This window comes from Peromyscus leucopus, unplaced genomic scaffold (assembly GCF_004664715.2).
Source record: "Peromyscus leucopus breed LL Stock unplaced genomic scaffold, UCI_PerLeu_2.1 scaffold_724, whole genome shotgun sequence".
NCBI classification, from domain to species: Eukaryota; Metazoa; Chordata; class Mammalia; order Rodentia; family Cricetidae; genus Peromyscus; species Peromyscus leucopus.
The window spans coordinates 1-72,089 of record NW_023505645.1 but is presented as its reverse complement, the minus strand read 5'-3'; the positions used below and the strand labels follow the sequence as shown (position 1 = coordinate 72,089).

General features: G+C 37.4%; 1 protein-coding gene across 1 annotated transcript; it reads right to left on the bottom strand.

Moving 5' to 3' along the window:
• Positions 1-40,803: 40,803 nt before the first annotated feature.
• Positions 40,804-71,241, bottom strand: LOC114706883 (cytochrome P450 2C25). The gene is made up of 8 exons (XM_028889410.2): positions 71,050-71,241; positions 70,726-70,875; positions 64,494-64,654; positions 62,186-62,362; positions 55,845-55,986; positions 50,135-50,322; positions 43,734-43,875; positions 40,804-41,290 (listed from the first exon to the last, which is right to left on the bottom strand). Exons 1-8 carry the CDS (start codon positions 71,168-71,170, stop codon positions 41,109-41,111), a joined length of 1,263 nt encoding a protein of 420 aa, XP_028745243.1. The 5' UTR covers positions 71,171-71,241; the 3' UTR covers positions 40,804-41,108.
• Positions 71,242-72,089: the final 848 nt, after the last annotated feature.

Here is a 72,089-nt window from a genome sequence, read left to right as displayed (position 1 = left end):
CAAGCATAAATGAAAAAAGACACATTAATTTGAAAGAGAGCAAAGGGATCTAAATAGCAGAGTTTGAATGGTGTAAAGGAGTTAATAATATAAATCTATGTAGGAGGAATCTTAATGAGTCTTATTAATAAAATCAAACCTGAGGCCAGTTATTGGAGTGAATACTGGAAGATCAAAGAGACATAACAGGCCACAGCTAACCTCACTTGGCCAACTTCTCAACTGATCTTGTTTCCTCAGACTAGAAGCCTCTCAGCTGAACTATGTCTCAAAAGCCTAAAACTTCAAGGTTTCAGCTTGAAGTTCTGCAAAATGTTGGTCAGAAAGAGAAACAACTCCATGTGGACCAGGCTCTCTCCTACACACATCCGTTTTCCTGGGGGGGGGAAGAGACAAATAAGATAACTGTGTCTTGTACATAAGTGAGTGTAAGGTGCACTGTTTTGTAACTAATACAAGAGAGTAAGATAACTGTTGAGTTATTGGATGGATGTGTGGTTAGATGAATGAATGGGTGAGATAACTAGTAAAGCAAATAGAAAAAGTTTGGAAACACTAAACTAACACAATGGGAGGTGGGCTGGGGGGAAGGGGAGGGGGGCAGGAAGGGAGAGAACAAGGGAATCTGTGGCTATTATGTAGAACTGAATAGTATTGTAAAATAAAAAAATAAAATATAAAAAAAATCATAGAAAAAATTCTTACAAGGGTTGGTTACACACACCTGTCATCAGAACACCTGTGAGGCTGAACAATGAGGATTATGTTTGTTACCAAAATACTTAATCCCTAAAGAAGAATCCATGTCAACAGCCTCAGCATACACACTACAGGTGTGAAGTTGCAATATTTGTGATAGGTATCCTGATTGGTGGAGAAACAGGGAACCCTGTGATCAACTCATTGTTTCTTGCCACAACTACAAGGATTCTATGATCTCATGGTGATCTGGAAGTTTCTTACATTCTGAGCTGAAAGAAAATGTCCTGCTTCAATACTTTGTTCCCTTTTAAAAATAATTATGTGTAGTGTTTATAGGTGTGGAAAAATGAGCATGTCAAAGAGTTGTCCAGGAAGATTATAAGATTACACTAGATCCCCTGGAGCTGGAGATACAGGTGGTTGCAAGCTGCATAAAGTTGGGTACTGGGCATTAAATTCAAGTCCCTTGCAAGAGCAGCAAGTTACCTTGAATGCTGAACCCTCTCTCCAGTCGCTCCTTACCAATATAAAACTGAGCTGTCCCAGCAAAATTTCCACAAAAGACTGGGAATGTACTTGCATGGTCTCACCCTCTATCTGAGGATCTATTGGCCATTGATAGCTGCTAAGAGTCAAAGAGCCAGTTTTCATCATGGACATGGCCTAGGGAATTACCCAAGTTTACAAGGATATGGTTAATTCCATGGACTTATATGCATCATGCAGTGCACTTAATGGGTTAAAAATAAAGTATACGAAATTGGGAGAGAGAATGAAGATGGGAATAGGAGAGAAATAGTGAGGTGGTTTTGATCACAAATATTTTACACATGATCGAAACTCAATAAAACCATATCTTAAAGTAACATGCAATTTTTCTGTTCTCTGTTACTCATGTTTTTTGAGGAAGGGACAGAGTTATTAATTAGAATCTTGATTCATTTTTTGTTTAATATATTAAGTTTTAGAATACAAAAATGAGTGAACTCACCCCAACAGCCCTCTTGCCCGGTGATATGATATTGTCTCTAAACACAAGTCCAACTGTATCATCATGTTCACTCATCTGTTTCCCTGAGTGGGCTTGAGTCCCATTGGGGTTTTTCTGTATTTTTGGAAATGTGTTTCAATATAACTGAGATTGGATACAAGCTTCACAGCAAAAGAATAAAGTCAAATAATGATAGACTCTTTATTTTTTTATTTTTTTGGTTTTTCGAGACTGGGTTTCTCTGTGTTGTTTTGGTGCCTGTTCTGGATCTTGCTCTGTAGACCTGGCTGACCTGGAACTCACAGAGATCTGCCTGGCTCTGCCTCCCCAGTGCTGGGATTAAAGGCATGAGCCATCACTGCTTGGCTACAGTCTTCATATTAATAGTGAAAGATCAAAGGTTAAGTGATCCTTATAGGTTGATGTCTTTGGTCTTTGTGTTGTATGTAAAGGAAGAATGCAAATGGTCTGTAGGCTAGCTTTCTTTACCTGAAGGAAAATTGTAAACAAACAAAAACCTAAATATTTTATTTTTACAGGAAAGAAGTCTCATCATCAAGGACAATTCACTGGAACTGGGAGACATGCATGTTTACCAGTCTCTTGGGAGACAGTGTATAAATTCCCATATATCCTAATGTCACAGGATGGAAATGAATTTCTACTACCTATTGAGAAGGGTATGAAGTAGTCACTTTTCTTAAAGTTTCCATTCCTGTCAAGAAAGTGGCCAGGGTCAAACATTTCTGGGTTGGGGAATTCCTTGTTGTCATGCAGCACTGATGACAGTGATATTAAAATGTTTGTTCCCTGCAAAAAAACATACACAGAGACACTAAGTTACAAAGAAATATGGAGCTAAACATATAGGGGTAATAATACAATTCAACTTCTGCTCCATAAAAGGGGTTAAGTGCAAAGAACATCAGGGACATTTCAACCCATGTAGCAGGTAAGGAGCAGGGATGAGTCTGAGAGTAGTCACAGTGATGTTGCTAAGGTGCCTCCAGGGACGTTTGAAGTCAGCACTTGAGCATTGAGTGCTAAGTCTTCTAAGTCTGTTTTTTTCTTCATGTTTGGATATGTGTGTCTCACTACCTGCTGCTCCAGTTGATTTATGTAGTTTTCATAAATCTCATGGATTATGGTTCCAAATGGAGAGCTGAGTTGTATGCAAATGAAACAGGAATTCACTCATGAAGCAATGTGTATAAAGAAAAGTATCATTATTTTTTGTTATGGATATAATCCAGACATAGATGTAGGTGTCATATATCTTGGAAGGAAGAGTCTACTCTCATATATAGAATTTATGTATAAACACACACACACACAAGGCAAAATGGGGACATTTTTGGCGGGAAGGGGGACTAAGGAAATGGAGTAGTAAGAGGGAGATGTTAAATTAAATATATCATGATGATCATGTTCTATGTATAATGCTAAATAAAAATGATTCTGGAGAAGTGTGTAAATGGCCAAGGATGTTACTTCTAGCTTTCTTCCAATGATACAAAAACCTATCCCATATCATTTCAAAATTTCTGGAAGAACAACATGTGCTCTACAAAGCTTTCACAAGACTATATCCTGTATTAGTTTATCAACTGAAGTAAATAATCTGAAAATTAAAAAAAAAACTAAAATGATTATTTTTGCAATGTGGAAAGTACTTGAAAATTAAATGCTAATCTCAATAATTTTTGAAAACACCCATTCTCATTTGTAGACACACTGTCTATGACTGCTTCTTGCTACAATGGCCAAGTTCATAGTACTGACACAATCCTCATTGATTAAAAATTCTGAAGCATTGTCTACCAATCCAATTATAGGCGAGGATTATTAAATGTTGCCTTTGCCTATATCTGTACTAATACCAGTGTCCCATCTGATAAACAAGTTACTTACCTGATTTTTAAGTGTGTAGAGTCAGCCATAGACTCATGATTATTTCTGTGTCAGACAGTTCCAGGAAGGGAAAGAATACTATTTCATAAGACCCAAAGAAGAGTCATGTCATGAGCTACCAGCAGAGGGAGGCAGACTTAAAAAGGCAGCACTTGACCCAAAGCAAGACTCATCCTTATGAAGGAATCTGGAACATAGGTTATTCCTGTCTCTTTCTTCAGTCTATTTACCATTTTGTTATGTATAAGGATATATATTAAGTGTTGTTATACTATACATGACCTCAATAATAAGAACCACAAATCATATCTGTAGAGAGACTTTTAGCCACATATTAATCTAATAAAAAACACTTTTCAAATCTTCTAAAAGCGTCGGACATGACAAGGAAATGTTGAAATTACACTGTTAAGAAATAAAATGAGTACGCACACTAGGGTAATTGGACTCATTTATTCAGTCATCTTTCCCACAATATTTGTGTCAATTTCATGTTGGGAGGGTTTCATACATCCATAGCCTAATTCACTAATTCCCATTTCTGTGTTCCTTTTTATTCTCTAATTGGACCCAAATTTGTAATGGTCTGATTCTCTTTTACAAATATTTGATGTTGGAGAACATAGAAATTAAAAAAAACAATAGTGCTATCTGAAATTCATCAGTCAATTCAATAATAACATGAACTGAAATAAAGGACAAGAATATATAAAATATACTTAAAAATACTAACCAGAAAAATACCTCAAAATTCCACATACACTTACAGATAAACCATTAGTTGTATGTAGTAGAATACCTAAGGTTTGGTAAACTAAGTTCAACATCATAATTGAATCAATTGTTTTATAAATGAAATCAAAGGAATTAGGGAAATTCTAGAAAAAGATAATCAGAGAATATTCATTATTCAGTAAAATTCTAAGAAAATATTTACAATATACATCATTGAAAGAAATGCTTATGAAAGAAATAAACAAAGCATAAATTAAAAATAGATATAATCTTTTAATGAGTTGAAGGATTCAGGATATAAACTCCTTCCAATTGTTTTGAGAATTTTTTTCTCTATGGTAAAAATCCCAAGAGTTTTTGGAGAAATTTCACACAAAATTGGAGAATACACATGGAATTATAAAACCCTAAGCCTTGTCAAAGAAAACTTTGAAAGGCTGAGCAAACATAGAAGCATCATGATCATGTCCCTGCCTGCTGTAGCACTACCCTCCTGATCAGGAAGCATCATAAGCCACCTGCAGCACAATGTAACTCAGCAGACTGAAACCACACCGTGATCTGGGAGATCAAGAGCTCAGAGGTGCAGCAGAGAAGAGACAAGCTTACCTTGGGGATGAAGTAGTTCCTGAACTTAGTGTCACAGGTCACTGCATGGGGCATATTGCTGGGGACAAGGTTAATGCATCTCTGGACCTCATGAATCATGGCATCTGTGTAGGGCATCTGGCTCCTGTCCTTCAAGCAGGGGCTGAGGTGTCGACCAACCACACGATCAATCTCTTCCTCGACCTTTTCTAATTGCAACCAAGAAATGATGGAATAGCAGGAAAAGTAGCATGTTTGTAGCAATAAGTCAAGGTCACATAATGCAAGACCAAGATGCCCCAGCATTATAAGTATAAATTTTGTAAAAATTCTTGGGGAATACATTTGGATATATATGATGTTAAGATATGGATTCACATCACTCTCATACTACATGTCATCTATTTTTTATGTATAAGTATGCACTTGCGTGTGTTCATGTGTGTGTACATTTATTCAGGTCAGATGTTATTCTTCAGGACTCATTTCCTTTGTTTCCACATAAGGTCTCAGGGTCTGCAGCTTTAGGGTAGACACCCTGCCAGCATGGCCCTCAGTTTTTGCTGTCTCCATCTCTCCAGTGCTGACATTGCCAGTTCTGCCACAACATCAGGCAATTTTACAGGTGTTCAGGTGAAATTGAGAAGTGTGTCGCACTAATGAAGTACTACACAGGACAAGAAAAACATGCCTCATCCTTACAAACATGCATTCCTTGCTCAGGAGGAAACATATATGTATATATGTGTGTGTATACATATATATATGTATATATAATTTTCTGACATAAATATATAACACTATTATATAGAATAGAAATTATGATTCATTATAATATACTAATTACTTAGTGCCATAATAGAAAATAATATGTGAAGTAACTCAGTATTTCAAACAATGAAACATAGTAAAATTAACCAGATACTATAGTCATTAGTGAAAGACAACAGAAATCAGTTATTAAATGTGTGTGTGTGTGTGTGTGTGTATGTGTGTATTTGTGCAATTTTAAATGATACTCCAGCTATGTTCCACTTATCCAAAAGTGGTCAGTTTCAATGAGTACTTGTGAAATATATTCATATTTTAAATGGCAACTGCTTCTTATATACTCAAGAATACACAATATTTTTTGAGTTATTGATATGAGAAGTGAAAATATAAATAAATACTACATGTAAATGAATAACTACAAATAGATAATGAATGAATGTATATATGCATAAGCACGTGCACACACACACACAAAATATATACACTATAAACATGCATCCTGTCACTTCCTTAACAAGAGATATTGGGTTATAATACTTAGTTAAACTAATATTCATTGTAGGGAAAATTGTCCTTACATTAATATTATTCTCTATTACAAAAGTTACAGTAAATTTCATTAATTATACATTTTGTGACTGATGAATGCCTTTAGTTAATGTTTTCCACTTTGTGAGTTAACATTATTATAAGTATTTAATGTTGTGAGATATTCAATCTCACTGTGACCCCCCCAAGTTTGTGTTTATGGTAATTAAATAAAATCAACCTTTGGTCATGAGGCCAAGTTAGCAACTGGTAGATAGAAAGAAAGTCTAATTAGTGAGAAAGAAGAGGGTTTATATGAGCGAGAATTGTTGAAGCCAAGGTTGGATAAAGCACAGGGACAAATAACCAAATGAATGGAAGCACAGGATCTATGAACCAAAGGCTGAGGGGCCCCCAACTGGATCAGGCCCCCTGAATGGGTGAGACAGTCATTTGGCTTGATCTGTTTGAGAGGCAGCTGTGCGTTGGTGCCGGGTCCTGGGCTCGTTGCATGAGTTGGCTGTTTGAATCCTGGGACTTATGCAGGGACGCTTGGCTCGGTCTGGGAGGGGGGGACTGGACCTGCCTGGACTGAGTCTACCAGGTCGACCCCGGTCCTCGGGGGAGACCTTGATCTGGAGGAGGTGGGAATGGGGGTGGGCTGGGGGGAGGGGGAGGAGGGCGAGAGGGGGAGAACAGGGGAATCTGTGGCTATTATGTTGAACTGAATGGTGTTGTAAAATAAATTAAAAAAAATCACAGAGAGTCATAGGGTGTCTGTAAGATGATAAAGAGATGCACAGGAAGTAGTAGGGAGGGACTTAGTGGATTGTGGGTTCTTTTGTTTGGCAGAGCCTAAGGAGGCTATCTTTCAGAGATGCTGTCAAAGAGAAAAGATCAGCCGGTTGCTACTCAACCTCTGAGCTAGCAGAGTTTCACCCCAGCTTTTGACTCCTGGGTCTTATTGATAGAAAGATAGAGATTTAATTAATTAAAAGCTATATTTGGTGCCTCCGGGAACAGAATTCCAGCCAGACTGAGGCCTGAGCAGCCAGGCTGCTGCCAGGGAAGCAAGCCAGTAATTGCAGAGCTGCATTTGCTCACAAAAATAGCAGTAGATAAAAGCACAGCCTTTGTGCCAATGGAAAAACAATAATTCTAGCTTCAGCTCCTGGCATAAAAGCTCAGTTGATGGGACCATCACACTACACATTACTTCTCTTCATCCCTCATTCTCTGTTCGTAGCAGGGTAAATACAGAACCAGAAGCTTTCTAAGTCTGGTTTCCAAATACCATTCTGAAACCATCACCTTCTCTTCCAGGTTGTGCAGATTTCTGCAGTCCTTGACTTCCTGGGATGTTGCTTTACACAACAGGATATAAAAGATCTTTCAGAATTTCATAAAGAAAGCAAAAATAGGGTATAGAATTTCAGGTATGTGTGGGAGTCTATTTCTGCAATTTTTAAAATCAACAATTAAGACATCACAATGTGAAACGTATATATGTGAATCAGGGATTTCCCTAGAGGAAATATTAGTTATGGGATGTTAGTTTAAAACACATTACATTTGTTTGTGCTGTGGAATATTTGTTTAATGATGCAAAGATGTGTTGCATTCTTTTATGTTGCATTTGTGTAACTCTATAAAGCCGTGTTACTTTGTCTGTCTAAAACACCCGATTGGTCTAATAAACAGATAAAAGGCCAATAGCCAGGAAGGAAAGAGAAAGAATAGGGCTGGCATGCAGAGAGAATAAATGGTAGGAGAAATCTAAGGAAAAAGAAAGTGAAGGGAGAGGAATGAGAAAAGCAGAGAGAGAGAGAGAGAGAGAGAGAGAGAGAGAGAGAGAGAGAGAGAGAGAGAGAGAGAGAGAGAGAGAGATGCCAGGGGCCAGGCACTCAGCCACACAACCAGCCACAGAGTAAGAAGGAAAGAAAAGTACATAGAATAGAGAAAGGTAAAATCCCAGAGGCAAAAGGTAGATGGGATAATTTAAGAAAAGCTGGCTAGAAATAAGCCAAGCTAAGGCTGGACATTCATAATTAAGAATAAGTTTCTGTGTATTTATTTGGGAGCTGCATGGTGGGCCCCCCAAAGAGTAAACAAACAAACAAACAAAATAATACAACTACAGTTTAGTGCTTTTATTTGGCGCTGGTGTTTTGATATCTTAAATCAACCCATTTCTATTAATCTATAAGTTGCCCCGTGGTTCGTGGCTTACCAGTATCTTAACATCTTCTCATGGCGGCGACTGGCAGTGTCTCTCTGACTCAGCCTTCCACTTCCCAGAATTCTCCTCTTTCCTTGTCCCACATATACTTCCTGCCTGGCAGGAACAATCAGTGTTTTATTTATTAACCAATCAGAGCAACACATTTAACATACAAAACATCCCACAGCACTTCCCCTTTTCTTTTTTTCAAAAAGGAAGGTTTAAACTTTTACATAGTAAAATTACAGATAACAAAACAATTATCAAGCAAGAATTATAGTTATAATATCTAGTCTATTTCCAATAACTTGTCTATTTGTATTTGGCAAAATTAAAGAAGATATCCTATCTATCATATTTGTGAGTCTAAGGTTTTATATCTAACTTATCTTTTATCATAACTAAGGAAAATTATCATTCTAGTCTTCAACTACATCAAAGACCCCAGAAGGATATACTATTACCTGAGAAATGGAAAAAGGGTGCAAGCAACTTTTGGGAGTCTTGCAAGAGTAGACAGAGACAGCTGGCAGCTTGGACAGTCAACTAATGTTCCTTTGTAAAGTTGGGGCATCTGTCTTCAGCCCACAGGCCTAGAGTCTTTCAGTCACAGGAGTCATTGGAACCATGCTGTGCTAAGCCAGAGTCACCCTCCAGTGGACATGGCACAGCTGGTCCTGTCCCTTGCTGGATATTGCATCAGGTGATCTGGCTCTACCCCTCAGAGGAGAGCTAGCTCCTACACTCAGGAAAGCTAGCCCTACCCCTCACCATAGGCATGCAACTCTTCTGAGAAACATATGTGTGCTGACCCTGTGGTCAGATCTGCATGTAAGTTGAATCTGAGGACATGAGAGTAGGAGAGCTGACTCCACACCCCCTTGTCTGCAATGTGGTGGTATGTGTGTGGAAAAGATACCCTCACTCATTGCCACCTGTAGATGAAAGAGCTGGCCCTGGAGTCACAAGAATGGGAGAGCTATACCTGATTCTCACTAGCTGCAGTACATGAGAAAGCTTCTATTCTAAGCAGTACAGCAAGTGCAAACTTTATTGTCAGGGAGGCAATGAGCCAACCCTGAAGACTTGAAAGCAATGGAGCTGACCTTGCACCCCCTTCATCGGCCATGTGGTGGCCAATGAGGAAAAGATGTCCTCCCCCATCCACCCCTTGCTACATGTGCTGTTGCCTACACTGGTTGAGCTAGCTGAGACAGCGCTGGAGAACTCATCTAGGTAGTGGTGATGAGCAGAAACTGATGATCTGACCAACCCAGCTACCACACAGGCCCAGAACCAGGGCTGAGTTATCCCACCCCAACATCCATTGAACCTATGAACATGAAAAGGGGAGGGATGAAACTACAGATTCAAAACAGCAGGATCTCCATGACACAGGACAACAGGATATCCAAGAGGAGTCCCAGTGAGAGTCCATTTTCAGTGGCTTAGCAGAAACCAGAGACCTTGAACCAGAACAATTATTCCTGACAATGAACACTTGCAAGTAAAGATGAACAGATTAAATGGTAAACTGTGTATCTGTCTCAAAAGGCCAAACTACAGTTTCCATGACAATCTCCTCCTCCTCCTTCTTTCATTAATTTTTATTTTATTGAAGATGGAATTTTTCTCACATAATATATTCAAATAATATTTTCACTTCCCTCTACTCCTCCCAGACCCTGCTACCTTGTTGACCACAGGGTTTCTTGCTATGCTTCAGTAACATGAGTTTTTTTTGTTTTATCTTCACCTCAGAATTATATTTATCAGAAAGAAGAGAGCCAACTGCAAGAATGTGACTGCTTTAAAAGTTTGATGTTGGGGAATATATATTATTATATATTATACATGCATTATATAACACATATTTTACACACACAACAGGCTAAAGTATGCCAGTGGAGCTTGCCACAGATGACATTCACAGAAACAAATAAAAAGGACCAATTTTGATCACTTTTCCTATAACCATGGTCTTTTTATTTCTCAGTCATCTTTTATAATGAGAGCCTCTATGATCTATCTATATCAATTTATTAAGGGGTTCTATGGGGGAAAACAGACTCAACGATACAGGATAAGGTAAATCCAGTTGCAGAGTACTTCCTTGGAAAGGTGGGGACTGATCACACACTGCTTCACATCACCTGATCTGGTCTTCAACACCCAAGAGAGTGAGACCCCCTTTCTCTTTCCTTTTAAGTTGCCGCATAGGCAGATAAGACACCAGATAGCCCAAGGTCACGGGCAGATTGAATCCCCACTACACTTCCCCTTTTGTCTAAATAAGAAGGTTCTAAACCTAGAACAAAACTGAACAATTATCAAGTATTGCCCAGGAGAAAGGGTCATTCAGTCGCTTTCCTCTGTGTCCTGCAGAATGTCTGGCAATTTCTTCTGTGAAACAGGAACCTGAAGGACCATCTTGCATTGTTTTGGCAAAGTTCAGTGGTCACTTTCCTATGGGTCCTGCTTGTCCAGTTTATACAACATATTGTCAAACATTCCAGGTAAGAGCAGTTTCTTGCCCAAATGGTTAGCCTTTTCCACATTGTAAGCAAACTCTATAACAAGTTTCTGTAATGCTCATCATCTTCTCTGAAATAAATTGTTGCTTCCAGGAGCAGGCATGTCTCATTGTCATAAAAAGAACCATTATAATTATAAGTTTTCCTTATTTATAATAAAAAGTAAATTAGATATAAAACTTTAGACTCACAAAAATAGGATAGAAGATAGAGTATTTTCTTTAATTTTGCCAACTACAAATAGACTAGGTATTATAACTGTAAATCTTGATAGATAACTGTTTCATTATATGTAATTTTACTATGTTAAAATGAAAACCTACCTCTTTGATTAGACAGAAAAGGCAAGTGCTGTGGGATGGTCTTTCTTTATGTGTTGCTACCATTGTTTAATAAAGTAGCTGTTCTGACCTATGGCATGACAAGTTATAGCCAGGTAGGAAATCCAAGGAAGGATAAGATGTCAGAGCTAGCTAGCAATAAGCCTGAGCTATAGACCAAAAAGTTTGTAATTAATATTAAGCCTCTGAGTGATTATTTTAAAAGTGGCTGCAGGACTGGAGATCCAGGACAGGACAGAAAAAGTGTCTGGCTACAATCTTTCTCATGGCAAATAGCAGAACAGAAAATTAAGTACTGAGATTTTGTTTTGCTTTTTGTTTTTCTGCAGCAGGGTGTGGTGGTTTAAATGAAAATGACACCCATAGGCTCATATATTTGAGTGATTGATTACCAGGGAATAGAACTGATTGGAAGCATTAGGATTGAGATATATGGCCTTGTTGCAGGAAGTGTGTCTCTGAAGATTGGCTCTGAGGGTGGGCTTTGAGGTTTAAAAGTGAATACCAAGCCTGGAGACTCTCTCTAAGTCTGCAGGCCAGGAAATAGCTCTCAGTTACTGTTTTAGCAACATGTGTGCCACCATGCCTCCAGCCATGATGCTAATAGACAGTCTCTAAAACTGTAGGTAAGACCCAAGTTAAATGCTTTCTTTCGTAAGTGTTGTGTTTGTCATGGTGTCTCTTCATAGAAGTAGAACAGTGACTAAGACACATGGTTTCTCTGTGTAGTCTCAGCTGTCCTGAAATTAGTTTTATAAACCAGAGTGGCCTTGAAATCAGAGATCTGCCTGACTTGGCCTCCCAAGTGCTAAGATTAAAGGCATGGTCAACCATTTCCACTTGCAAAACTGAGATTTTGAATAACAACATACAAGACACTAGCCAAGTTTTTCCAGAATCATACAGGAACACTGCTTCACGAACACTGTCCTTATCTGTGACATGTGGGTGCTTCAGTAGGAGCAGAAGAGCACATCTCAGTGTTGTGCTTGTTGTTTCTGTCCCAGCAGCAAACAGATTGATCACAGTTACCAGATTTTCAAGTGTATAGTTCAACTGGTGATTGCAGTTTTCCTAAGAATAGTGTTACAAAATTATTTGATAATTTGTTACTGGCACATCCAATTACAATGAATTTATAATATAGCATAATTTTATATTGTTGAAAATGCAAAATTCGGAACTAATACTAGTAGTGGAAACCAATATGGCATTTCAGAGATTATGCTGTAGATAGCAAACATGATTTCTACATTTACATTTCTTAAAATTCTAAGATTATCTTCTCATATGTGTGTGTTTTTACAATGCTTGGATTTAAGGCCTTAGAAGATATAAAGAGACTTGTATTTCTTTCATTATCTACTCTACTATCAAAACATTTGTAGGGAAGGATGTGTGTTACATTTATCTGGGGGATAAGTAGACTCATTTATAAGAAGAAAACATAAGTGCTAAAAAAAGTGAGATTTGTCAGGCACTTGACTTTGGCCCATCATGTCTACTCTTCAATGTAAACATTGGTTTGTAATGAACTCTTTTTGTCTAAATTAAACATATCTATGATATTTATTATGACATTCATAACTAAATTTCCTCTTATTTGTTGGGAAGTATAATTTAAATTTATAGCAAGAAGCAAATAGAGGACATAATGGTAGTCATTGCAAGCCTTTATGAAGAATTTGATAAAGATTTTTGAAAAGGTTTTCATGGATTCAATATTGCTGCAGACTCACCATAAAAGTTCAAACTGTGTAAAGGAGATAAGGATTCATAGCTATCAAGAATAGGTTCACAGATTCAAGGTGACATGGCTCCATTTCACATAGGAGTCATCTAGAAATAAGGTTATTGTTATGGGGAAGAGAACATGTACTATATGAATCCAACAGACATTAAGTCATGAACACAGAGTGTGACATACTAATGTCCCTCTTGGGGATTAAGGAGAGTGTAAGAGTATCTAAGTTACCAAATCAGATATTTGATGTGCAATAGGTTTCTCGGCAAGGTTTACAGCTTGAAATCTTCAGTCAGGAAATCATAGATAAAATATCATTTTCTAACTATTAATAATGACTTGTAATTGCTTGTGACTTTCAGTGTATCCAATTTTGTAAAATCAATACTATTAAGATGACTAGCCTTCTCTGTATTAATGCTTGCCAGACAAAGACACTTAGCTACTTTGTAATGCAGATTCATCTCATTTTCTGACTGTAAATGTTACATTGGATATGTCTTAAATTATTCACAAGCAATGTATTCAAAAATATGAGGCATTTGAATAGATCGTGGTGCAGTTGTGGCAGTTGTATCTTGACAGTAACCAACAACTGTTGGCTCAGATTCAAGGTACCCACAGCAACAGGGAAATTCTGCCTTACTATAATTCTTGTCAGATACTCCTGTGAGATAACAGTTCTAAGAAGATAACCTAATATTTCCAATTTTCTAAACTAGTAAAATTCTAAGTGCATTATAAATATTTATCATAATACACATAGAGTAGTATTGCTCTCAACTCATCAATGATACTTCTTATTGGAGCAGATGGAGATCAATATTGAAAGCATCCACTAGTCAAATTGCAGAGAATTGAACTGTGGAATGTCCATCTCTAATTTATATCATCTTCAATACCACTCTTACAATTAAAGCTTAAGGCATATCTTGGAAGAGGAAGAAATATTATAAGAGCCAGAAGACCAGGGTTTGCAGCAAGAATGTGCCTGCTAGATATGACATGGTAGCTACACTCATGAAATTTAAAACATGGCTATGAATCCATACCTGAAAATTGAAAACATTAATTGAAATGACAACTGTGATTAGCAGAATTGCATGAGAGTTCAACACTAATAAAGAGACACTGGCAATGAAAAATTACCAAGAGAGTCAGATTTAGCTTTTATCAGAATTGAGTGCCCTAAATGGTTTTCCAGTCCAAACTTACACCCCTTAACATACAAGGAAGACTAAATGGACATATCAGAATGCATTTAATTCATGTACTTATCCAAAAACTTTTATATATTCAATAATTATGAAAGAATAAAAGGCCATAAATTTCTAAGGAAGCACTGAGCATGAAAGATGTTGGTAGAAGAAGGTAGAAGGAAGTGACATAATAATACATTAATTGAATAAAATATTTAAAAGTAATATTGATATTCCTTAGATCAATTGACCAAGAAAACCAACATCATAAAGAGGTCAGGGGTTTATCACTCTTTAATGGCTAATAATACATTAAAAAAGAAATTTGAACAATTTAGAAGGGCACTTAGAAAACATAAAAAGACCCAGCCTACACAATATGGGCTTAGAAAAAGAAAGGAACACCAGAGCAAGGGCATGAAAATTATTCTCAAAAATACCTTGGAAGAACATTTCCCAAAACTATAAAAGGAGATGGCTACCAGGTATAAGAGGTCTACAGAACTCAAAATACATGGGACCAGAAAACAAACCTCCCATGACATATGATAGTTATGGTATTAAAAACAGAGAGTAGTGAGATATGGGTATGCCTTGCTAGTCAGAAGAACAGAGAAGAGGCCCACCTGCCCTTGGATATAGACCCTGAAGACCAACTCCACTGTCACCCATTCCTTTCCCACCCTCCCCATGATGCCATGCTGATGCCCCCACCTTGGGCAGATAATCACTGCTCAGGTGCAGGCCATGGTACTCAAAAGAAAATCTGCAGAACATGCCAGTCAGAACAGATGCAAAACATGCTAATCTGCAGAACAGGTGCAGGTCACACTAGCCAGAAAAAAAAAATAATGAAACTTGTTGCTGGACCAGAGACCACACCTGTTGCCAGAACCGAAGATAGGTGGCCCACCGGAGGTCATCCTCCACCTTTCTAGTGTCCCCACAAAAACTGAAGGAATTCTGGAAATGAAAAATCTAGGTAATTGAAAAGAAACTAAAGATGAAAGCATCACCAAAAAAATACATGAGATAGAAGAGAGAATTTCAAGCACTGAAGATACGATAGAAGAAATAGATGCATTGGTCAAAGATAATTTGAAATTTAAAAATTCCTGGCACAAAATATCCAGGAAATGTGGGATACTATGAAGAGACCAAACCTAAGAATTAAAGGAATAAAAGAAGGAAAAGAATACACACTCAAAGGCCCCTAAAATATTTTTTACGAAATCATAGGAGAAAATTTACCTAACACGAAGAAGGACATGCCTATAAAAGTACAAAAAGTCTACAGAACCAAATAGATTGGATGAGAAAAGGAAGTCACCTCATCACATAATAATCAAAACACTAAACATATAGAAGAAAGAAAGAATATAAAAATCTGCAAGGTAAAAAGGCCAGGTAGCATATAAAATCAGACCTACTATAATTACAATTGACTTCTCAAAGGAGACTCTGAAAGCTACAAGACCCTGGATGGAAGTTTTGTAAACTTTAAAAGACCACAGATACCAGCCCAGACTACGAGATCCAGAAAAACTTACAATCACTATAGACGAAGAACACAAGATATTCCATGACAAAGTCAAATTTATATTTTTGGTTGTGAGCCTAGCCTTTAACAGCTGAGCCATCTCTCCAGCCCACAAAGTCAAATTTAAACAATATCTATCCACAAATTCAGCCCTACAGTACATAGTAGAAGGAAAACACAAACCCAAAGAGGTTCAGCACACCCATGGAAACAGAAGAAATAAGTAATTTCACACCAGCAAAAACAAAAGAAGGGAAGCAAACACATCCTACCACTACCACCAATGACAACCAAATAATAAGAATTATCAATCATTGGTCATTGAGATATCTCAATATCAATGAACTCAATTCCCCAATAAAAAGACACAGGACCAATGAGAGCTGGCAGATTCTGTGTCTCAGGGAGCCACTGACTTCATAAAGGGATGGGTATTGGGGTAGAGTGGGGGTCTTGTAGATTGCAAGGTCCAATGATGGGTTTGGTGGGGGAGCTTGCCCACAGGAGTCTTCTCTGCTGGCTGGCACCTGGGGCAGTGATGGGTGGCTGATCCCAGGGACTGTTTGTGTCCCAGGTGCTGGATGTCAACAAGTAATGGCATGAAAACAGGTTTATACTATCACCCTGAACAATATGCAAGGTCAAGTTCATCAAAGAAGTCAACATTAAATCAGATATACTGAATCTATAGAAGAGAAAATGGGGAATATAGACTTGTTTATATTGAAATAGGATGCAACTTACTGAATTCATTGGCACAGGAAACAACTTCCTGAATAGAACACTAGTAGCACAGACACTGAGATCAACAATTAATAAGTGGAACCTCATGAAACTGAAAAGCTTCTGCAAAGGACACTGTCAATAAGACAAAAGAGCAGCCTGTATACCTAAAAAAGATCTTTACCAATGTCACATCTGACAGAGGACTGATCTCCAAAATATATAAAGAACTCAAGAAACTAGACATAAAAAATAATCCAATTAAAAAATAAGGTACAGATCTAAATAAAAAATTCTCAACAGAAAACTCTCAAATAGTTGAGAGACACTTAAAGAATTGTTCAACATCCTTGGCCATCAGGGAAATGTAAATCAAAATGACTACGAGATTCCATCTTACACCAGTCAGAATGGCTAAGATCAAAAACACTTATGACAGCCTATGCTGGAGAGGATGTGGAACACAGTGAATATTCTTCCAGTGCTGGTGAGAGTGCATACTTGCAAAGCCACTTTGGAAATCAATATGGAGGTTTATCAGAAAATTGGGAATCAATCTACCTCAAGATCCAGCTATACTACTCCTGGGCATATACCCAAAGGACACTCAATCATTGCACAAGGACACTTGCTCAACTAGGTTCATAGCAGCATTATTTATAAAAGTATAACATAGAAACAACCTAGATACCCCCAAATCTAAGAGTAAATAAACAAAATGTCATATTTTTACACAATGGAGTATAAAAAGCTATTACACTAATGACATTAGGAAGTTTGAAGTCAATGGATGGAAGAAGAAAAATTATCCTGAGTGGTGTAACCCAGATCGAGAAAGACAAACCTGGGTTGTGCTCACTTATAAGTAGATATTGACTGGAAAGTAAAGAATAATCATGCTACAATCCATAGCACCAGAAAGTCTAGGTAATAAGGAGGGTCCAAAGCAGGGGGGAATGCATGAATTTCCCTAGGAAGAGAAAATAGAAGAGGTCTCCTGGGTAGACTGGGAGGCAGTGGGAATGAGAACATAAGGGATTTGGTTGAAGGGTGGATGGAAGGGGAGAGTATGGAAAGAGACATCTAGGGGTCCATTTGTAGAAACCTGGTACAAGGGAAACTCCCACTAATCTACAGGGATGACCCCAGCTAAGACTCCTAGCAATAGTGGATAGGTAGCCTGAACTGCCCATCTCCTGTAATCAGGCTTGATCTACTTTTGTTACTCCTAGTGGTAGAAGCAAGGGCTGTCTCTAACACTTTGGCTGGCTTCCAGAAACCTATTCCTCATACTGCGTTGCCTTGACCAGGCTTAATACATGAGGAAGAGCTTAGTCTTGCTCAACTTCATACGCCATGCTTTGCTGACACCCGTGGTAGCAGTGCCTCCTTCTGAAAGGAAACAGAGGAGGAGGAGTGAATTGGGAAGGGGGGAGTAGGGGGAAGGAAAGCAGGGAGAAGAGGGAAGGAAAGCTGTAATCAGGATATAAAATAAATGAATAAATTTAATTAATAAAGAATTCCAATATAGATGAAAGGAAAAAACAACTAATAAATTATTTCAGCACAATTTTTATCTAAAAATTAAACTTAATCATGATTCTCTACAACAGAAATTACTGACCTGAGATGAAATCAAAGAAATAATCATATTTATAATAGTGTCAACAGGGTAAGATTTAGATTACATAATTAAAGATGTGGAATTAAAACAATTTTGGGTTCTGAGAAACAAATATCAACAAATGAGAAATCACCTCATGTACAAACACTGGAAGATGCAATAGTAGTATGTATGGTATTGGTAATACTACACAAAGTAATCTAATAAATCTCTTCCATTGGTACTAAGTTCAAATGAGAAAGAAAATCTCCAGACTCAAATGGAACTGTGGGACAAGATCTGAATCCCACACTTGAAAACCTAATGCAGACTAGAACAATGCAAGCAACATGGTGTTGACACAGAGATCAAGTCCCAGCAGTGCAGAGGTGATGTACGCATTTAATCCCAGCACTTGGGAGGCAGAGCCAGGAGGATCTCTGTGAGTTTGAGGCCAGCCTGGTCTACAGAGCAAGATCCAGGACAGGCACCAAAACTACACAGATAAACCCTGTCTCGAAAAACCAAAAGAAAAATGGAAAAAAAAAAGATTAAGTTCCAGATGTGCATAGACTCATATGCAAGCAAATTTCTCCCATACAAAACATTAAAATTTAAACATGGTCATGGTCTTGTAGCTATGAAGTTGTATAATGTCTATAGAAAAATTATAGTTATATTTTATAGAGGTAAATGTGAAATTACCATTTGAATCAGTAACTATAGTACTGGGACTATGCACATAGAAAATGGAAACGACGCAAAGAAACATGCGCCCAGATGTTCATGGATAAATAGCTCAGAACAGTCAGAGGTATAAATAACACAGATACATGGATGATGTATAAAAACACTGTGGATTTCAAACTTGTACAAAGTTTTGTTTGCTATAACAGGAGACTGAACAGAAAGAAGCTGAACTTAGAGGAACATCAAAGATTTTATGCAAGTGGAAGAAGACAGAAAGTAAAGTCACACATAGTATGAGCTGGTTTAGATGTTAGTACACTCTGTCAGAGAGACATGGGAAAATTTATAGAGACAGAAATCACACTAACAGTTACAAATAAGACCATGGACTAAGGGGAATGATGGTTTAGTGACTAGTTTGTTTTTTGTAAGAGTGATGGAATATTTTTAAACTGTTGAGCTGGTAGTTGCAGTATTTGTGGATACACTCAGTACCACCACAGTATACATAAAGTATGGTTACTGATATCACATGTGAAATTTTCCTCTGTTTTAGCAATTGGCATGTCTCCCGATAATGATTGATGGATTAAGTACAATCTTTGTATGAATTAAGCATATCCTAAAATTCATATAGGAATTTAAAGAATCTAGAATGGTCCAGCATCCTGGCAAAACAAAACTGCAGTGTAGAGAGACTCACAATCTCTTCTCAAAAAATATTACTAAAATGTTTTATTAATGAATAACTTGGGACACTAGACCACTAACTGCTGTGGATATTGCTCTATATAAATAAAGCACTGATTGGCCAGTGACCAGGCAGGAAGTATTGGCGGGACAAGGAGAGAGGAGAATTGAGGAAGGCGGAAGGAAAGTAGAGACTGCCTGGAGCCACTGCCAGGACAAGGAAGATGTAAAGTACTGGTAAGCCAAGAGCCACGTGGCAAAGTACAGATTAATAGAAATGGGCTAAATATAAGAGTAAGAGCTAGACAATGATAGGCCTGAGCTAATGGCCAAGCAATTTAAATAATGTAAACATCTGTGTGTTTATTTTATAAGTGGGCTCTGGGACTGGCGGGACTTGGTGGCGGGAGCTGGAGAGAAATTCTCCAGCAACAAATGGCGCCCAACGGCTCGAGTTTCCACTTTAAACCTGAGAATATTTAATAACTAATTCTCTTTTTTTTTAAGATTTATTTACTTATTATGTATACAGTGTTCTATTTGCATGTATCCCTGCAGGCCAGAAGACGGAGCCAGATCTCATTATAGATGGTTGTGAGCCACCATGTGGGTGCTGGGAATTGAACTCAGGACCTCTGGAAGAACAGCCAGTGTTCTTAACCTCTGAGCCATCTCTTCAGGCCCAACAAATTCTAAACATAGCTAAGACCAGGTTCCTGCTTCATGTCTAATACGGGCAGCTAGACACCACAAAACTTGGGTGTGAACTACTGGCGGGTTCCTGTCGTGTGGGTTTGACAGACAGTATGGTGGGAATTAAGCATCTGCCAGCGTCACATTATGCTGTGTGGTAGATTTAGTCTTTACTAGTATATTAAAAAAAAGAGGTTTCTGGGCTGCACACTACTTTGATAAAAGCGTAGACCCACTATTTCTGAGACTTTACAGCTCACAGAGGTAGAGGAAAGCATACCACTGCCATGTTGGGAAGCTGAAGTAGGCAGAGCCAGCAGCCACAGCACTGTTTCAGTATTAGAATGCTGCAGCTTAAAGCAATAGATTCACAATAAGACTGATTCAGATGAAATAGTTTACAATGTATGTAAAATGTACTTGAAAGAGACAAAAAAAAGGTAAATTAATATAAAAAAAAAAAAACCACATAAAGATGAATATTACACAGAGAATCCGGATTGTGTTGTCTTTGGGATTTTTAACTGCAAAAAAAAACATTTGATCAAAAAAGATGTTAAATTAAACCAATATGTATATTTTAAAGGTAACTTGACTTCAAAATTTGGATATAAGGATATGTTGCTTTGGAAAAGAGTCTCTGCTTTTGTTTCCACAGAAAGCCAGAGGCTATGGATTTGTTCCAGATTAAGATACATCAGGTTTGACCAGCCAAGAACCCCTGAAAGGTCTCCAATGACACCATGGCTCAGATGATTCAACATCCAAAATGGTTTCAGGCAACTGGCTCAGATGATACACCCTCATGAATTACTCCATAATCCTAACATTTTCTTTGTGTCCCCATAAGATACAGGGCCCCCCTCCAGCAGGAAGTAGTAAGAGAAGCTACGCCCAAATTCCCAAATATACCAAGCTGGCTTTGGAAATGGAATGGGCTCACTTCCTCTCTAATCCCAGACATATTCCTAAAATAAAAAGGTTAAGAGATTCTTGTGTCCCAAATCAGAAGAGCCCTCTGGCATGGGACAGAAAAAAACCAATATTTTTATTTAAAACAGGTTAATTATAAATGCAATCTCTTTCTAAAGAAAAAAAGGGGATAGTTTAGATATGATAAGATGAAAAGGTACACTAATGAACCTACTTTTAAAGAGTAACAACTTGTTTAAAATGTTTTACATTGCTATAGATTTTAGTTTATTGATACAAATTTAAACTTAATTTTGTTATACTATATATATATACATCTACATATATATATTTGTATTCTTGTTTGAGGTATTATGTTTATGTAACACATTTAAAATTGTATTGGATAATTAAAAATAGGTTAATAATTAGTCATCTATGATAATCATATTTGTAGCTATGTTAGTTAAGTCTTCTAGGTATACATAGATATATTTCAGATAGTTAGGTAGTTTTCAAACACTTCAAAGACCTACAAAATATGGCATTTAAAATGTTTTAAAAATTTAGACTTTCTGGACAGTGAGACATGTCTGCTCCTGACAAAACCGATTTACTTCAGTGAAGAAGAGTATGGGCATGGAGTTTATATTCACCTTGACAAAAATAGCCATTTGGACAAGAAACTGTTCTTGCCTGGATTGCTTGATCAATTGGACACACAGGACCCATAGAAAGGTAATCACTGAACTTTGCTTGACAAAATGGTCCTTCAGGTTCCTGATTTGCAGAGGAAACTGCCAGACATTCTACAGGACACAGAGAAAAGTGAATGAGAGACTCTAGGCCTATGGGCTGAAGACAGATGCCCCAACTTTAGAAGAGAACTTTGAATGACTGTCCAGGCTGTCAGCTGTCTCTGTCTACCCTGCAAGACTCCCGAAAGTTGCTTGCATCTTTCTCCCATTTCTCAGGTAGTATTATATCCTTCTGAGGTCTTTGATGTGGTTAAAGACTAGATACTTAAAATTTTTCTTAGTTATGATAAAAGATAAGTTAGCTATAAAACTTTAAACTCACAAATATAAGATAGATAAGATATCTTCTTTAATATTGTAACTATAATTCTTATATTATATGATAATTGTTTTGTTATATATAATTTTACTATGTTGAAGTTAAAACCTTCCTTTTTGAAAAAGAAAAAAGGGGAAGTGCTGTGGATATTGCTCTATATAAATAAAGCACTGATTGGCCAGTGACCAGGCAGGAAGTATTGGCGGGACAAGGAGAGAGGAGAATTGAGAAAGGAGGAAGGAAAGTAGAGACTGCCTGGAGCCACTGCCAGGACAAGGAAGATGTAAAGTACTGGTAAGCCAAGAGCCATGTGGCAAAGTACATATTAATAGAAATGGGCTTAATATAAGAGTAAGAGCTAGACAATGATAGGCCTGAGCTAATGGCCAAGCAATTTAAATAATATAAGCGTCTGTGTGTTTATTTTATAAGTGGGCTCTGGGACTGGCGGGACTTGGCGGCGGGAGCTGGAGAGAAATTCTCCAGCAGCAATTAGCAAAAGACCAAAAAAAAAAAAAGATACGAGAAATGGAACAAAACTGATGTCCATCATCAAATCTGCATGTTTATCAATTTTTTAATGTACAATGTAAGTTGCATAGCAAAATATCTTTTTTTTTTTTTTGTAAATTACACAGTCAAAACAGTTAAACCTCACAGCATACCTAATGAATACCAATGACCAACCACACTGGGGCAAATTTATCTAAAATTATACTCTATGGAAATTTATTCTCCTATCTGCCATACTCTTTCCAATTGTACTTCCATTCCAACTTACTTTCCCACTCAAATAATATCTGTCAATTCAAATATTTTCAGATCAATTGTAATCTATAGGACATGCAAGTGATCCGCACACTGAACGAGGATGCCAATTTTCATGTTAAGACAGAACAGTTTTGATTTATGACTCAATTGGAAGTAGTTTTATGTTATCTGCCTTTTCTGTTGTCTTTCTCCTCTGTTAGATTATCTTTTCTTTTTTGTTTTTAATTTAATGAACATGGGCAATGTGCTCTAATTGACAAATTCACAATATTGCTTCCAGGCAACTAGCATAAATAATAAATATTAAATAATTTTTCACATGATGCTGGTAAATAATGAAGTATTCAATGAACTATAAAATACTTTTCCAACCCAGTAAGTATATACATATATATAAACATGTAAATGTTATACATGTACATACATGCATATACAAGTGTATACATATATATACATGTAAGTGAGTAAATATATATTAACACTTTACCAGCCTTCTTTTAATTAGGTAATAATCAATGAAGTCCTGAGGATTTGTAACATCCAGTGATTCTTCATGTTCTTTTATTTTTTCCACAAGGTAACTTTTAATACATATATAATTTCTAAAAATTGTTCTATGACTTCCTGGACAATAATCAAGCAGAGCAGGGAATGCATTGCAAACCTAAAAGGAAATGAAACTAATTTACTAAATGAGAAAATAAATATACAGTAATGAGGAAAATAATAAATATTTATAACATATAGTGAGTCTGATTTTCATTTATAGCTTGGCATATAAATGTTGTCCATCCAGAGGAGGTGGTTGATTTTACATATATAGAAATTTTATGCTAATAGGGAGATTTGAAGGAGAAATTTCTGCCTAAATAATCAAAGATCATAGAAAAATTTCCAAATTTATGAATCTTTTAGCATAAATAACGTTCATCTTAGTTCATTGATGTCTCAAACACTGTTCTACAAGTTTAAAAAAAAATGTGATGCAAATTACTCACACTCACATTTTCAAAGTGACAGTTGAAGTTAAAATGGTTGTTTGACCTGATTTACAAAAGAGATCTAGTACCTGAAGTTTTTTTTTCCCATAAAGCAGTTTTTTACACAGAAACAGCATGTAGAAATGGGTGGAGCTAAAAAAATGCCTTGAAATTTATAGCACAGCCCTTAAGAATCCTCTATGATCACACAATAATTCTTCCTGCAGCATGAAGGAGATGCCACTTCATCACTGGGAAACTTTGTGAGTGTCTTTAAGGTCCAAGCACCATTAAACCATTCATCTTGTCATTTCTTCATGCCACACTGTTAACCAAGATCCCAGCAAATGCATCAAACCACTAACTACTCAGTGTTTCCTGGTAGCTTTCATTCCCCAAAATATTCGTTGTCATTTTAGAGAATATTCTTTCTTAACTAAAAAATTCCTGCCCAATAATATGATGAGGGTCAGTGGAATTGCTGAAAAGAGTCCAATAAAACTGCATAGTAGAAGAATGTTTTATAAGTGACTGGCCACCCTTGTAGAAGTGAATACAGTACTTTATAAAAAGAGCTCTGTGGAAGTCAATAGTGAAATCACTGAATAGGGAAGTATCAAGCTTGTGCCTTCATGACATTGTCCCTTCTGTCTTGCTCTTTATACAGCAAAGGGGATAGATGTTCTGTTCTCCATAGTACATTAGTCATAACTGTGGTATTGGTCACCTCACTACTTGATCCACATTGAATTTGACCTGTGAGAAAGAATATCATACTTGTGTTTTCTGGAGGAAAGGCTCTTGGCTTCATCTGTATCCAGGGGGAGCTCAAAATCTTGTTCTCTTGTAATTTTTCCATCAAGTTAAGAAAATCCTGGTCTTTATAATCAAAACGAAAATAATTGAGTTGATCACATTTCAGGGAGCACAGGCCAAGATGAAGGTGGAATCACAGGGTGAGCCTGGAGAGTTGGAAACAATTGTAAAATGCCATTGAGACATACCAAGAAGACACTTTGTTTCATTAATAGACAAATTACTTTATATTTAGTTTTGAGAATTTATTAGGCATGAACATTCTTAACAGGCAATATTCACCTGGTGAAGGATCAGCAATCACCTTGACCTTAATTCCGACTTGGCCTTCATTCTCACTGGTTAAGTAATGGTACATCAAATCTATTTTATTGAATTGTATGCATTAACATCAGTTGCATGTTATTTTCATGGAAAGACTTGTATATACCTAACATTCTAGTTGTCAGCGCTGAATCACTTTTGTCTGCAAGTCTATAGACCATATTGAACTGAAAAGAAAATAGAAGAGTTGCAACTTGGAATTTGGGTCAGGTATGAATGTTGTAAGCATTATGTATTATACCAGTAAAGTGTAAATAAAGGGCAATATTTTTATTAGGTTCAATAATTATAATGAACAAATTTTAATCACAGGATAAATCAGTCTTATATGGGAAGAAAAACTATATCAACAACTGTAACTGTGACAAGATCTGCAGACATAACTAAATAATATGAGAGCCTTTATTTATTTTTTTATTGTCAATCCAAGGTGAGGCAAATAGCATGAGGAAACAAATGGAGACTTTTTCCCATGTGCATATTTAAAACAATGGATTTTGCTCCTTAAGAAATAAATTTTTCCTGCTGATCATAGTGCTGCACAACTTTAACCCCAGGACTCCAGAGACAGTTGCTGAGTCTGATGTCAAGTTGGTCTACAGAGTGAGCTCCAGAAAAGACAGAGCTACGTAATAGAGAGACCCTGCATCAAAACCAAACTTTTTTGAAAATTAAAAAATATATTTCCTGTGAAAGTATAATAAAGGCATTTATGGTTAGTAATTTTGGAACACTGGGTGGTAATGGGCAAGAAAGAACATGATGGTGAGCACTACAAAAAACATAACAAACTGTTACCAAATTGCCTTTATGAACTCATGGAAGAATCCAATGACTATATAACAATGACATTTACTTTAAAATAAATTAATATTCATTGTGGCTAATTTTACATTAAATATATTTGAATAAAATTGAAATTTGTGGATATTTTAATATAGACATTTTTAAGACATTTTATTTTTTTATAATTTAATTTAATTTTACATATCAGCCACGGATTCCCCTGTCCTCCCTCCTCCCGCCTCCCCTCCCCTAGCCTGCCCTTATTCCCATCTCCTCCATGGAAAGGACTCCCTGGGGATTCAGCTCAGCCTGGTAAATTCAGTAGAGGCAGGTCCAGTCCCCTCCTCCCAGGCTGAGCAATGTGTCCCTGCATAGGCCCTAGGCTCCAAACAGCCAGCTCATGCACTAAGGACAGGTCCCAGTCCCACTGCCTGGGTGCCTCCCAAACAGTTCAAGCTAATGAACTGTCTCATTTATCCAGAGAGCCTGATCCAGTTGGGGGCTCCTCAGCTATTGGTTCATATTTCATGTGTTTCATATTGAAAACTCTTTAAATATTTTGTAAAATGTTGATCATATGATTGATTTCACAAGTAAGGAAAATGATTAATCAGCTTCTGTGCTGGTATTTGTGGTCAAGTTGATATAACCTAGAGTTTGTTCAAGAGAGAGACACACAGGAGAGTAATTTCTTACTTCAAAATAATCTCTGGCACATCTCTGTCTCTACATGCTTTCTTCATTATCTATCATGTGTGAGAGCTAAGCCCACTGTGAGCAATGACGCCTCTGGCCTATTGGTCCTGCACTTTAGAGGTGTGCTAAAGAAGCAAAGAAAAGCAGGTGGAGCAGTCACTGAGCAGCAATCCTTCATGGTTTCTGCTTCATTTCCTGCCTTCAAGTTCCTGCCTTGAGTTGCTGCCCTGGCTTTTCTCAGTGATGAGGTGAACCCGTGTGTCAGGTGAACCCTGCCCCTGCTCCATGATGCACGCTTGTGGACATGCACACATGAGCATGCACACACACACATATACACATACACACACACACACACACACACACACACACAATCTAGGATAAAATACTTCTTTCTTTCTTTTCATTCCTGTAGTAAAATTGCTGTGATGAGGAAATCAATAATCTTTATGCACAAGGTGATACCAGATTTATGACTTTAGATTAAAATAAATGCCCCATTAATTAACAATGTTGGGCATGTGAACAAAACATAATTTAGTAAAACATATGAATCAAAACACTAAGTGATGTGTAAAAGGAAATAATGATAAAATTGTGAAATCTTATTATATACAGAGATTCAATAATTGATGAAAATTTTATTATACTCAGGTAAAAAATGAAATCCATACCTCAAATCACTGTTATGAAGGAATTTGAACATGATCCTTGAAGGCCCCTTGGACACATGAGTGAAGCAATGGAGAGCAATGACATTGAATAAAATGATCATCAATATTATATAATTTAGGCTCTTTAGGTATACACGATGACATTGCCAACATTAACAGTGACAATTATTGTAGGATTAGATGAGATGCAATAGAGAAACTATACTTGTGCTGAGGGAAATGCATGATACTATAATGCAATGTAAAGTTAACGTGAGACATATGTTCCTGACTTCTGTTGCAAATAAAGCCTTGAATCTAATAGGAACCATGTGACTTACTCAGTCATACTCTACCAAGATATAAAAGCCAGATTATAAACCTGCACTTACCATTGGTTTTCCTAAGTTCTCCAAAAGGTACTGTGCTTCCTTTTGAACAGGGCCCTCCATGCTCCTTTTTCCCATGCCCAAAATTCTGCAGGGTCATGAGGGAAAAACGTCTTATGTCTTTCCATGTATTCCCATTGCTAAAAGTGATTCCTGAACAAATGGGAAAAGAAACTAGAGATTAGATCCCAGAGACCGAAGAGGAAGCTGAATGGTGGCATGTAGTTGAAGTTTTTCTGTGTCTACCTGGCTCCTGTGTCCTTACATTTCTGCAGCCACTCAGACCCAAATAAACACACACAGACTAATATTATTTAAAACTGCTTGGCCATTAGCTCTGGCCTACCACTAACTAGCTCTTATGCTTAAACTCAGCCCATTTCTGTTAATCTAAATGTTGCCACGCATTCTGTGGCTTTACCTGTGTGCCTGTATCATGCTGCTCCCTGGATGGCAGGTTGATGTCTCCTGACTCAGCTTTCCTCTTCCCACAATTCTCTTCTCTGTTTGTCCTGCCTATACTTCCTGCCTGACTACTGGCCAATCAGCATTTTATTTATACAGAGCGATATCCACAGCAGTGGCAGCCATAGTCCCACCCTGTGCCTGAGGAACAAGCTTGTCCTTTGCTTTCCATTCTCTGGCTCACCATGGATACTGCCCAGAATGCACATAAGCATATGCACACTTACCTAGGCCATTAACAATTTTATCCACAGCTGGGAGCCTTTCTCTTCTAGAAAACTCCTCCCCATGATCAATTAGTGCTTCTTTCACTGTCTCATAGCCATGCAACATCACAGTGGGCTGTGTGCCAAAATACAGAGTAAAGAAAGGGCCGTAGGCTTTTGAGAACTGGAAACAGGAAAAAAATGTAAATGCTAATAAAAAATGTTGCCTCATTCTCCATATAATCAATCTTATTGAGGCTGATTTATTACTGTATTTTAACATTTTTATTCAGGCAAACTCAGGTTCAAATGGTTCTAATATATAACATGGTGGTGATTATCACTTATGAATGTTCAACAATGTCCCAGGCAAATACCCAGACAGTTGACCCATAGATGACAACGAATCATCATATCAAGATATTTGCCAGGTCTCTTGTCCTTATTTCATAAAGAAACTAAAATTAAAGAATTCCACATTCTTTTTCTGGACCCTATTGTATTGTGGCTGTAGACCAGCCTTCAGCCACTCGGGAATTGAGGGGGATCCATGGAGTTTGAACTAAATGCTCAACTGACTTATTTATCTGAAGGAGTAAAACTTAATTCTATGGGGTCAATGAGGAGGGCAAAACTTAATTCTATGGGGCAGGTGAAAAGGGGAAAATATGCACATGCTCTTACACACACACACACACACACACACACACATACACACACACATTTCCAACATGTCAGGATATCATCTAGGGTACTGAAGAATGCCCAGCCTTCAGCAGGTTAGAGAAACTGAAAAGGAGATGCAGAGTAGGCAAACTACTGGACAGACAAATGACACACAAGGACTTTTATGAAGGCCAAAGCTTAGTTCTTCATTTTATTATTCTTTCTATTGAGTGTTCTATTCTATTCTTTTCCTGTTCTGTTCTTCTACCCTGTTGTTTCCTTTCTGCATCTCTTTATTTTTTTCCCCTACAGCTTACATCTCAACAACTAAATCTTTCCACGAGTATAAAACTTACAATGTGGTTACATTCCATTTTTAGATGAATAATTACAATGAATACAGATGGAAAATGGCATGTTTTCCATATCCCTTACATGATTAAACATTTTATGTATTACAGGTATTCAAGTTGTTCCATAAACCCACATAAATTCATACCCGAGCAACTTGTTATATATAAACACAGTGTAAGCAGCCAAGGTATTTTTCTCAGCCAGTTCTTTTGCTGGCAGACTGCATTTTGCCATCACAAAGAAAGGATCAATCACTTTATTCTTTATCTCAAAAGGTAATCTAATAAGAAATCTTAAAGAATCACAAGTCTAAATTTTATATATGGAAAACAGTTAGCTGTACTTTAAATCTTCAGGGTGCATATGCACTCATTAAGTTTTTTATAATGCAAAGCTGAGGACAGAAATGGGTACAAGAAATTAATTATCACCCTTGATCACCAACTTATCCTATCAAGAAATGTATCTCAGCCAGCAATAGCCATTTTCCCTGTTCCCTGACCTCAACAAATCCCTTGTTCAACTATTAAAAATGTATCTTTATGAACTTTAAATTGTCCCCCCAATTTTTCTAACTCAAAGCCATTGATAAAAACATTTTAACCTAACCTTAAGTCATTATTTAAACTTTGTTTTAGTTGTGATGCACACTAAAACCCATAAAATATCTCCCAACATCAACATTAAAAGAACTTGAGCCAGATTAGCTTCTTGGATTCAATTGTTTTTCTTAATCATTAATCCAAACCACAATCTATACAGCTCCTCAAGAGAAAAACATTAAATCCTAGTTGTGTGACACTCCCTTGGTCCTATTTCCTATCCTCTGAAGCCCCTATTTAATTAGGAATGGTGGCAAAACCATATCTAGCCTTTATCTATACTAATTTTTCCACTAAAGTAACCTCTATCATAATTCCTTATTATATTTGTAAAAACCCTTAATTATAAAAATTCTATTTAAACGAATACTACTATTGTATAAAATCATTGCTTCGATTAAACAGTATAGCATAAGAGGAAATCATCTTCATAATAATCCACAGGTAAAAATATCCAGTAAAATGGGATTTTTCCATGATATAATTTTACTACATTAAAGGCAGTGGGGATTGACCATACACACCCATTAACACCATGCCAGATACCAGGAAAAATGACAGCATCAAATATATAAAGATACAGGAGCAGCAAGAAACATTCTGGAGCCTAAGCCCATTTTTCTGGGATTAAAGGCGTGAGTCACCATGCTTGGCTGTATCCTTGAACAGATGTGTTTCTGCCTCTGGAATGCTAGGATTAAAGGTGTGTGCTACCACTGCCTATCCTAAGTATCTAGTGGCTTTTCTGTTCTCTGACCCCAGATAAGTTTATTAGGGTGCACAACATTTTGGGGAACACAATATCACCACAACTCAACATCAGCAGTCTGCGTATTCGTCGTTGGATTCTTGAGCAGTTTACCACCATTCTCACACTCCCTCCACTAAAAAAGAGACATCCATAGTCAGAGGACTGCGACAGGAGGCCTGGTTCCACCCCCCCACCCCCATAAAGCTCTGATACTGGGTTTTGTCGTGGTTCATGTCTCATGACCTTTCCGAATGGTAACCAGTGCCACTTACCATTTTTAAAACAACATTGGTGCTCTGACGAGACAGGCTCTCCCAGGGCTCTGCATCCAGGGCTCTGCATCTGGGACCCTGTTACTGAGGTTTATTGGACCTGCAACTGCCACTCTACTTTTCTTGTTTGCCCTGCTGCCAGACCACTCTGCACACCGGCTAACCAGATTGGTGAGTTTCCCCTTTCCGATCCCTCGCCATTTTCCTCGAATGTAGCCTGAGATATATTCCTCGTGCAGGACGCCTGGGGCATCCTCGGCTGCATACCGCAACACATTCTCTCTTGATGAAGTATTGCATGCTGTCTGAACTCCCAGGGAGTCTTCCAGTATGTATGTCCCCCCCCTCCAGCCCTTGCCCCCTTGTGACTACAGTTGGGGTAACTTGTGCAGATAATTTATGCCGGTCTACAGATTACCTATCCTTGGGGATGCTTAAGATGGGAGTCTGGGAGCCTGTTTGTTATTTTAATTTTTTACTTTTTTCTCTCAGCTGCAATCACAGGACATGGAGGCTTCCTCCTTGTAGTTCCATTCCTCCTTTGAGAAATGCCTTAAATATCCCCAGATACCAGTAAATTTAGTCACATAATGACTGCTTGAATCCCAATATTTCACAGGAATTATCTAACTTCTGCCAGTGAATGCACAAATGAAAAGAGTTACCTTATCTCCACACATTTTACCTAAACTCTGAACCTCGATTTTCTGATTCTTTCTCTCCTGCCCACTTGCATTCCTGAACCTAAGGGATCTCTGAATTAAAAGAACCTTATCTTATCTGTTCTCCACTCTGTTCTTCATTACCAGGCTGGCTGCTAAGCACAGACAGGTCTGGAAGCAGGCTAGGGCACATGCAAATAAGTTTATTATCAGGACCCAAATTGAGATCATAATAATCTGAATGGCTCTCTAGCCAGAGATCAGCTAACAGCCTGCCTCCTGGCGGGTCTTCCTAAAGCTGTCCTCAAGCCAGCAAACTATCAAAAAATATTCAAGATAGGGAATAAAATCTGTCTCTTGTATCCTAGAGCTCCCTGACATTAGGGCTAGAATGTAAGCATCTGGAGAGCAAGGCTCATGACCCCACAGAGGACGATTCAGCTGTGGCATTTAAGGTGTACCATGGGTGAGATGAGAAAGCCCATGAAAAGAATTGCCAAATGCTGGCACATGCTATCTGAGTGGCTGCAAAATGGCTTCCCCGTCCCTGTTTTAGAAGGCCACATGGGCTAGTATGTGCCCTGCCAGGCTGTCAATTGAGCCTTGTTCAAAGTGCCACCTAGAGAGCTAACTGGTCAGCTGACAGCCCCTGTGCACCCAGTGGCTTGGAGACATCAAACTAAGACCTCCAGCAGACCTCATTGGCTTGGTCACAGGCTCACAGGGAACTCAGGATGCAGCATGGGGCAGTCTGTTTCCTTCCTGTTGGACACCAAGCCACTTACTCAGTCCTGAGGCAGTTTTGAGGTCTCATCTCTCCTTCTCATTTCCCTATTGTCAGGGTAGAGGGACAGCCTTACCCACCTCACCAGACTTAATTGTATTTTCAGGGTTACTTAATGGGAAAAGATTTTCCAGTTAAGGTAGGAGCTTTCATTTTATTTGCTCAATCAATACCAACTGGCAGCACTTCTTCTCATACACAGTGACACAGACAGGGCCCTGCTTTCTCAAGTTCCAGAGGACATCAGGGTCCACTGCCTTGTCACCAATTCCAGAAAAATGAGGTCTCACCCCACAAGCTTTTCTCTTCCTGGTTTCCTCTTCTAATTAACTACTCAGTTAATTGTTACAGGATCACCATAGAGCTGAAGTCCAAGGACCATCAAATATATATCCAGCCAGTAAAGGAACAGCAACAATCAAAAAGTACTTACTCCCCCAGACCTAAAAGTGTCTGGGCTCTGCAAAAACAGACTTTAATATAACAATCCATTACTATTAAATGCTCTCAACAATTGATCACCTGTTTCTCCTGGATGATAAAATAATAAAGGAAACAAATACCTTAAAATTATCTGTCTCTAATAAAGCTTATTTTCGGTAAAAACTAAAAACATGTTCCAATCTCTCTCTGTCTCTGTCTGTCTGTCTGTCTCTCTCTCTCATTATCACTAACCAATATAAACAGAATACTACGCACCAGTGATGCCATTATGTTTTTTTTTTTTTAAAAACAACAACAGGATCAGCTGTGAAGCTCCTCTTGTAGAAAACTAGCAAGCTCTATGATAATGAGCAGAAATTTCAGGTCACCACAAATAATCACAGTGTGGTTTTCATCTGCTGTTACCAAAAACCCAAGGAGTAGGTCTTGTAGAAGCAGCACTACAGTATCCAATATCTATGGGGGGAAAGTTTCTTATCATGCAGTGTCCTTGGCCCCAGGCAGAGACTTTATAAAAAGGAAAATAGATGAGGAAACTCTTAATTATATTTGGTCACACTGTAAATGTCTTTTATTTCCTGTGTGAATCCTTGCCCATAGATATTTACTTCAAATCAGGCACCAGTCAGTTCTTCAGAGTCCAGCATGAATGGCTAATCCTAGTACCAGTGAGTACATAAATTCTGACTCATTGATGAAATATTCCAAACTCTTGACCTTCAGCCAAAAATAATGGGAAATAATTGCAAAGCAAAGATGTGAAGAAGCATATAGAACATTCAGAACGTAATGATTTATGTTATAAAATGCAATGACCTCAATGTTCTTCTACCTGAAATACATTACTCAATACAAAACTCATGACCAGAACAAGAGGCAAAAAGCAAAAGAAACACAAAGCTTTACAAGATTTTGATGTTAATGATAATTTTAAACAAGATTGCATCCAGTATTTCATTAAAAACTACATGAGATCTCTCCCCCTTCTCAAAGTACTATAAGAGCATAAAGCATACTTACATTGGTAAAGGATTTGCTGATGTCCTTCACATCTATCTGTAGGATGTTTCCAATAATTGGGAGAGGGGTGGGGCCAGGAGGGAGCTTCCCTCTCCCAGAGTTCTGTCTCCAGAGTGAGAGGAGAAGCAGACAGGAGAGACTGAGCACCAGGACCAGGACTGGATCCATGGACACCCTTCTCATTGACACAGCTGTGATCAGGCAGCAGAGAGCTTATATGGTGAAGCTGCAGAATCAATAATTTACTCTTTGGGACATTGCTGACTACTTCACTAAACAATGTTTAATCTCTTGTTCAAATACACTTTGCCCCAAAGATGAGACAAAACAAGTTCTTCCTCAAAATTATCCTTTATGGGGTTGCCCATTAGAGATTTTTGGCTTAATTTTATTGGATAGCAAACAAGTATTTCTGATTAAAATAACAACAATAGATGTTTTACCTGGTCAGATACTCTTAAAATATTTTAACTAATATTTAAATAGTAGTTTTGCTTCTGAAGTTATATTATAATTACAAAATTTTTCCTTTCTTTTCTTTGTCCAAACCCTCCTATATGTATATATGTGTTTGTGTGTTTGTGTGTGAGTATGTGTGTGTGTATTCAATGATTTCTCAAATTAATCACCTTGATTCTCATTAATGTTTAGTATGCTCATACTTGAATATACATATATATTCCTAAATATATAAATACAGCCTGCTAAATTTGTATAATGTGGATGGCATGTATGTTTTCAGTGTTTACCAATAAGTATTGTGTAACCAGTTTGTGTGCTCCATCCTGTACACATTATTTCTCTCTCTCTCTCAACATTGCTTAGTTCACAGTTGACTTGTACTGCTTTGTGTAGGTCTGAGACCTCCTGAGCTTTCCCTCTCCTGTGCAAGTGTGTTTATTGGTGTTGTCTAAATGGTAGGCCATTTTTAGGCAGTCAGGTGAAATTATATGGGTGTAGTTGCTGAAATTCCTAGGAGACACAATCCCCAAGGTTTTGTTTTGTTTTGTGTTTGGAGATGAATGAATTTTCCTCAAAATTCCCCATTCTCAGTTTATCGTCCATGCTGAAATTTGTTTTATAACTATTTTATGTGCCATATTAAGTATGTTTGTTTCTGAATAAAGTGTTACTGTGTAATTCAGGCTGATATTTAATTGACAAATTTTCTTCTACTACTTTGTCAACTGGGGTAGAAATATAGGCACACAACACAATCCCCATATTCAATTGTGTTTTGTTTTGTTTTTGTTTTTATTATTTATTTATTTATTTATTTAATTTATTTTTCATAGCCCCTTGGTATTTCCCCCTCTCTGTTGTCTTTCCAGTCCCTCCACTTCTTCTCTGTCCCCACCATCCATTCCATTCCTCTTGTTTCTAATACGTTTTAAAATTAACTATTTTTTTAAATTTATTTTACATCCTGGTGGCAGCTTCCTCTCCCCTTTCCCCCACTCCCTCCCTCCACCTTCCTTCTGCACCCCTCTCTGATCAATCTACCCTTTTCACCTCTATTCAGGGAAGAACAGGCCTCCATGGATGCCAACAAAGTTTGTCATCTCAACTTGAGTTAGAACTAAGCTCCTCTCATTGTATGAAGCCTGGACAAAATAAATCCATCATTAGGAACAGGTCCCAAAATCCATCTAAAGTATTAGACACAGACCCTGTCCCCACTGCCAGGATTCCCACAAGTACACAAAGCTGCACAACCATCACACGCATATGTCAGTCCCATGAAGGTTCCTTAGCCATTGGTCCATAGTCTGTGAGCTCCCAAGAGCAGGCCAGTTGCATCTGTGGGTTCACTTCTGGTGATCCTCACCTCATGGCTTATACAATCCTTTCTCCCTCTTCTCAACAGGATTACCTGGGCTTGGCCCCAAGCGTGGCTGTGAATCTCTGCACCAGTTTCCAACAGTTACTGGATGAAGGCTCTCCAATGACAATTGGGGTAGTTACTAATCTGATTACAGGAGATGGTCAGGTCAGTTCAGGCTACCTATCAACTATTGCTAGTAGTCTTAGCTTGAGTCACCTTGTAGATTTGTGGGAGTTCCCCTTATATCAGGTTTCTACCTGACCCTGAAATGTACCCTTACCATCAAGATATCTCATTATTCTTGCCATCTGCCCATTCTTCAACCTGATCCCTCATGTTCCCAGTCCAGCCCACCCCCTAGTCTACCCAGGAGATCTCTTCCATTTCCCCTTCCCAGGGAGATCCATGTGTCCACCTTTGGGCCCTCATTCAAAAGTGAATATTAGCTGTAAGTAGAGGATAACCATACTAATTGTGTTTTAAATGTTTCTATATTATACAAAACATTTAGGCATATGTTAATGGTGGAAACCTTACAACTCCACAATAATATTTTGAGCAATACCACTAAGATAAAAATAACCTAATGTCAGTCACACATTTCATATCAAAAAACATTAAATTGTTAGCTAGAGAAAGATGTATGGATTTTACCACTGTGCAACCCAAACATGGAAGATCTGCACTATTGTTCTTTGTTTTATTTTTGTTTTTGTGTTTTCTATTTGCAACAGTTTAACAGAACTGCCATTGTCTCACAGCTCATTGCAGAAAGAAGTTAGAATTCAATGTGATTATGTCAAAGTTACAGTTATTCACTCTGCTTTTACCGTAGCATCTCAAAGCGTTAGGATTTCTTCTTTCCTTCATTCAGAAGTGAGCCTGGTTCAGTATAACTGAGCACATGAGAGAATGTCATGTAGAACTTGAGGAAATTTGGATTCTCAATATTGCAAGACCTTCAGAAGCATTGCCTTTGCTTTATCTCTAATTGTTATTTATAAACAGTTGGTTGCAATAGAAATGGTTAGGTAATGTCTGAACAATTGCATTTACTGTAATAAAGCATGGGTGCTATGAATACTAAAATATTACTATAAAATTACCAGAGTATGAAGAGTTGAATCAGTGGAGACACTTATCAAAGGGACTGGAATACTAGAAAAAGGAAATTTATTATTTGGGTAGAAATGATGTTATTTAAGCAAAGATTCCTTCTGTAAACATGTAATTTTTTTTCTCATTTCAACTAAGCAGTTACTAATAAATTTCCTCAGTATTTGAAACTGTCTTCTTAATACTAGCTTAAATCATATTTTATTTTTCTTGTCCAAAGGGTATGCTATGTACTTTTGTGTAAACTTGACACAAGCTTTAGTCATCTGAGAGGAGGGAAACTCAAAATAGTAAATGCCTCCAGCAGATTGGGCTGTAAGCAGACAAGCCTGTATGGCATTTTCTTAATGGTGTTTAAGAGGGAGGGCTCAGTCAATTTTTGCAGAGGTACCCCAGGACTGCCTGGGTTCTATAAGAAGGCAGGCAGAGAAAGTCATGAAGACCAAGCCAGTAAGCAGCACCCCTTCATGGCCTCTGCATTAGCTTCTGCCTACAGGTTCCTGCCCTGTTTGAGTTCATGCCTGACTTCCTTCAATGATGAAAAGTGATATGTTCTGGGGTCCAGCTTCAGTTCAGGTTCAGGTCTGGAGATGGGGAAGGGGTGTTGATGCAAAGAAAACTTCTGACCACCAACTAAATTGCACTCAAGTGGCCCCAAATATCTCAGGCCATATTTATTTATACTTAAAGTTTTTCTTACCAGGGCTACATTCACAGCTTTATTATTGGTTTCTATTTTTTAACTTAAGAAAAACATCACAATTTAAGGAATACATTGTAATCATTATAAAAGCCCCCATTGTTTCCCTTTATGCTTCCCCAACACACCTTCCCACCCCCTGCATAATCTTATTGTAGACACGGAGGTCAGCATTTTTGCAGGCTTAACTAAATATTGAGCCACACACATCCTGCTCTGCAGCACTTTTGACAGCTGGCAGCTACTTGCTGTTCCCAAGTTAAAAAGTAATAGACATGGGCAAAGTGCTTGAAGGACAACAATGTTCAAGCCCAAACAATTCTTTCATGTCTGCAAGATATACTTTCATACAGTTCCCCTTTCTATAAGAGGGTCCCATGTCTCAATCTCTCTGTAAAAGACAGGTCTTCACACAATACTCTTCTCCCGTCTCACTATACCATGTTTCTTCCACCAATATAAGCTTCTATGTATGGTAAAGATCAATCTATCCACTCTACATGTTGCATTGTACTTTTTCCTCTGGGAGCATACCAGATTCTACTAATGATTCTATGCTTGATGTCCAGGGTTGTCTCCTGGAAATCTGTGTCAGCTCCTTAATGACTTCTTCCATGGTCAATTTGGCATCAATAGCAAGGAAGGCATCATCTAAATCCATCTGTAGCTCCCTTCCTTGAGAATCTACAGTTCTTTGATGTTATCAGGAAGATATCTGGCACATACAAGGACAACTTCTTCCCTTCAATGCCTTTCATAGACACAAGACACAGGTATCTCAATTTCCAACTCAGAAATACAGTTGTGAGCACCCTCCAAGAGATGTCAGACTTGCATGGCAGACAAGATGCAGGTCAGTGGGAATATTGGACATCAACCCTGTTCCTGGAGCACCTCACTTGGTTGAGCTGGGAGAGGTAGAACACATTGAACACAGCAGTAGCTGGCTAATGGCCACAAAGCCAGCCAGGAGGCTTCCTGGAAAGAAAGCAGAAAGTGGGAAGATAAACTTTTCTAGGGTGTTCATATCATGAGATTTTTTTCATTCATCATCTGTGACAGATAGTATTGTTACATACATAACTCTAGATTGGTGGTCATGGTCTTTTAGGGTATGGAATGCAAGGCTACAGTCTATTCTGGCTTTCAAGATTTCTATTGAGAAAACAGCCATTATTTTGATGGGTTTTTCTTTATATATGATGGATTTGTGCTTTTCTTTGATAGATTTCAATACCCTCCACCAACACACACACACACACACACACACACACAAACACATACACACACTCAGTTTTTCCTACCATGATATGCTGTGAGAAATTTTGTTTCTGGTCTTGTCTTTTTGGTGTTCTGTATAGTTCTTATATTATTAGGGAAGTTTCCTTCCATGATTGTGTTGAAGATCTGATCTATGCCACTGACCTCTGAATATTCTCCCTCATCTATTCCTGTAATTCAAAGGTCTCATCTTTTCATGGGGTGTCACATTCCCTTCATGGTCATTTCATGTATTTTTATATTTTCATATTTATTGCTTATTTTGTGTTGATCCTCTACTGTATCTTTGTGTCCTGTCATTCTATTTTCTGCTTTGTTCATCTATTTGTCAGACTTTCCCTTGAGTTTTCTACTTGGAATTTTGGGCTTTTCAATTCCACCTTCATTTCTTCTTAGTTCCTCTTCAGTGTTTCTGTCTCCTGATTGAATTATATTTTCAAATCCTATATTGTATTTATCATTTTCACTGGCCTACTGCTTGGGTTTTCTTGGGCATCATACAGGTGTTGGATTTTTTTCTTCTCTTTAAGTTCATTAGGCTTTTTCTTAAACTTTTTTTAAACTTGATTTTTTGTTGATATATTTTATGTATACAAGTATTTTTCGTCTGCATCAGATCCCATTATAGATAGTTGTAAGCCACCATGTAACTGCTGGGAACTGAACTCAGGATCTCTACAAGAGCAGAGCAACCATATTCTTAAGCACTGAGTCATCTCTCCAATCACTCCTTGATTTTTTTAAATGAAATTTATGAGTGTTCTTTTAAATTCTATGTCTGGGGTTCATTTTAGGCAATTTTCTTTGGCAAACAGTTCTATAGGACTGGTGGATTTTGTAGAGGAAATACTGCCTTTATATTTCATATTGTTTGTGCTTTGCAATCAGATCTGAGCATGTTAACTTCTTTTTTTTTTTTTTTTAAGTCTGATATAGACAGAGCAGGTTGGGATTGAATACAGGCTGTGTAGGCCACATTTTCTATCACAACAATCTGTATATAGATCGAATAGCATGTGCAAATGTATGCTTGTGCACTAATGCATATGTAGATATATCTCTGCAGCAGGCGCCAAGATAAGAACTTAGCAATGCCAGAAAAAGTAGCTCATTTGAGACTAAACAGGAAGGGATAATCAGGACTGTTACTTCTCATTTGATTACTTGTAATGCAGTGGGAAGAGAATGTAGCATCTAGAAATTACAGAAATGTGATTCTTCCTGCGACCATTATTATTCTGGGAAGAGGAGTGAGGCATGTGGAGCATATCATTAACAATTAGAAAGCAAAATGCATGCTCAGGTCCAACCTGAGAACATAAAGTCAAAAGCATGTCTTAAAGTTTAACTTTTTATTGACAAAAATAGCAAAGCAGGGCATGACCTGATACTACATGTGTGTTTCCCCCTGTGACTTGTTCACTACATGGTGGAGCTACTCCAGGACAGTGTTTATGTGTTTCAAATACAAATACTTGAAGTGACTCTAAGTGATGCTCACCAAAGGGCTTTGGTATCACCTTCCTCTTCCCATTCTGTTTTACATGTATATATGTGGGTGTGTAAATGTGTGTGCATATTCAGGTGATTATATGAGAGAATGTGTGTACATGTACATACACATATGTGGAATTCACAGGTGAACCTTGAGTATTGTTTTTTGGAAGGTGATATGCTTGTTTTTTGAGATAGGGTATTTCACTGGGACACAAGGCTCATTAATTAGGCTGGGTTGGGTATCCAGCAAGCTTTCAGGATCTCTTGTCTGTCATCCCAGTGTTGGTATAACAAGCACACACACCTGGCCATTATATATATGCCAAAGATTGGATTTAGTCTTCAGGTTTGTGTGTCAAGCACTTTAGTGAATGAAATATCTCTCTAGCACTCTCTCCTGCATTCTCTATGCTTCACAATATGTGGACCAGCATGATGTGTTGGGAACGCCATTTTCTTTCTTTCTTTTTTTTTACCTGAGTTGTAAGCAAGTCTAAGAACAGATACACAAATCAAATATATTAATTAGTGAAAACATACAGAAGAAAAATGATCATGAATTATTTTATTATATTTGTTGTGTTACAGTGAAGTTCTATTTTAACTCAAATTCAGATACACATTAGCACAAGGGATAATAGCAATGTTGCAAAGAAGAGAAAATAGCAATATATTTGTGCAGTGGTTTCAGAAACTGCAAAATGGTTGACAGGTGTTTCCTTGGTCTTGACACAATGTGAATACCTGAGAGGGAAAATAGGACACCTTGTCCCTGATGAGGAAGAAGCTGGATGAAGCTGTAGACATGATTGCAGAAAAAAACACAGCTTAGTCCAGAAAGTCTGTTCTTCTTTAAACAGGAATGAAGCAGATCTGGTAAGGGGGTGGCAGAGAGGCAAATCCATTGGCCACTGGGGTTGTATCGATGTCTTTAGGGTGAACCAGTGATTTCAGATTAAAGTTCTGTAAAATGGTGGTCAGGAATAGAAACAGCTCCATGCGTGCCAGGCCCTCTCCTGCACAAATCCGTTTTCCTAGGGGGAAGAAAGTCAAAGAAGATTACTATTCTCATTCATAAATGTGAGAATCACTGTACTTGTACCTGACATAGGAGATTATTAATGAATGGTAAGTTATTTATTGTAGTCCATGAGACCAGCTCCCAGGACAGCTCCAGGGTTGCAAAGAGAATGCCCCAGTATAGCAGGACTTAAGAATAATTCTTATGTATCTATCTATCTGAGGGAAAAAGACTCATACAGGTTCTGTTGGTTATTCTCTTTATTTCTCTCAAGTTCTCTTCTTCCTCTCTTTTTTTCTGCATCCCTTATATACATCACAGGGAAGGGAATAAAAAGTTACATCTGAGGGTCATATTGCATTACTTAGGTAAACTATAAGGAGCAGAGCCATTCTGATAACACACATGAAATAAACTTCAGCTTTCTCATTAGTGGGGCAACTGTGGCTCTGAAGGAATGTACAGCTGCTTCAGTATCTGTTAAGGAGATAGCCTATAAAGGGGGTTATAAAGTTAAACTATTTGGCAGCCTAGGAAATAGAGAAATTATGCATTGTATCCTGTATTTATAAGTGTGAATAACATTCTAAACTAACATTTAAAAGTGTCAGTTTTTCTCAGACTTGGAGGCAGCTCAGACATGAAGCAGCCAGTACAGCTGGGAGTGAGTAACCATGGCAACACTTGGCTGTGAAGGCTATAAAGTAGAGGCTGAGGGCACAGTGCCCATGAAGATAAGGTGCTAGGAATTTGTGTAGGGAGATATGTCTTAAAGTATCATCCAGATTTTAGCAAGACTGTTACCAATGTTGCTTTATGCCTGTGACCTTGGTTCAGCAATCAGACACTTGGGAATTTGTCCTTGTGTGATTCATTTGCAGGGGCAACTAGTCAACCTTGAATTTGTTGTGAGGTTTTAAATCAGCTAATTGTATGTAGCTGTCTTGAACTGGGAAGATATGGCCATTCTCCTATTTGAGCCTGAGAAAATTATATAAAATAGATTTCTAAGTTTCTATAGGCCTCATAGAACAATAGATATAGTTATGATGCACATCCTAGTATATTTTCAATTTATTAAAATTATACAGCTTAAAATGAATCATGTTTTGACAGTCCACAGATATAAGTGCTCGTAAGATTGAGATGTGATCATGAGATTACATGTACATATTACATGAGAATGCACTGTAGTGATGAGATTCCTCAGCTATTTATGCACATGTGAAATTACAGACAAGAGCAAACAATGTCAGAGTATGTGGCCTTATAAGCCTTGCTGAAATGACATTCCTCCACCAGGGAATTATTCATCTGGTGGGTTGACACCTGAATTATTAATGGCCCTCTGTTGTATTATTCCATGGCCTGCAGCAGTTATTGGATGGGTGGGTAGATGGATAGCTGCATGAAAGGACATCTAATTGGGCAAATAGAATAAGTTGAATTATTTTTTTCTCAATTACCTATACCATTAAGAAATAAAAATTTCAAAAATACTTTTTAGCTAAGTGTGTTTGTTCACATTTGTAAGCAGACTGGCTGGGAGACTGAGGAAGAGTCTCTGTTTTCATTATAAAAAAATAACAAAACCAAAGACAGAAACTGCATATCCAAAGGCAGCATACACCTTGTAGGTGTGGACTCAATATCCATTGTTCTCATACTGAATGAGAAGGAACAGGGTTCCAGATCATCTTTGCAGAATGCTCTGCCACATCTACAATGTCTCCATCATCTCATGATGATCTTGAAGTTCCTGGAACTCTGAACTGAGTAAAAATGCTCTGACCTAATGATTTAAAACCTTCTTTTAATGATACAGGATTTCTTTTTATAATCCTCCATTACCTATGTCTTTTGAGGCAGCTAGGGAGTCAGTCATTTATTAGAATGATGCTCCATCTTAGGCATTAATTAATAAGGTTTGAGATATAAATGTGCTGATTTATCCCCAATAACCCAGAGATCTGGGAATCTTTCTCATTGCCCTTGTCCAACTGAAATTTATCAAGTATTGTTCATTCATGTGTTTACCAAGTGCACTTGAGGCTCTTTGGTAATTTTCTGTATTTCTGAAGAATTGTAAGTGCATAGTTGAGCATGGGGGTGAGTGACACAGCAAAAAAGACCTGAATATAAATTATGGTGTCTCCATTTTCATAGTGAGTGAATAAAGTGTAAATGAAGTTTGCCTTTTTTGATATTTCTGTGATATAGCTAAAGGAAGAACACAAACACCCTATACTCTAACTTTCCCAATTTTTAACAGTGGATGAACAATCAAAGCCTCACTTTCATAACCTGAAAGGGAAGAAATCTATTTATCATGACAGTGAATGGTCATTGAGAGTCATACTTCTGATTTTTGCAAGTCTAATGGCCATTAGGAAGCCACTGTGTAAATCTTTAGACATTCTCATGTCACTAGAGCTATGGAAATAGGTTTCTATTACCTGTTGAGAAAGGCATGAAGTAGTCACTTTTCTTGAAGTTTCCATTCTTATCTAGAAAGTGTCCAGGATCAAATACCTCTGGGTTGGGGAATTCCTTGCTGTCATGCAGCACTGATGACAGTGATGTTATTATTGTTGTTCCCTATAACAACACACAGAGAGAAATCAAGTTACAAAGAAAGCATAGAGCTAAAACACATTAGGAAAATAACCGAGTTCACCTTCTGCTCCATAGTAGGGGTTAAGAACAAAGAACAGCAGGGACATTTCAACACAGAGAGCAGGTAAGGAGCAGGGAGAAGGTTGAGGCCAGGCACAGATGTGGCTAACGTGCCATCTAGTGACATTTCACATGAGTACTTGGACTAAAACTTCTCAATCTCTTCTTCCTTTCCTTCAGATTGGACTTGTGCTTCTCTGACCACTGGCTGCTCTAACTCATCACTTCTGTGCACTCCTCATGTGAATCAGTTTCCAAGTAGAATTATTCATTGAGTATTTTGAACAGAATAGGAGACCATTCATTAAGTAAAATAGGGAAGATTTGGAAAGATAATTACCACTCTTTTTTTCTCATTTACAGAATCTGTCTATCTGTGTATCTGTATTTATATGACAGGAAAGTAAATGCAGGGCTATGTGCCAGAGTAGAGGTGTACAGTCTTGTATGTAATGTATTTATATAAATGCACAGGCACAAACACAGAAATACATATATGTATATGTGTCAGAAAAGCAAGATGAGGACTCTTTGGAGAAGGAAAGGAAGTGTTGGAATGGGAGGAGAGGGGAAAATAAAATTAAACAAAATAAGATTAAAGTAAGATGATCTGCTGACAGCTAAATCAATAAAACTTCTAGGGATATACAGAAATTGCTGGGAACTAGAGCTGACAAGTTTTCTTTAAATAGTACATAAACTAATCTCGAATCATTTCAAAGTTTCTAGCAATGTGCTCTACAAAGCTTTTACAAGGCTGAAACACATATTAATTTGCAGCTTAACTGAATATGTTTAAATTTATAAAGCTAAAAAGAACATTATTGGCATATGTAAATTGTGTGAAAATTAAGTTCTAGTGTCAATAGACATTGAATGTATATTCATAACCACTTGTTTACACATTGCCCATGATTGATTCTCTGCTACAATGACAGAGTTTCTGAAGAGGCAGCACAATCTCCTTGGCCTAGAAACTCTGAAATCTACCAGAACAAGTATGGCAAAGATCACTGGGTCCTTTCCTATTACTTCTGCTGAGATCATTGGCTCCAATTTAATCAAAGAAATCACTTTTCCTACTTGTCAGAAGGGAAAATCAGCTGTGAAGTCATGCTTATTTCTAGACCAGGTTGTTCCACAAAGGAAAATAAATGGGATAATCTGCTTGAGTGGACCCAAAGAGACCAGTCATATCATGATCCAGCAGCAGAGTGATGAAGGGATATAAGTTTAGTTGATGCAACACTTGCCTCAAACTAGGGTCTAAACCCATGGAAACTATTCGAAGATATGTCACTCCTATCTTGTCCTTTGTCCTATTTACTATTTACTTGGGTCTAAGGACACGAACATAAACAAGTTATGTATATTAGCATAGATCTCAACAGTCTTACCTCAGGAGTGTCCTTTAGCCAAAGCAGACTGGCAACCTCACCCATATACTAAGTCTGTTATCACACAAAAAGCCCAATGCCACTGGCAAAGCTAGTTCCATCATCTCCACATGATATTAGTTATTGGAAACTTACCAATCTCTTTTTGCCCCCTACCCTGAAAAACTACAGAACTACCCAGTAGAGAGCAACTTCATCCTTTTTGGATGAAGGTATTGCTATAAAAATTCTGCATTTGTCATCTATAGTATCTGGAACTCAATCAGAAGAATTGGGGTCTTCAAAATGAACTAAGTGGCCACAGAATGAACTAAGTACAAACAGAACCACATCAGGGAACATTTTTAATTTAGTTTTAAGCCACCAGCTCAGTTTTAATATAAGAATTCTAAGAAGTTTGGAGGAGAAAAATTATGGACATAAATTTCTTTACATAGAAGTCATAAGCAATGTGTAGTAGAGAAAATTCAACATACATATGTATTGATAACATATACAGTGCTGTGGGATGTCTTTTTACATGCTGAGAATGTGTGTTGCTTTTATTGGTTAATAAAGAATCTGTTTTGCTCTATGGCTAGAAAACTTACAGCTGGGTGGAAAATCCAAGAGATTTAGCAAGAAGAGGGCAGAGTCAGGGGAGTTGTGATCCAGCCACCCAAGAAGGAAGATGTGAAAGTACTGGTAAGCCAAGAAGCCACATATCAAGACATAGATTAATAGGAATGTGTTGAATTAAGTTGAGAAAGCTAGATAATATAAGCATTAGCCATACAGTTTGTAAATAATATAACCCTCTGAGTAATTTTTTCAATAATCAATTGTGGGACCACAGGTGGGAGAGATTCATCCAGACCACTGGTCAAGTCAGGACTGGAAGAAAATTCCATCTACATATACAGACAGTGATTAAAGGGTAAACAATACACAGAACCATAAAATAGTATGTTGATATTTTATTTGTACTGAAATGTGATTTTAATTTATTAATAAATAAATGTGTCAGAGCTATTAGAGCATAGCAAGAGCATGGTGTTAGAAGAGCTAGTAGATTTCTGTGTTTCAGGGATACAGCATATTGAGACATATCTTAAGACCTGGAGGGCAGTACTTACAGGCAGTGATGAGGCAGTCATGTGGTTGGTTTTACAACCAATGAGAAGGCAGAACAGAAAGACTATTTAAACACAGACAAACAGGAAGTAGCTCTCTCTCGGGGAAGTTAGGAGCACTGCAGGAGGTAAGATTTTATCTCTGAGCTCTGACCTCTCAGCTTTCTCTTTTACATTGGCTCTGTGTTTCTTATTTTAATAAGACGATTGGTTACATCTACATCTGGCGCCCAACGTGGGCGAATCCATTAAAAACTCCTTGGGCAGGAACCCACAACCTGAGATTAAGAGTCTCATGCTCTACACACACACACACACACACACACACACACACACACACACACACACATATATATATACATTTTAAACTTTGTTAAGATATGAATGGTCATATAGAGTACTAACTAATTCTAGAAAAAAGGCTTCAATTACCTGCATATATATGTTTTTGTGTTCGAGTCTCTTATCAGTTTTCTGCAGGAAATCATGGCCAGGCCTAACATCAACTGAAATCTCCAGGAAGAAGATGGGGCCCCACAACAACAACCACAACAACAATTCCACATGGACAATAATAATATCACTAAGCTGACAAACATCATCTACAGATCAGCTTTGAACTACAAGGTGCTCAGAACAATTTTGAGATGACTAGCTGAGATGATCCAGTCTCAAAAACTACTTGAATAAGGACTTGAGATAAACCCTGAACTTTGGCATTATACACAGACTGGATAATAATGAAGGATATAGTTACCTTTCCTAGAATTTGACAATTAACCTAAAATTTTTCTTTCAGGATAAAGATAACTTCACCCATACCCAGCAGGAAGCAATTTTAAGAATGACGCCCACATTCCCAAAGAGGTGGTGTGGGGAAGGTGGGTTTTTTTTTGGTCTTTTTAATGGGTTTTGGTCTGGGATAATTTTCATTATTTAGGGGTAGGTTACAAGTTGTTGTCAAGGGTTAGGAAAAAGGCTAAGCAAAGGAGATTAGATTTAAGGTTCTTGTTTTTTTTTAAAAAAAAAAAGAAAGAAAGAAAAGAAAAGAAAAAGACAATTACCAGTTTTAAATACCTTACATTATTACCAACTATTAGGATATAAAGAAATGAAAGTAGTTAGACATTACAATAGAAATTGTAGTCATATTAGATATGTTTTAAAAATTGAGCAGATATATTTTAGACAGGTCATCTTCAAACCCTTCAGAGATCTAACGAATATGGCATTTAAAATGTTTTAATAACTTAGAAATTTTTCTTTTTTGAGACATGTCGGCTCCTGGCAGTACCAATCTACTTCAGAGAAAATATGGGCATTGAAGAAACTGCATATGGAGTTAACTTTCATTGTGGCAAAAGTTAGCCACTGGACAACAAAGTATCCTCAAATCAACAGGACAAAATGGACAGACAGAACACGAAACAAAGGACTACCGATTCCTGCCAAAACAAGTGTGGTTATGGCTTTATCAGAAGGCATCTTCTGAGGCCAGGACAATATGGCACCATCCCTGAAGTGGCCTTCACAATCCGGAAAAGGTACAGTGCCCTTTTCTTCGAAGGCAGCTGAACAGGCAATGGGCCGATGGCTTCTGTTGTGCAATGGAACAGCAACTGAAAGCTCACGCCTCTCAATAGTAGACTGGCATTTAATAGAGGGATGTGGAGAAGAAGGAGATGCTGAGATGAAGCCATATATACACAGCCAAGAAGAATGGACAGGTGAATTCAAAAACCATCAACAATTTCCAGAATTTAAAATCCTGAATCATGACATGACACTAGTGGAATTCAGGTGTTTCTGGTACATGGACTGCTCTCACCCAATGTGAGGTTGAACTGTTGACCTTGTGTACAACCTACTTCACAAATGAGTCTGTAAGATACGATAAGCCTATAGGCTGAAGATGATGCCCCAACACCGAGAAGAAACCTCAGGTGACTGTCTAGGCAGCTGACTGTTTCTGTCAACTCACAAAATTTTTGGAAGTTGCTTTTGTGCACTTCCTGTTTTTATTTTTGTTAGCTAATATTATTTCCTTCTTGGGTCTCTGAGGGAAGTTGAAGATTAGTTAGTTATAGTTGAAGATTAATTAGGATAGAAAGTGAATTAGATACATTTTGGACTTACTAAAATAGGATAGATAAGGGAATTATTTTCTCTGATTTGTCAAATACAAATGGACTAGACATCGTTTAGGTATTTGTTACTTGTATATATTGTATATAGTTATTGTACTTTTGTATATAGTTTTTCTTTTGTTAGTTATAACCTTTTGCCTTTTTTCTTTTTCTTAAAATAGAAAAGGGGAAATATGGTGATATTTTATTTGTACTGAAATGTGATTTTAATTTTATGTTAATAAATAAAGTTGCCCTGGGTCAGAGCTATTAGAGCCATAGCAAGAGCGTGGTGGTTAGAAGAGCTAGGTAGATTTCTGTGTGTTCAGGGATACAGCCAGTATTGGAGACATATGCCTTTAAGACCTGGAGGGTACTTACAGGCAGTGATGAGCATCATGTGTTGGTTTACAACAATGAGAAAGCAGAACAGAAAGACTATTTAAACACAGACAAACAGAAGTAGCTCTCTCGGGAAGTTAGGAGCACTGCAGGAGTAAGATTTATCTCTGAGCTCTGACCTCTCGGCTTTCTCTTTTACATTGCTCTGTGTTCTTATTTAATAAGACGATTGTTACATCTACAATGGAGCAGAGAACAATTTTGAAAATACTGTACAGACATTTGTGAATAAAATTCATCTCAAGAAAAAAATCTGTGTTCCTGGGTCATGCTCATACATAATTGGCTCTACAATAAAGTATCTCTTATACCCTTAAATAAATCAGACTAAAAAATAACATCTGATATACACAACTATCAATGTATTCCCAAAACATCAAACTTGATACAGAGATATTAATGTTACAGTCCTTCATCCTAATCAGAAATGAGACAAGTGATGCCCTCTGCAACCAGGTCTGATCATCACTATGCTGACATTCATCTAACTGAAGAGAAACCAAGAATAAAGCAATACAAAAAGTACATAGAAAAGTATTAGCCCACATAACAACTTCAAATCCCACATACATTTACAGATAACTGTTAGAAATAGTAAAATTCACATGTTTAGATAAAAATAAGACCAATAGAAGGATTACATTAACTGTTTCCATTATGCAGATGGAATGAATAGCAGAGGCACTAGAGAAATAATAACTGATAATCATCACTCAGATAACCTACAAAAAGATATTTGCAGGCTACATTATTGGAAAGTAACATGGCAGAGAAATAAACATAACAAATAAATGATTGAATGACATAACCTTACTGATGATTTGAAAGAATTCAGGATATCAATTCTTTCCAATTTGAAGATTTTTTTTTTCATAATGATAAAAATCTAGAAAAGACTTTTGGAAATTTGACAAAGTGTTTGAACATTCCAAAAGAAATACCTAAGCTTTGCCAAACAGTATATGAAAGTGAGAGCAAATGTGGAAGTATCATTACCAGATGTATCTGTACCTGCAGTAGAGCTGTCCTCCTGATTGTGAAGCAGTATAAGCCTTCAGCAGCATTGGCTAACAGGGCCTTGAACCTCACTGTGATCTGGGAATATCAGGAGCACAGAGGTGCAGCAGAGAGGAGACAAGCTTACCTTGGGGATAAGGTAGTTCCTGAATTTAATGTCACAGGTTACCGCATGGGGAAGGTTGGTGGGGATGAGGTCAATGAATCTCTGGACCTCATGAATCATGGCATCTGTGTAGGGCATGTGGCTCCTGTCCTGCATGCAGGGGCTGCGGTTTCTGCCAACCACACGATCAATCTCTTCCTGGACTTTAGCTGGTTGGTCACAGAGAGAAATGGGGGAATAGGAGAAAAGTGACATGTTTGGCACAATGTCAGGCCATACACAGCATGATGTAGGTTTTGTAAAACAATTGAAAATGTGCATTTTTCATTCAGAGATAAAAGTATTTATACATATATTTATGGAGAAATGCTGTGCTGTGGATTTATATCACTATCCTATACAGATATCATGATATATCAGCATACACTTATTATATAGTATAATATAATGTAATATAAAATAAAATAATATAATATAATACACCCATAATTGCAAATAAAATATAAGTAATTAAAAGTATCAAACAAAACAGAATATAATTAGTCAACATGGTTTAGTCTGTGGTAAAGAAGATTGGAACTCAAATACTAAATCTGTATCCAAATACAATATTCTTTTAAAATCACATTCTAAGATATGTGTATTTATGAATGTGTTGTGTTGCATATGTACAATTTTGAAAGGTTCTTATTTTTTATTCCCACATGTAGTAATGAAGAAGTTCAACCTCTTCAGCAACTTCTGAAATATATTCACATTTATAAAATGACTGTTTCTTATATGCCTATATATGCACAACATTGACTTTCAGATATGGGAAATGAAATTTCAGTTACATCTACATCATCTACATAAACAAATACATGCTAAACATACACATACATGCACACTTCCTGTTTCCCCTCACTTCATTAGCAATATCATATTGAAACCTCATGAAACTGAAAAGCTTCTGTATGGAAAAAGACACCATCAATAAGACGAAATGACAAACTATACAATGAGAAAAGATTTTATCCAACACATCCAATATAGGGCTAAGATCCAAAATATATAAGGAATTCAAAGAATGAGATATCAAGAAAACAAATAACCCAAATAATAAATGGGTACAGATCAAAGAAGAAAATCCTCAAAAGATGAAACTCAAATGGCTGAGAAAAAATTTCAGAAACTTAGAAAAATGTTCAAAAACTGTAGTCATCAGGAAATGCAAATCAAAACTACTTTGAAATTTCATTTTACTCCCATCAGAATGGTGAAGATCAGTTTTAAAAAAAGTGACAGATCATGCTGGTAATGATGTGGCACAAGGGGAACACTTATGCATTGTTGATGGGAGTGCAAACCTGTACAGCCACTACGGCTATCAGTGTGACAATACTTCAGGAAGATGGGAACCAATCTACCTCAAGATACAGCTATACTACTCTTGGGCATACCTAACAATTGTTTCATCTGATCATGGAAAGACTTGCTCAACCATGTTCTGTTGTTTGTTTTTGCTCTTTTTGAGGGGGCCTGCTACCCAGCTACCAAATAAATTCACACACCAAGGCTTATTATTACTTATGAATGTCCAGCCTTAGCTTTGCTTAGTTACTTGCCAGCTTTTCTTTTTTCTTTTTTTTTTTTTTGGGGGGGGTTTCGAGACATGGTTTCTCTGTGTAGCTTTGTGCCTTTCCTGGAACTCACTTGGTAGCCCAGGCTGGCCTTGAACTCACATAGATCTGCTGCATGGTATTAAAGGCATGCACCACCACCACCTGGTGTGCTTTTCTTAACTTTAAATTATCCCATCTATCTTTTGTCTACAGGATTTTTTTTCTATTCCTGTATACCTTTCTTTGTTTCTTACTCCATGACTTGCTGTGTTGCTGGGCAGCTGGCCCCTGGAGTCCTCTTCCTTCTCTGGCTCCTTGATTTATCACTCCTCCATCTCTTTTCTCACTCCTTATTATTATTTATCCTTTCTGCCTGCCAGCCTCTCCTATTTTTCTCTCCTGCCTCACTATTGGCCATTCATCTCTTTATTAGACCATCAAGTGTTTCAGACAGGCACAGTAACAAAGCTTCACAGAGTTAAACAAATGCAACATAAACAAAAGTAACACACCTTAAAATAATATTCTACTACAGTGTTCATTGCTCCTTTATTCATAATAGCCAGAAATTGGAAACAAAGTGTATATCCCTAAACAGAGGAATATATTTTTTTAAATATGGTACATTTATACAATGGAATATCACTCAGCCATTAAAAAAGAATAATATCATGAAATTCTCAAGTAAATGAATGGAATTTAAAAAAACTCACCTGAGTGATGTAATCCAGAACCAGAAAGAGAAATATGGTATGTATTCACTTATATGTCGATATTAGCTGATAAATTAATGATAACTAAGCTACAATCTGTAGAACCACAGAGGTTAAATATAAAGTAAGGGAATATGGAGGACAGATAGATTTTGTTAGGAAGGGAGATAGAATAGATAGTTATGGATATGTTGGGGGGAGGCTTGACTGGGCAGGGGAGCAGGGGTGAGGGAGGGAATATAAGGAGAGACAGATAAAATTCAGGGCCATTTGAGTGATAGTATGGAATCTTAATACAGTACAAATTTTCTATATGAAACATACGAAAGTGATCTAAATGAAATATCCAAGAGCCCCAACTGAACATCTCTTGTCACCAAATGAAACTTCCAACACCAGGGTTAGGTTGCATCTTATTGAGTTGTTGGTCAAAGGAGCTTGATGGACATCTCCAAACAACCCAGGCTGTAGCCAAGACAATAGATTGCTCTCCACAAACTGACAGCAAGGCCTCATTGCTGAAGCAACATCTATACAGCTCTGCGAACATGGAGAAGTCAAACTGATGCCTACATAAGAAACTTCATCCCCATGTTTCAGCATCTTTGGTACTGGAATGTACTCTACATACTATCAAAAGAGACACATAAACAGCAACCCAGCCACATACCCTTTGATTAACAATATTGCCTTGCCTGCAAGATATGCTAGGGCAATGGTGTTACAATACTTGTGGGTGTAACCAACCAAGAACTGATTTTACCAAAGGTTCACTCCATGAAATGAAAACTAGTCCTGAAACTTGTTTGGTGGCCAATAATGGGAGTCTGATAATCCAGAGGCCTATGGTAAAAGCAAATATTTCTGTTCTAAAAACAAAAAAAAAACCATTATCAACAAAACACAAAACAAAAATATAGCAATAAAATGACTCCTAATGACATTCTGCTATACTCATCCTTCAGTGCCTTGCTCAGCCATCTTTATCTTTATCTTGCAGCAGATGGCAACAAATATAGAAACCCTCAAATAGACAATATGCAGACAGTGAGAGACCTTGAAGCACTTAGCACTAAATGGAATATCTCCATCAAATACCTCCCATCAGGGATCAGGAACCTCTGTGGAATCGGAGGCAGAAAGATTGTAAGAACAAGACAGGATGGAGGATACTAAGGAAAAAAGGCCCTGTAAAATCAAAATAAAGGATATATGAACTCACAGAGGCTGAGGCAGCATGCACAGGGCCTGCACAGGTCTACACCAGGTCTTTGCATATCTACTATGGCTTCCAGTTTAGTGTTTTTATGGGATTCTTTGATGTGCAAATGAATGGGTCTCTGTTTCCTGTGCCTTCTCTTGTGTTCTTTTCCTTTGTTTGTTTTGTCCAATTCTGATGTGCTATTTTTGTTATGTTGTATTATATTTATTACATTGTATTATATTATATATAATTTTTAGAAGCCTGCTTGTATTCTAATGAGAGGCAGAAAATGATATCTGGAGTGAGAGGAGGTGGGGAGGAACAGGACGAAGTAGAGGAGGAGAAGTCATAATCATGATATGTGAGAAAAATAGATGTTTAATAAAAGGGAAAAACAGTAGATTTGATTATAACATTGTGTTAAACCAATGTTGACTGATAGATTAATTGTAAATACATAAATATTATCCATTATCATGAAAATTATGATTATTTTCCATTATTAGCAGTCTTTTTGATAAATGGATGTATTTCATTTGTAATTTTGCATATCTTGTGTTAGAATTATACTGGAAATTTAAGTAAATATTTTAAAGTGCTGGGAATATATATTCATTTAAAAGGAGTATTAGACTCAAAATTGTTTCTCTTTCATCCCTCATTTTCTGTCAAACACCTATAGGAACCACATGGTAAATATGGAACTGGGAGCTTTCCAGACCTGGTACATAGCAAAATCTCTGACACACTTACCCTCCCACAAGAGGTATTCAGGCTCCTGGAGCCCATGGCTTCCTGTGACTCTACTTCAGATAATAGCATGAAAAACATTCTCACAAATTTCATGAAGAAATGGAAAATTGGACAAAAATTATGGCTAACTTAGAGGTCTCATCTGCCTTTTGTTTTAGAAACTCATCAGAAGCCAGCTGATCTTGAGAATCCTGGTGTAGTTTCAATAAGAATAGTTAACATGTGACCCAAGGATCTTCTTGAAGGGTTCCATGCTTCTATTCACTCCAGAAACTCCATGAGTCTGTGTCTTGAATGGATGTTTAGAATCTATTCTGATTAATACATGGAAAATATTTTATATCAAGGTGGTGAAATATGGAGTGCTGATTTATTCCTTTTGTCTGGAGGATAGACCCTGGAACAAGGCACTGAAAGGTCTCTGAGAGCCCATTCCCTGTCAATCACCAATGTCTCAGGTAAAGGGCTTCTTATACTCAGTTTCTTTAAAGATTTTATTTTTCTGAAGGGGGTCACCTGCTGAATGGGAATAGGAAGAGATCCTTAACAAGGTCAGCATCCTACACACAGCTTTGTTCTCTACTTAAACTTCTATTGCTTTGGAGCAGGAGTCTTCACTGGTCTGTAGATGTCGATCCACAGCTTGTTTGTCTTGCTACATGCATGTTGATCTAACATTTATGCTTCAATATCATCTTTTCCTGCTCTATATTTTTCTCATTCCTCATATTACTGGTTCCATAAATTGGTGAAGCCTCCTTGTCTGCTTATTGTTATCTCTTCCTACCCTAAAAATATAAATTTTGATTCACATTTGTGTTTTTATCCTGTAGTATATGTTGGGCACAGGAGGAAGAATGTGCTTTGTACATGCTGAACCACTGAATCTGTTTCAAAGAATATTGTAAAAGAAAGTGGTATTCGTACAGTTCAAAAAAATCATTGTTCAACAAATTAAAGAAATTGACTATTGATGTGATAAGATTTCTTCATCTGTATTTTATGTGTTAATGGAAATTTTTTTCTGTAGAACCTAAATATTTTGAACACTTCTCAGAATGAACATTATCTCAGCCAAACCCAGTACATTCTAGGTTTTCTGCTTATGCTTCCATGAGGTGAGTTTTCTTTTTCCCACCCAAAATATAGCTTCATCAGAATGAGGAAAGGAAACTGAAAGGTTTTAGCTGATTTGAAGACATGTTTTTTGAAAATAAAAGAACATGTATCCACAGGACAATGTATCCTGGCCACTCCTGTCATAATTTACCTTCCAGAGAACTCACACACTGACCAGAATTTGATTGCTTTTCCTACAGTCAGATCTGTTTCTCTTAGTCATGCTGTTCTTTACATCCAGTGAGGGACTGAGACTTCTCTAAGAATGACACACAGACACTAGCAGAGTCTTTCCAGCATCTTATAGGCCTGCTATGGGTCACCACCTGAGTCCTCACCTGTGACATGTGGATGCTTCAGCAGGAGCAGGAGAGCATATCTCAGCGTTGTGCTCGTTGTCTCTGTCCCAGCACCAAACAGATCACTCACTGTGATTGCCAGATTTTCAAGTGTAAATTCTGATTGTTGATTGTTGTTTGCCTAAGAATAATTTGATGCAATAATCTGATAAATTGTTTACCAGCACATCTGATTACAATGGCTCTACAGTTTTATGCAAGTTTATGTATTTGTTACTGAAAGTATAAAATTTAAAATAAAAAACCATAGCTCCCTTTCCAAATGGTTATTCTAACTTCATAGAAGTTTACTGAGTTGTGTAGTCTTGGGGTCTAGTTAATTTGACATGAACATTTATTTAATTGCAAGTTTTTTATAATAAGACTTCTACAGAATATTTGTTTTATATTGTTGCCAATAAAGATCCTGGAATGTAGAGGAGAAATTAACATATTATTTCAAAGATTATGGCACAGATTTTTATAATTTTTGACATAACCCTGATTCCTTACTAGCCTAACTCTTGCAATTATGTGATTATCTGCACAATAGTGTGTATAGTTTTGTACTTTTATGCCCTAAAAACATAAGCAAAACATTTTGTTAATTAATTATATTCTCCCATCAAAACCATATGAAGAAGAATGTGTTATGTCTAATCTTCAGATATGCAGATTCATACATAAAAATGAGGGTCTATGTCTCCATATGGTGAAGAACAGTGGAGGACATTTGACTCTGTCTCTGGGAATTCTCTATTAAACTAAGAGGGGTTTGTAATGAGATTCTTTGTCCTTGTGTTAAATAAACCCATTCTTTCTTAGTGCATTAATAACTAGATTCCCTCTTACTTTTAAAAAGTAATATATCTTTACATGTGTAGCCCACATTTCTTATCCATTCATCCATCAATTGATGACTTCTATATTGATTATCTCAGCGACTCTGAGAGATACAGTAAGAGAAAAACATGAACGTGCAGGTGCCTTTTCCATATGCTGATATACTTTGAATATAAGCTCAGAAGTAAAGTACTTGCGTCCTATGATAGAGAAAGAGATTCTAGAGGACCCATGACATGGTTTTACACAATGGCTCTAATAATTGACATTCTCATTAACTTTATATTAGTGTCCATCTCATTATATGATTACTAGCAGTTTTTTTTCTTTGAAAAAGTTCCACAGTTAACAATTGTAGCATTAAATCTCATTGTGATATTATTTGTCCTTCCTGATGGAAAATGACATCCACAATTGTGTTGCTCATTTGAATTTATTCTTTGGAAGATAATATCTAAAACTATAAGAGAACTTAAAAAATGAATAACCAAAAGATATTAAAATGGCCTAGTTTAAAATACTTCAAGGACTACAATCTATGACCAAGTGGCAATTACCCCCAAAATCTATAGTTACTTAAAAATATCAGTCACCACAATATAGCACATTATTAGAACAAAGGAAACAAGGGTACATAGTCACTACAGTTGACTAAGAAAAGCAGTTGACAATTGTGGATACAAATTTTCATGGTATAAATACTTAAAAAGTATGGCTAGAAGATAAGGTATGTGCCACAAGGAACATCTAGGAAAATTACAAATATAAAGTACACTGTGTTACAAAAGTTCAAAATTTTATTCTAAATTTAGTATGGAAATAAAATCTAAAAGCATGTACTTTTGAATTATTTCACATAATAATAGAAATCTTAGTCTGAAAAATTAAACAAATAAATAAAATAGGGGAACCTAAATTAGGAAGGATAAAGTACAATAATATTAATGAAGTGTGATAAAATATGTAGAAAATCACATGTAATATCAATTTGTGTAAAATCAATCAAAGCTAATAAATGATTGTAGTACAATTTCAGTACAAAAGATAAAGTCCAGTTGTGACTTTATACAAAAATGATCTGAAATGAAATCAGGATAAAAGTAATAATATTCTTCAGAATAATCTAACGACTCACTCTCATATGCTTAAATATTCTAATGCAAAAACAAATCTTCAAATTCAAGTGGGACTGTGAGGAAGTTCTGAGCCTACCCACAAACTTCAAAAATGAAATTAACCAAAAGAGATGAGTAAGGACATCCCATACTCATTAAAGAAAAACTCCACTAAGAAGACATTACAATTCTAAACATTTATGCACCAAACATATGGGCACCCAGTCTCATAAAACAAACATTATTAAATATAAAATCACAGACTGACTCAAACATAGTGACAGCAGATGACTTAAATACCCCACTTCCATCAACAGATAAGCCATCTAGACAAAAACTAGAAAAACTATGATGCTAAATGACATCATCAATCAAATGGACCTAAAAGATATTACAGAACCTTCCATTCAAGCTCAGAAGAATATAATTTCTTCACAGAAATCCATAGAACTTTCTCCAGAATTGAAAACATAATAGGACACAAAACAAATCTTGAAGAATTTAAGAAAATTGAAATTGTATCCTGCATATTGTCTGACCATAAAAAGATAAAGATAGACATTGCTAACAATAGAAATAACAGAAAGGACACAAACTCATGGAAATTTAATAGCATACTAGTGAATGGATACTGGGTTAAGAAAGAAATAAAGAAGGAAATTAAAACATTCCTAACCTTGAATGAAATTAAAAACACAACATATGAAAATCTATGGGACACAATTGGAAAGCTGCTATGAAGATTATTTGTAGCACTAAGATCTACATAAAAATTGGAGACTTCACATAATAATAATAATTTAAAAGTGCATGTGAAAGACTAGTAAAAATAAGAACAAACAACACCTAAAATGTTAGACAGAAAGAGATAACAGAAGTCAGGGCTGAAAATATTAAAATAGAAACAAACAAACAAAAAGCAAACAGTAGGAACTTTGTTAACAAACTTGGTTAACAAGATTGGCAAATTTTAGCCAAAATAATCAAAGAAAAGAGAAAAGACCAAATAAATAAAATCACAGATGAAAGGTGAACATGAGTTAGTAAGGTAAAAGAGTGAATGAGAAGAGATAAATAAGTCACACCAAAGGCCCTTTGAAAAACTTATGAGAAACTACTACTATAGTAGCTTTAAAAATGCAAATACACATACATCATATACATGCCTCAGGACCAGTCAAAGATTACATTGAGTGATTGGCCAATAGAGTTACATGGATCCTTAACTATCACAGGTTATTGTCAATATTCCAGGTCACTCTCCAGAACTCTATGGAAAATCAGTATTTTGATGACATATTTTTGAGTCACAGAACATGAAGAAATGAAGCTGCTACTCATCTAGAAGCTTCATTCCTATTGGCTAGTATTTGTTGTGCTGCAGATGTGATATCCATGGTACTGGGGGAGAAAAGTTCTTCTCAGTTTCACCCAGCTGTGACCCAGCAAGTTACAACAATGCCTGGCCTGATAAGTCATGCCCAGTAGTGCAATAGTTACACCAATGTCATGGGAGCAACAACTGCTTTCTGATGGAATCTAAGGCCCATTTTGTTAGACAGCAACCATATCTACAACTGTTCAAGGGCTAAGACTCTGTGGTCAAATCTATCAGTTTAATGGACTAACAGTAGAGTGATATAATGATTCCTAATGACTTACTACTATATCCACAGTCCAGAACTGTCTTACTTATCATCAGAGAAATTTCTCCCACAGGAGACGGCAATTAATGTAGAGACACTCAACTGTTTGATGCACAGAGAATAAAGCATTGTGACATGCTCACCCCTAAATCATAACACACTCCTCAGAGGGTTTAAGTATCATGTGGAAGAGGAAGCAGAAATGTTGTAAGAGCCTTCAGTGATTAATAAGATCAAGGAAGCAGTGTTTCTGGAGACAAAAAGAGAGATGAACATAAACTCAGAGTAACTGTGACAGCCTACACAAAAACTACGTAGGCATCACCAGATAAAAACCCAGCACAAAGTGAGGAGAGGAAATATGAAGTACCAAGTCTAGCTGATAAGCTCCTGGAAAGGGGAGAGTCAATTTCCTTCAATGATGAGACCCTGATGGGTTGATTACATATCAGGCCTAAGGCTAGGTGAGCAACAGAAACTGGACTCAATGGGGAAGAGAGGGAAAAAAGAAATCACAAAGTATGGTAGGAAGAGATGAGAGGATGTAGAGAGGATAATAAAAGTTGAGGGTAATGTTCAAATTACATCACATGAAATTCTCAAATACTTAATAAAATATTGCAAAAATAAAATAAAACAAATATATCAACCATAGAACAATTGTTTAAAAATCTTATTGCAGAGCTACAGTAGTGAAAGTAGTGAATTGTTGAACACAATCAACATCAATACCAGTAGAGCCTTGGTAGCCAGAGTTAACCTAAACATCTAAGGCCAAGTCATTTACAACTGAGTTCCAAGCCTGCTCTATCTAACAGAAGAGACTTCAGCATGATGATGGAAGAGCAGGATAACTACATGAAGAAGGATGCTGGAGAGGTAAACTAGGGATAAGCCTTGTTCCCTATGGTTTGGACTCATAGATTTCAGAACAAACCACCCAAAACCCAGATAAACCAGACTTCATCCATGACAAAATGCTAATGCATTCAGGACATAATTAAGAATATGAAAATGACCACCTACTGGATGGAAATATGTTTCCATACCATTTATATGGAGATGTTTATATCTAGATACATACACAATTCCACAAATCCACACAGTAAGGAATGTAATAAGCAAAATATTTGAATAAAAATTCTCTGAAGACACAGAAAGGCAAAATGGCACCTAAAAAGATTTTCATTTCCACTGTTATCAAGAAAATACCCATTAAATCTGCCCTAAGAAACCACTTTACACTAACTGAGTTGATGTTAATAATAAAGTTTCAAAATTACACCTTTTGGCAGCTATTTGGGAAATAAAATATCACAAGATATGAAATAGTGTATTAATGTGAAAGTTTTTAGCAGTTGCTCTAAAAAGAAAAACATTATCATTTGACTCAGAAACACCAATCCTGGGGATATAGACAGAGAAATTAAAAAAAAAGCTATGGGCAAAGATGTCCAATGTTCATATGTATAGCTTAGGCGAACCACATGTAGAAATAACACAAATATCCATCTATGATAACAAGTGCATTGTGCTCTTAATGCAAGAAAATGAAATTTGCTGCAAAGAAAGGAAGAAGTACTTAGTCCAATTTCTAGGCAAGTGCAAGGCAGAAATTGAAAGCCACATACACTAGTCAGTTTAGATGATCCATTCATCATAGGCAAATATATTATACACATATACAGAAATCACATTAAAAACTACTACAGATGGTGTGGATGCAAAGGAGTGATCAGTAGTGGGTGGAGTGTGTTTTTGCAAAGTAATGGCATACTTTCCAACTAGAAAGAGCTGGTAGTTGCAGTGTTTTGTAATCATGTGAAGTAACGCCATAATGTAAGTGAAACATGGTTATAGCCCAGAGAGATCACTTTACATTCAGTGGACTTTGTGAACTATATCTTACAAGTATACATTTTAAAAGGTACAAACTAGACAAAAATCTGTCAAAAGAAAGCAGCAATATCAGGGGACTCAGGTGCCAGGATATTAAGTACTGTTATTCAGTTGCAGTAATGAAGAACTCAGGTTAGTGGAGTACTAGCAAAGGACAAACTAAGATCAGTGGAGTAGAATCCATGTCCACAACCAAACCCAAACATCTATAGTCAACTGGCTTTTATTGATTCCCTAGGAAACACAATGGAAAATTGTCTTTTGAATAAAGTACACAATGCCAATGCATATCATGATGGAAGGATACCTAATAGATACCAGTCTTTAATTCATTTTGGGGAAAAGTAACTTGAACTTATACTCAAACCTTATTCTTTCATACACCTACTCTTCCCCACCTCATAACTCTCCATACACCCCTCAGTAATTCTGAAATTAACTCCTGGATCTTTCATTTTTAAAAGAAACACTATGGCCAGATCAATTTTAATCCACTAGACATGCAGGAAATCTAGCCAACTATGTGCATTTATGATGCTAATTTTCACACTGCCATAATAGTTGGTTATTTTCTACTTGATTAGATTTTTTTCCCATCTTATCTGCCCTTTGTATTATTTTTCTCCTCTGCCATACTTTTAAAAAACAGAGGGAATGTATTCCAGTTAACAAATTCCCTTTATTTTTATCAGTATCAATATGGTGCATCCCAACACATAATAAATACTAAAACTGTTTTTCAAATGCTACTGACTTTAAACCATCCCTGACAAACATTTCAATGTTCAAAAAACCACAAAAGCTGGAGCAATAAAATAAATTAATATTAACATTTTACCTGTTTTTGTTTAATCAGGTAATAATCAATAAAGTCCCGAGGGCTTGCAACATTCAGTGATTCCTGATGCTCTTTTATTTTCTCCAAAACGTAACTTGTGAGATAATCAACATTTTTTATTATCTTGTGATGACTTCCTGGACAATAGTCAATTAGTGAAGGGAAATTATTGCAGACCTACAAAATTAAAAAATAAATTTCTTGTTAAGATGTATTGTTTTGCTTTTAATCATGTGTGTGGTGTGTGTATTCATGCATACATGTGTGTGCCATCTATGTGCCATCTCCCCTGTCCTCAGGACCACAGTAATCTGTCTGCACAGCCCTGGCTAGTTCACCCCTTTCATGCCCTCTAAGTTGGCTCTTTCACACCCACATCATCAGGGCCAAATCTACTGTGTTATCTAGGGAAGGTGTTGGGGCCACTCTCCCAAGAGCTGAGGCTGGTGAAGGGCAGAAACAATCTCCCACTCCTATAACCTCAGGGCCAGCCTTTCCAACTGCCACAGGCTGCAAGGAAGGAGAGGAAATCTCTCCACCACCAATACCACCATAAGACAGATGAGGGGAGGGGCCGGATCTCCCACGCTACATTCTCTGGCCTGATTCACCTGCAGCCCTGCAATTAATAGCGTCACTAGGGTCAGTTCTGATGTACTGCCCAGGGATGGTGCAGGGCCCACTTTTTCAGGTGCTCAAGCTGGTAAGGAGGAAGGCCCAGCTCCCTCAACTAGCACAGTTGTGAGGGGCAATGGAGGAGGGCCTCTTTCCTTTGACTTTACCATCACGTGGCAGAAGACAGGATATGGCCAGCTCTCCCACTCTCACAACCTCAGGGACGGTTCACCCGAGCCTCTGCCAACAGGATCCAGCTCTACTATGCTGCCCAGGTTAGGACCAGGGCCTGCTTTCTTAAGTAATGCAGCCTTAAGTAATGAGGGTCAGTGCCCTCATTTGCCTCAGGCAGCAGGAGCTAAGGGTAAAGGGGACCTCTCTTCCCCAACCACACCATCACATGACAGACAAGTAGTGGGGTCAGCTCTCTCACACTCACAGCGTCAGGGCTGACTCACCTACACCCCTGCCAACAGCACTGGCTCTACTGTGCTGCACAGGCAAGGTGCAGGGTGTGCTCTTCTGACTGCTGTAGCTGGTGGGGGGATCAAGGGCAGCTCTCCCACACTTATGACTTCAGAGTCAACTCTCCCACCTGCCAAAGGCCCTTGGGGGGCACATCTACCCCACCCATGCCACTATATGGGCAGATGAGGGAAGGGTCAAACCTACCAAACTCACATTCTTAGGGTTAGCTCACCCATTGTCAACAAAATCAGGTTCACTGTGCTGCCCAGAGGAGGTGCAGGGCCCACTCTCCCTAGTGTTGCAGCCAGTGAGGGACAGGACCAACTCCCCACAAACCTTTCCTCTTGGCCTTTGGTGGTATCAGGAGCCATGGACATCACACAGACCATGGCTGCAACATGGCCATGAACCCAAACATGTGCCCTGGCAGCAGCCGAGGCCCAAACATCCCCTTGGCCCTGTTGGCAATCTAGCCACTCACCTCAGTCCCCTTCTCACTGCTTCACCTCTTCAGATGTGCCTCTGTCCACAGGACATGAACTATTCTCTCTCTCTCTCTCTCTCTCTCTCTCTCTCTCTCTCTGTCTCTCTCTCTCTGTCTCTCTCTCTCTCTCTCTCTCTCTCTCTCTCTCTCTCTCTCCAATATCACCCCATACATTTGCTCACCATAGTAGTGCCTGACTGCTATGCTTTGTTGCGCTGGGCAGCCCAGATCACAACCATTCTTTATGGAAAGTTCAGGAGATGCCAGTTCAGCCTAGGACAACTCTGAGAACATGTGTGTTCTAAACTAAAATATCCCTGACTAATAATATGAAATAAAAAAAAAAAAAAAAAAAATCAAAAAAAATTCTGTAATAATATGATGAGGATGTATTCAAAATTGAAAAGAGGGCAAGAAGTATGCATAGAATAATGTTCTGTGAACAAATGGACACACTTCTAGATGTGAATGCAATAATACTTTATACAGACACCTCTGTGGACAACAATTAGAAAATCAATGGATAGAGAACTAGCAGGTTTGAAGCAATCTAGCTTTTGCCTTTGAGTTTTGCTATTTGTACAGCAAAGGACTTAGAACCACCTTCCAGATATTCTTTCCATAATATGTTATTCCAAACTGTGGTGTCCTGTCACCTCACTTCTTGGTCCATATTGAGTTTGACCTATGAAAATGAAAGACTGTAAGTATGTTCTCAGAAGGAAAAGCTCTTGACTTCACCTGAAACCAGGGGGAACTGAGAATCCTGACATTCTCATGTATTTTTTCCAAGAAGGTAAGAAAATCCTGATCCTTATAATCAAAACGATTCTGGAAAATAACCGAGCAGATGACATTGCATGGAGCACAGCTCAGGATGAAGGTGGGATCACAGGGTGAGCCTGGATAATTAGAAACAATTAGAAAAATATCGTTAAAATATAAAAAGACATTTTGTTTTTGTTAACAGGTAAAGAGTCTGTATAAGTTTTAAACCATACCTAATTACAATTTTACTAACAGCTAAGCATTTGTTATATATAGAAGTAAAATATCTCTTTAAACTTAGCCTTGAGGTGGCTCAAACTTAATACTTAAATAAGAACAGATCAAATCTGTTACACAAATTTTTATACCTTTATCTACCTGATACTTGAAATAAAACAAAAGATTTTATAAACCTGAAATTTATAGTTTTCAGAACAGAATTGTGTGGTGGTATTGTGTTCCCCAAAATATTGTGTATCCTAATAAACTTATCTGGGGTCAGAGAATAGGACAGCCACAATATTAAACATGAGGATAGGCAGTGGTAGCACACACCCTTAATCCTAGCATTCTAGAGGCAGAAATCCACCTGTTCAAGGATACAGCCAAGCTTGGTGACTCACGCCTTTAATCCCAGGGAGTGGTGGTAGAAAGCAGAAAGATATATAAGGCGTGAGGACCAGGAACCAGAAGCATTTGGCTGGTTAAGCTTTTAGCTGGTTAAGCTTCAGGCTTTCGAGTCAGCAATTCAGCTGAGGACATAGAAGCTTCCAGTTTGAGGAAACAAGACCAGCTGAGAAGTGGCCAGGTGAGGTTAGCTGTGGCTTGTTCTGTCTCTCTGACCAACCAGCATTTCACCCCAATAACTGGCCTCAGGTTTGATTTTATTAATAAGAACCGTGAAGATTCCTGCTACAGAATTGTTTCTTACAGGAATCTTGATTGTCATATATGTGATTTAAATGGAGGAGTGTACACCTGGAAGATCTGCAGCCACAATGAGTAACCAAGGAAGCAAGTACTGATCCCAGGAAGGAGGAAATGTCAACATTGCAGGTGGCAACATTTGAGATTACACTCTTCACAGGACAATAATGTGTAATCTCAGGAACAGCCACTTCCATGTAGATTTGTTTGCATCACTAAATAAAAGGAAAACTTTTATTGTACAGTTAAATTCCAAAAGGGGGAAACAACATGAGATTTCCCTTTTCTCATTTGATCATTTAAAACAATGCATTTTGCTCCGTAAGAAGTAAATGCAGTATTTGAAAAGTAGACACAAGGTCAGTGCTAGACAGATAGCTCTGTGTTCAGAGTACTTACTGCTGTAGAGGAAGAAAGTTCAGTTCTGAGCACCCACCTGGTGGCTCATAACTTTCTGTAACCTTAGTTCCAGGGGAATCTGATACAACTTTTTGACTTCTGTGGTACCAGGCACACAAGTGGTACACACATGGATGTACAGGACAACATTTATACACATAAAATAAAAATAAATTATCTTTTTTAAGTCTAACAAAGAAGAAGGGGTGGATGCAATAGGAAAAATGGGAACTGGGTGGGTAGGTGAGCATGTTCAAAGCACATGTTACCCTGCTATGAAATGTCTTTATGAAGCCCACACTATATGCAGTATTAGGGGCAATAATGTTCATTTTTTAAAAGAAGTACACGATGACTATGTTCAATAAACTCTAACCAGCATATCTGCGCAAAAGTGGGTTTGTAGGTTTGTAAACATTTCCCCAAATCACCAAAGAGTCAAAAAGTTAACAAAAATGGTTCTTGTTTAATTAAGTACATAATTTAATTAAGAAATAATTTCTTTGATTTCTCTTTGTTCATTTTGCAGATTTGTGCTGTCATATGTGTTTTAATAGAGCATAAGCCAAAATGATAAGTTCCACATAAGAAAAAGTAATGAAGTTTACATTTATTTATTTAAATATTTGAACCATCACTGAAATTCTATAATGAATCCAATTAGATCACAGTGGATAATCTTTTTCATGCATTATGAATTTGGTTACAAATCTTTTATTGAAAAATATTTTTCTTCATATTCATCAGAGATATTAGCCAATATTTTCTCCTTCCTTCCTTCCTTCCTTCCTTCCTTCCTTCCTTCCTTCCTCCTTCCTTCCTCCTCCTTCCTCTTTCTTTCTTTCTCTTGATTTCTTTCTTTTTTCCTCCCTTTCTTTCTTCCCTTCTTCCTTCCTTCCTTCCTTTTTTTTTTTTCTTTCTTCTTTTATTTTTTTCTTTGCCTAGTTTTGGAATCATTGTAATACCAATGTTGTAGAAAGATTTTTAGAAATGTTTCATCATTTTCTGTTTTACCAAATAATTTGAGGAGTATTGGTGTTGGTTCTTTTTTAAAGATTTGGTAGAACTTTTCACTGAATCCAACTGGTCCTAGACTATTGTAGTTGAGAAATTTTTAATTACTTGTCTATCTCATTGGATGTTATGGGTCTATTTGAATTATTTATTTCATCTTGATTTGGATTTGGCAAGTCATATATATCTAAACATGTATCTGTTTCTTTTAGATTTTTCAATTTGGTGGGTATGACTTTCTAGTCCATCCTCAATATTGTCCGAATTTCAGGCTGGCCAATGATGACACACAACTTTAATCCCAGCACTTGAGAGGCAGAGACAGATGGATCTCTGTGAGTTTGAGGTCAACCTGGTCTACAAAGTGAGTTCCATGACAGCTAGGACTACACAGAGAAACCATGATATATATATATATATATATGTGTGTATATATATATATTATATATATATATAGTTGTAATGCCTTGTATTTCATCTGCAGTTTGGTTCATCTCTCTCTTTTGGTTAATTTTGTTTAACATTTTTTCCTTTTATGTATTTTTATTTTGTGTGCATTTGTGATTTGCCTGCATGTATGTCTTCATGAATTATAGAATCCCTGGATCTGAAGTTACAGACAGTTTTGAGCTGCCATGTGATTGCTGGTAATTGAATCTGGATCCCCTAGAAGAGCAAAACAGTGCTCTTACCACTGAGCCATCTCTCCAGCCCCTGAATTTTTTTTTTATCAATCTAGCAAATCTTTTCAACGTAACAATTCTTCATTGATTCTCTGCTTGTTTGTTTGTTTTTACATTGCAAATTTATTTCAGGCTTGATTTTTATTATTTCTTCCTGTTTACTTTTTGTTGTTTGGTTTTTGAGAACATAATTGTGGAGGAATTTATTGTGTAGACCAGGCTGGCCTCAAACTCATAGATATCTACCTGTGTCTCTGACTCCTGAGTGCTAGGATTAAAAGCATTCACCACCATACTCAGCCTTCTTCCTATCTGCTTTTTATAGTATTATTTGTTCGTTTTTTGAATATTTTAGGTGTATCATTAAGTTCTTAATTTTAGATCTCTAAAATTTTTGATATACACTAGCTCTCATAGTGCTGGAATATGCTATGTGGGCTACCAGAAGAGAAAAGTAATGATCAGTATCACCCGGCTATAGACTCTGTAAGTTACAACAACTATTTGCCTGGCAAGACATATCAGCTGGTGCCACAGTAAGCATGAACATCACTGAAGTTGCAAACAACATTCTGTTTTGGTTTAAGATCTGTTTCATGAGATAAATCCATACTTGGCACCAACATCAGGTCAAGGCCCTGTGCCTAGACATATCATCAACCTTAGGGGAGAATCTTTTATCACTCTGCTAAATGGGCAAAGTATTTATCAACTCCAAATAAATTATCATGGTGTCTATTGATTAATGCATCTCTCAACCCATATCAGAGAAACTCATATTTGCAGTAGATGATGATTAACACAGAGACCCACAGCTACTCAAGGCACAGAGCAAAAGCAACACATGGTATGCTCAGCCATAAATAGAAGAGCTGTATCTCAATGCTTCTTCCTAAGGCTTAGGGATCATTATGGAAGAGAGGGCATAAAAAGACAGAGGTGATGGGTGACAAAAAGGAGACAGTGTCTCATGAACACAGCAAGGCAGCTGCACATGTCAGTTGTCATTGTGACAACATTCACAAGACCCAGGTAAGTTTAAGCCAGACCAAATCATGGTATGGAGAGGGTACAAAGTCCTACTAATAGTCAAGAAGCTACTGGTACTGCTTAGCTCTCGAGAGAAAGTGAGTCAGTTTTCTTTAAGAGTGTAGCCCCTAGTAAGTCAAACATAATCCAGAAGAAAGCCACACTTACAAGATATTTCTCAACCACCATCAAAGAAGCTTCTGTTTACAGTAGATGATGATTAACACCGAGGCTACAAAGGGCGAAGGTGCAAAGAATAAGTGACTGCAAAGTGTTCATCCCTAAATATTATGTACTGCACCCTTTCCTCGAAAGACTCAGGGATCATTGAAGAAGAGGGAGCAGAGAGGGTAAGAGCCAGAGGTGGTGGATGACTATAAGGAAATGATGTCTTCTGGGCACAGCATGGCAGATGCACATATGAACTCACAGAAAATGTGACAGTATGTACAAGACCTGTGCAAACCAAAGACAAAAATATCCTTGCATGGAGATGGAAATTGGACTTGAGGTAATACTCTGAAAGGAGGTGTTTATGGAAATTATTAGCTTCTGGAAGAGGAAGGGTCAATTTTCTCTAAGAGGGTAGCCCCTGATAAATTGACCAAGATTTATTGGAAGGTCACACGAACAAGAATACTTGATGAGCACAAATTGGCATTTGGAGAAAAATTATTAAAACAATGGTTAGGAATAAAAGGTGGATAGATGTGGGAAGAATTTGAGGAGGGAGGTTAAATATGATCAAAAATGAGATAACTTTGTAGGGTTAGTTAGGTGATGGGCCATAGGAAAGAATCTACTACCTCTTGACCAGCATAATTCTTTACTACATTCTAAATCTTATCCATGTAGATGAAGGTAAGTGTAGCTACCATCCCTTACTAAAAAGACCTCTTTTTACAGCAGTTGGAGACCATTCCGGAAAGTCACTATTGGATATAAAGCAGACACCAACAGATTTTGGGAATCCCAGCCTCAACATAAAGAAAAACATCACAACTTCTGCATCTATGACTCAGTAATCAACACAGAAAAGGAAGCAGTAAGATTCTAAGAATTAGAATATCAAGAAGTCACCAATAAAACAGTCTCTCCTATAAATGACTACAAAACAAGACTGGAAAAATGGCAAAATCAGATGTGATAATGTGAAAAGGGAAAATTTTCACAGAGTCCTACCACTAGGCAGGCGACTCCAAACAACTAATGACTCCTGGAGTAAGGATAATTATTCTCTCCAAAGCTTAAGCTCTATTATTTGCAGTCCATTTGCAGATTGGCAGCAATGAAATTATAGATATATATGATATCCAATAACAAAGAGTACTCAAGAGGTTGTATATGTATGTGTTCACTTACAGACATTTGCACAATAATAATTAAAGAAAAAGATGCTATCATTTTGAGAGTGGGAAAGGCATGAGAAAGAAACAAAGGAGGGCACCTGGGAAGGGACAGAAGGAAAGGGAAGGGTTGGGAATCATACAATACTATTTCAATTAAAACATATTTTCAAATAAGAAAAAAACTGAAACCACTAATAAAAATTTTCTAAAAAATTGTATATGTCAAGCACAGATCAGGTTTGGTGGATATTAAATAAAGAGACAACACAAGGTAGGGTAGATAGTAAAGTAGGGGTGTATCTCAGAGGCATTTGTGGATGATCACAATCAATAAACATTGTATAGGATTCTGAATGCAGTAAATATTTTTTAAACAAATAGCAATACAATTTTGATAATATGCTATTGCAGACACAATAATTGATGAATATTTTATTACACTTGGCTAAGAAATGAAAGCCATAAATTACATCACTGTTACCCAGGACTATAAACATTGACTTATAAGAATCCTGTACTACTCAGTTAATTTGCCTAATTTCTATAGTCCAAGAAAATGAAAACAAATATTCTGATTGGGCTCTGTCACCATTATCAATAGCATTTATTCTGTGGTGGAATGATCCATAAGGAGAAATTACACTTGTGGTAATGGAAATGCATAGTCCTGCAGCTCAGCAGAAAATTAACATGAAATTCATTGTTTTTGACTTAAAAAATGAAGAAAAATTTTAGATAGGATGTGATCAACATGACATACACACATACCAAGACTAAGATATAAGTGCATAAACCTACACTTACCATTGGTTTTCCTCAGTTCCTCCACAAGGCACTGTGCTTCCTCTTGAACACGGTCCTCAATGGTCCTTTTACCCATGCCCAAATTCCGCAGAGTCATGAGTGAGAAGCGTCTTATCTCTTTCCATCTGCTTCCATTGCTAAAAACAATGCCTAAAAATGATAAAACACTAGACATAGATTCTAGGAACAGATGAGAGATCTGATGGGTGGAAACCATAGAGAGGTCCAACCTGTATCTAAGGAAGAAATCCAGACCCACCTTTCAGTATTCACTTCCACTGTAAACACTGTGCAGCACTCACATGAATGTGTACACTTACTTACCAAGGCCTTTATTAACTCTTTCAGCTATTGGGAAGCTTCCTCTTCCAGCAAACTCCTCCCCATGGTCAATCAGAGCTTCCTTCACTGCTTCATACCCATGCAACACAACAGTAGGCTTCATGCCCAAGTACAGGGTGAACACAGGTCCATAGACTTTTGAAAGCTGGAAATGGGAAAGAAAAATGTAAATGTTAACCAAAAAAGGTCACTTTAATCTCCATGGAGTCAATCTCATTCACACTGATATTATCATTTACTGTGTTTTAATAATTTTTATTCTGGCAAAATCAGCTTCAAATGGTCCTGAAGCCTATTTATATCACATTATGGTGATGATCAGTTCTTGACACCTACAGTGAACCATGTAATGGCTCAGAGCTCAGATAGTTGTTACACAAAGATTACAACAAAATTTTACATCAGAGCATTCATCAGAACACTATCTACCAGAACTCCATGTAGGCCACCCATCTGCCTAATGACTGCCACTCTCTCTTAGTGCCTGACAACCATACCCACAACCATCCCTCCTGTTCTGCCCATTATTTCCCTGTCTCCCAATTCAGGCAGAAACACCCTGTTTCTGAGGCCAGTCCTCTCTGACCTACAGAAGTCCAGCCTACAGTTATGGAGACTCTCTACTCAAACATAGGACACTACAACAAGAAGAGTAGAGAAGAAACAGAAACCAAGAAACACAACACCCATACTACTAAACCCATAATTCCATATTTACAGATTTTATGCTATACATCAAACTTCTAATGCCATATTTACAGTTTTAGAAAAACAACAGAGGACTTCATATGGGACCACAAAGAACCAAGAAGAGTCAAGGCACTCCTACGGAGTAAAATCATGCTTGGAAGTGTAACAATACCTGACCTCAAATTATATTATAGAGCTACAGTGATATAAATAGTCTGGTACTCACAAGAATATACAAGTAGACCAATGGAACAGATGAAATGATGTAGAAATACAGCAGCAAAGCTAGGCCCACTTATTTTTGAAATGTAAAATTGTAAGTCAGAATCAAA

Bases quoted from the DNA above. Each gene is read 5' to 3' on its own strand.
- LOC114706883 (XM_028889410.2), bottom strand. From the start codon at position 71,170: ATGAAGCCTACTGTTGTGTTGCATGGGTATGAAGCAGTGAAGGAAGCT. The intron at 70,876-71,049 runs GTAAGTAAGTGT...TATCATTTTTAG, and splicing joins AAGAGTTAATAAAGGCCTTG to GCATTGTTTTTAGCAATGGA. The intron at 55,987-62,185 runs GTAAAATGTTAA...AATTATTCTTAG, and splicing joins ACCTGATTAAACAAAAACAG to GCAAACAACAATCAACAATC.